Source organism: Liolophura sinensis, chromosome 7, assembly GCF_032854445.1.
Source record: "Liolophura sinensis isolate JHLJ2023 chromosome 7, CUHK_Ljap_v2, whole genome shotgun sequence".
NCBI lineage: Eukaryota > Metazoa > Mollusca > Polyplacophora > Chitonida > Chitonidae > Liolophura > Liolophura sinensis.
This window is the reverse complement of record NC_088301.1, coordinates 21,158,855-21,230,943: the sequence shown is the minus strand read 5'-3', so window position 1 is coordinate 21,230,943 and position 72,089 is coordinate 21,158,855. Positions and strand designations below refer to the sequence as shown.

The window sequence follows — 72,089 nt, the reverse complement described above, 5'->3', positions numbered from 1 at the left end:
TTTATTTACAGGTGTGATTCTTGACATACTACAGTTTTTTGTCAAGTTAACTCAGGTGGAAGATAGGTGAACTTTAAAACATTCAAGACATTCATTTATGTGATTGATGCCAGCATTATGGTGGGTGGAAACCAGATGGGGCCCGGGAGAAACCCAAGACCATTTCCAGGGTGCTGGCAGACCTCCCGACGTACAAACAGGAAGCTAGCATGAGCTGGGATTGAACTCAAAGCGACACATTGGGACAGAAGCTCCTGCGCTATTGCAAAAAGAAGTGATGAAAGTCAGGCTTTGGAAATAGTATGCACACCACTCAGACAGACGCCGTATAAAATACCTATAAAGCAATTCCAGAAATCAATTAAACTGTTCTGTGGTTGCAAAGTTAAAAGTCTCTGGTGAGCAATTAATGAAATGCTGCTGTTACACAGTGGGTACCATTACACAGCCATTATTGTTCAACAGTGAGACTTTAACCTTTGACTTCATTGGAAGAGTGCAAGAAACAGCTGGACCAACTTTTAAGTGCACTTGGCTCTGGGGACATCAGGCACGTGTGTGTCCAGAAAGTAGGGTTGAAGTAAGATACGAGCAGATGGCAGAGCATTATAGACTTTGGATGTACAGGCCGAACATCAAACACCCTTGATGCTGATAATAAATGAGACATCCAGTGGGTAATCGGAGCTTCTATTTAGCTCTTGGTCCAGTGACACCCAATGTCTATAGTTGGAACGGATTCATCTCTGACAGTAAATCTCTGGAATCCAAATGTATAAATATCAAGACTAATATCGCTCGGACACCTGATGAAACATCTAGCTGGAACTAATACTTAGCTCAGATGGTAGAGCACTCCCGACTTCATACGTGGATTTTCAGGTCAAATGTTGCGTTGTCCATAGTGGTGAAATGGATAAATACTTGTGTCTAGGCCAGATGTAGAACTGTACAACCAAACCCTGGGATCATATAACGAGTCAAGTTAAAATTTCAAATCACTTTAAATTGTTATTTCTTACGCAGTAAGGTCAAAATATTGCTTGACAACATAAATTCTTGGTAAGCAATTGTAAAACGATTGAAATTTGGGACTCAGGTCTAAGCTCGCTTCATGATCCTGGGGCCAAATCTATTTGATGCCGTTAATTGATGAAACGTTAACATCCAACAACTACTTGCTGTCCATAATGGACGAAGCAATACTAAACTGATCCATATACGCACATGAACGTGCATATGCAATAGCTAAACAAAGAAAAGAGTAGAGGACATAATCCCTTGTACCCAACAAACATGCAATTCAATCCAAGGCTAGACTGTATGTTCTCTACCTTTGGATCAGACACATATGACTAAGTCCAAATTATCCATCAGCTATAGTTATATGTTGAGAACTTTGTTGGGACACCAAAGATCCACTTATTTAATCAGCCCGAGACTCACTGGAAGTCCTGTAGCCACGGGCTGCTTTCGGTGCATGTGGATCAAGAGAATTAATGGGTATCCTTTCAGACAGCTGATGAAGAGGTGGAGACAAGAATTATTCTGACATTTACCTTCGGCATCAGCACACATGAGTACCTTCTGTAATAGTAGATAAAAGGTAGGTGTGCATCAAAGACACGATTCAGACAATGCTTCAACCCCTTTGTTAAGTATTTAGGCAGTCAATAATTGCGCACAATGATTCTATAAACAGATGCTACTAACCACATGCCTTTATCGAGTTTGACAGACCCATCTCTTCTGAAGGCATGTTAAACATAATTCCAATCACTTACTCTTTTCACAAGTTTTATGCCACGCAATTAGTGCAAGGTATTAAATGTTAAAATCTATGTAGCCAGGAATCCATACAGCTGGCTTTAGTTGTCTCTCTCAGAAGAGGACAACTTCCCCAGACAAATAATTAAGGCTTAGTTCTTATATCAATCCAACGGTCGATCACTGATGCTACAACTTTTACAAGTTGACAAATGGCAAGGTTTCCACTCAATGCCTCCAAGTTTCCTCCAACATGTCCACCCATAACCCTGACCATTGTCGTACTCAAGAATAAAAACTTGAATTAAATATGTTATTTATACATATGATGATGAATATACCTTACTCATTAAAATTCTGAAAGTAAGGCATACTCCACACAGAACTGTATATAATAAATATACAGTATGCTATCTACAGCTGGCAAATCTTCTGTGATGTAATTAAAAAACAGGTCGCTGTGAGTTCAAGTCCAGCTCATGCTGGGTTCCTCTCCGCTGTACGGGGGAAGGTCTTCCAGCAACCTGCCCAGTTTCCTCCCACCATAATGCGTAATAATCGTATAAGTGAAATATTCTTGAGTACAGGTATATAACACCAATCAAATAAATTAAATAAATAAATTAAATACCAAACAAATCAACGCAATGTTCATATCTAGGAACATTAGTCACTATAGCTGAACAACGACAATTGGTAGTCTAACCTTTCAGAAATATACAACATAGACATTGAGCAAACCAGAGTAACGCTGACAGACAAGAGTTGTAGGCTTACCCTCTCTCACATGTTTATGTCATCTATACATAAACATTCTTATTTTAAAACTGAAAGGCTGCAGATGCAATGTGAAGCTTACATCATTAGAGAATGTTAAACTCAATGTCTCATGTGTTTTCACCACTCTTTTCTTTCTTTTTGTTTTTTCATACGTATTAACACTAACATTTGGACTGCGAAATAGGGATAATATAGAAGGATATGAATTTTTATTGATGCTTCAAAGAGCAAACATCTGCGGTCGGTTTAAGACAATAAGGGAATATCATGCCCGAAAGAAATTAAAATTACAGACAAGTCATTATGCATTCAAGTCATGTGTGTCAATTCAGAAGTGACTTTGTGGGTAAGGATGAACAGATGTGCCATGGTCAACCTGGTCACAATGCACAAAATCTCACTAATTAATGGTAATCAGTGCTACCTGAGCAGAATGAAGATATACAGTATAGTTAGGAATTGCACTCAAACAAAGGAGTTGTCTCCAGTGCTTGCTCACTTCAAACATAAAACCTTTTTTAATTTTTTTTCTGATGTAATATTTGGCCAAAGAAAAGAAACCAACTTGGATTTGATAAGCAACCAGCAAATCCTCTGTTGATACAGACATGAAGTCTCTGATAACATTACAGTGAGCACTGGTTGAGCAATCTATAGTACTGACCTTTGGGACTTATCCTGACCCCTGGGGTACAGTGTAATAGATCAATATTCAATCCACCACCACATTAGGCTCTAGCTAGATTCTTCCACCCAATAACCTAACCTGTGCCATAAAAGTATCATGTAGTTGAAGTAAGCATCAAAAGATCTAGGTCACTGAGCTGTGCCTAAAAATACCCTGAAGGTTTTTTATTCTTCTTTTCCTTTAGCTTCTTTTTTTTTCTTGTGGTCTTTGTTTTGCATTTCTCGTCCATGATCCAACAAGGCTGATGTTGGCTTCATAAGATATACCAACAAATGTTGCTTTTGGGGGAAAAACAAATCAGCAGTTGATGGGCTAATGTACAGAGGATGTACATAAATAATCTTTGGCCAATATTTTGTTTGTTTGTTTATTTATTTATTGATTTGATTAGTTGTTTACGCCATATTTCACTTATATGACGGCAACAAGAATCATGGTGGGAGGATGCCACAAAATTTTTGTGTGCAGGTGTGTGTCAAATGGTCAGATATACTGAATGAGATGGTCAGGTTTAGTGAATGAGAGGGTCAGGTATACTGAATAAGATGGTCCAAAGAATGAGTTCATGAGTTCACACATGTTCATATCATGTTCATAATTCAATACAGGTGTATTGAATGAGATGGTCAGGTGTACTGAATGAGAGGGTCAGTTGTATTGAATGAGATGGTCAGGTGTACTGAATGAGAGGGTCAGGTATACTCAATCAGATGGTCAGGTATACTCAATCAGATGGTCAGGTAAATGAAAGCAATGGTTGTCCTTTATCACTACCTATATGTGCCTAACATACCTCTTTACATAAAGCTGTAGCTAAAACAGTAACAGCAAGATATGAACATGTGTGAACTCATTGCTGAAGTCTTAGGGACCTTTCCGGCTGATGGATGGATCCAACACATCCGATGTCCCACCGCCACTTCTCCTGACAATGTTACTTTTCATTTCATTCCCCGTGAAAGCAAATGTGAAGCCAGAACCTGACGGAAAGCTTGAACATTTGTAACCAATGTGTGGGACATCCAGTTGACCTCTTCGCAAGAATACTGATTATGATTGGTCAATTGGGTGCTTTTTGATTGATAGTTCGGAAACGTTCCTTGTAACTCAGGGTTAAGGTGTTAGCCCACTGCTCATCCCTACCTTTAACAATCTGTACACAAACTAGTACTGAAGTATGCACACATTACAATTATTGTTACACAAAGAATACTGTGAAGTACTTCATTTTCCGCGTGGAACTAATATTCGTGGTCAATAATTTACCATGAAAAATAATTCCAGTGTAAACAAAATTCCATCCTTGAGTTATATGTTACAGGTAGTAGTATTTACGAAGTTAAATCTTTGTTGGGCTGGCAGGAGTTAGAATAATTAAAAAAGCCTGGTGGACCAGCTAAAATTAAACAGCTAGGATGGAAAATTAGGCTATAAATTTGTAAAACTTTGGCGACAGTCCTTGGTGGGTATACAACAATGTGGAAGTGCATTCGTCTTTGGTCTAACTAATCTTTGATATGCCGGTAAAGTGATAGAAAAGTAGACATAATCACATGCTGTCTAATGAATGTCGCTTTGATACACGCTATTCCATTGGCTGTGTCACTCCTGTGGACCAATGAGTGAGTCTCTAACAAAATGTGAATTATGTACACAACGCCTTTTGACGGCTACAGCAATGTTAACGATTTCTGACCCGCTACAGAGGATGATTAAAACAATTGAAAACTAATTGTCTTGCTTCAGTGTTAGTCAAAAATGAAGGACTGGGTTGAAATATTGGTTGTTGATTAAAATTACTCATCAAAGGTGAGAAAACAGGTGGACACCTCTAAAGGTGGGTACGAAAACATAGTGATAATCCATCCCCCATTCCTTTACTCTCTGATCCAGATTATGAGGATTAGCGACACTGCAGGAAACAAAAGAGGATTAAAGCTACCCTTAGTAATGCCTGTTTGACATGCTCGAGTCATTTCGGCGTATTATAAGTAGAAAAATTGAACAGTTCAAACATTTTTTCAGTATTGCCTTGATTAAATAAGTGAAAATTAATTCCTGCAAACCCATTTTTGAAGTAAATCCACGCAAATAAATTCCAGCAAATAATAAGCACTTTACAATAATGGTCAATTTCAGTTTGGACTGGAGTAGGCTGGAAGAGCTACGTCATTACCAGTAGATGTCATCAAGTTCTCTTGGCTGGTAAAAGGGCCTGCAACACTACATGTGTAACATTTCCAACTGCGATACATTAGGGATTGATCTCTCCAGTCAATTATTGTGTGTTACAAGGCAAAAGAAATATTACAACAAAGTGATATTTCACACTGCCAATAACTCAATCACATCCTAAATAAGGGAAACTCTACAGGTGATCAGATTTTACTCCAGGAAGGACACAATTCCTACATATTCAATGATACACACCAAGAATATAAAAGGATAGAAATATAAATTTAGTTGGAAACTTGAGCAGATCAGATGTTTATATTAATAGCTGTGGAAGGTGGACAATGTTTCCATACAGAACATGAGATATTTATCTTTTTATCTGATTGGTGTCTTACACCATACTGAGGAATATTTCACTTAGGCTTTATGACGGTGGCTAGCATTATGGTGGGAGGACATGAGACCATAGGTTTCCTGGCCATCCTCTGCATATAATATCACGACAGCTACCACAAAAGTTGTGCCAGTTGTCAGAACTACCTCTTCCCAGGTTGTTTTAATACTTGTCCGTTTGCAAACAAAAAAGAGCTAATACGACTGTGAATGAAAGTCCTTAATTTGGTGATCTGGTGCTGCAAAGTCTTAATTTAATTTGTTCCATCAAACTTGAACTCAGTGCCATTATGCACTAAATGCAGTATCCAGCTTTCCGCTCTCACCGGATTTCATTGAGATCTGTACTCTATTTATTAATCGGGTCAATGCATCTGCCCTGTCACCTGTCTCAAGTCTAGCCAACACCTGAGGAGGCTTCCGTGAAGAAAAACATTTATAAACAGTCCTATGCATTGGGGAAGAGTGAGAGTTGCTAAATCAGCAGCTAAAACCATTGGCTATTACAGAAAGTACACGTACGGCCTACCACTCGACCTTCAGAGCCACATTTTCCCGCTGTGTGCATCCTTTATGAGCACAACATGTGCTAGCATATGTCATTCGTCACTCATGTATTGTGCTCTTTGTGAGCTAGCGGTAGGTGGAGAAAGGTGATGATAATCAATTTGAACTGAACTTAAACTTTCACGAGTCAAAACTTTCCACAAGCAAGCCATCGCTGATATCCCCTATATCAGGGGTTATATCATTTCACCCTGTGAACAAAACCATTTTATCAGACAGGGATGGTGAGAGCTTCATAAGCCAAAGTTGGATATTACATACATTACAAGTAGTGTACAAACTACAAAAGTAATTATTATTATTATTATTAATCAAGAAAATAAATAAAAATACTCAGGAATAGAACACATGGTCTGGCCTTGAAAGGCATGTGATTCTCAGCACGTGTATGACAAATATGTTTTTTACGTGCTTCCTGATCCACGTTCCCTCCATATAGCCATGTAGCCATTGTGGTGCTATCTGTGGATTCCCCTAGGAGATGTATAATGGCAGGTGTATGTTTAAGTACGGGAATCCAGTACTTGTACATGTAACCAACTCCGTACACTCAGGAATTTTCACCATCTCCGACCATAAACAGGTTTGCACATTTCAGGATTTCTCTTCATGTTGACACGTAGGTCAAACAATCCGGGTTCCACTTTGAACTCATTACGTTTTCTTGGATTCCCTTGAAGACTTTTCAACAACCTTCAAAATGATATAAAAAATTCACGGCTTTTCGAGGGCCTTGAATTTTCCAAACTGTATTTAAGAACTATCAAGAACCTGTGTGAACCCTGACATTAGTCCATGTTGTGAACCTTGTAAAATTTATGGAAATTAATTTGACACAGAACATCAAGAAATGAACATCCCTCCTATGCTATCATGCTTTGCATGTACACAGAACCGGAACTCAAGACACTCAGTAATGTCTGACTTTATCCCCCTAGCACCCTTTATCAAACATTTACCTTAACACTGACTCATATACAAAAGGGGTAAAGTCCTGAATGTTGCAATTTATATTATAATTAATATCTGGGAGGACATCAACGTTGGAACATTACCACTCTGCTGTATATGTATGTAAAACCCGAGTTTACATGTAATAAATGTATTTTCCAAGTTGACACCCCTAAAAATTACCTTCTTTGCCATCATAGGGTTTGAAGGGCGACACTTTGTATAGGCAAGGTAATAAACCCTAACTAGGTAAAAGTAAGCTGATAAGAGGCCAGATTTCATCAGTTACATGTGACCATTTGCCAACTATCACACTATCGTCACTACTCTGGTTTTAACGTCTACACTATATAATCTTTTAAAATATTCAGCAGTGTACATTAGACTTCACCTGTACAAAAGCTGAAGGGAGAATCCGGGAAATATTATTCGGATCCGGTTTTAAATTTGCTTGTGAATATGTGTACAAAAATCAGTTTCCTGTAATAGTCTACATGACAAGCAGTGTGTCTATCACATATGCTTGACCCTACATTCAAACTCTATATTTGGTAAATTTCAGCGAACAACTACATGTGAATGTTTAGTATTTTCCGCCCATTGGCCAGGAGTGTCTGAAATTCACCTACATTCCCCTAGCTGTTGTGTACGTTCTGGCTTCTGGGTCTTTGTGACATGCTCACACGTCCATGGCAGAATGACGCAGCTATCGTACTGTCTGCAAGTTCTCAGATTCTTGCCCTCTGCCCTTTGGAGAGCGTAAATGTTGTTTAGTGCTAAAGAAATGCCAGCTTATCTCCAAAGAGACATGTCATCTTTGGCAAAGCCTCGAGAACACAGAGTTCTGTGGAATTACCACAAGTCAATTAAATGTCAAGGCTTTAAATCAACAAAACCATGTGGCATATTTCCCATTCCAGATGGTTGCAAAACTCAAATGCAAGATTCATGAAGACATCCTGGCTATACAGTTTCATGAACAACGCCATAAGCCTCATATTTGGAAATTCTCCAAACATTTTTTTTCTTCAGTAACAATCTTAAGGAAATGTATTTAAGTAATACCCTATGGAAACCTGCCCTGGCCTTCGCCCACCCATGGCCTTCTAAGAGTGATGTCTGTCTGATCTAACACTGCAGGAGGCAAAGGCTTGAATACATAATAAGTCACAGTATAAGCCTCATCCATCATCGATATCTTCCAAAGGGAACTAAAGGAAGAAGCTTTATGTGATTACAATGTTTGTTGTCATAAGAACCAAAATGCATCACTTACTCTAAACCTTTAACCTTTTCAACCACTAAAGTGATTTTTTCAGTGAGTGAGTGCTTAGGGCTTAACATCATACTTAACAATTTTTCAGCCATATGTTGACGAAGGAGTCCTTAAGAGTGCATGCACATGTAATTTGCCTCCTTGTTGCAGGTCAGATTTCTACCGCTCTTTTATCTAGTACTGTTTCACTGAGATGACTTAGCAAAGGCAAGGAAACCACCTCCCTTGAGCCATTATACTGGTATGGGTAAACCAGTCGTTGCACTGTCTCCTTAATGCTGAACGCCAAGCTAGGAAGCTCCAACTTCCTCTTATGACCATTGAGGCGCATCAAATGTAGACCGCCCATGGTCAAGTAGACTCAAACTCTTCTGGCATTCCAACGGGGGAACTTTCAGCTTGGACTGTACAGTGGACGTGTTCTTCATTGGCCGCAGACGGTTGGGATGGCTTCTGTCACTTTTTTGGAAGAGTTTAACAAGCCAAAAATTCTGTGTAGTAGGTTCAGTACATTACAGTGTGGTATTTTATTTGCCCCCAATGCATGGTGGCACATACTGTTACAGCTCTTGAGTATCAGACCTAGCTTGTTCTCTGCCTAAGCTTGTACCTCAAAGAACACACAAGTGTACTTCAGCTATAATGACAGGCAGACTATTTACTGCCACTACCAAGTTCAAATGGCAAAGGTCAACTTTTCTGTTCACCGTGGAAAATATGTTATGGCCCTAAGGGAGTGTTTAGACTCCAGCTAAACTTGTAACAAAATCTTAAAATGTAAAAATCGATTTGGTGTTGGCCTTACACGATGTTGAGAAATTTTCAATCTCAATAAAGGTCACAAGGACTGCTGTGTTGCTGTCTTGAATCAATTTCCTCAAACCAGAAGCATCCAACCTAGCCACAACTTTATACGCGAACTTATGCATCAAGCCGTTTGCCCTGGAGCAGAGCACCTAAGTTACAATGTACATGAATAACTACTGCATTGCAGTGACTTTAATAGCTACTCCCATCCAAGGAAAAATCAATTTTCTCCTTGAAAAAACCTCGAAACCGTCAGTCCGCAGGCAATATTCTGAAATGTCTGAGGGCCTTTAAGGAAGAGTGTATGACCATAATACATGTAGGAGCTGTTACAGCCCGTATAAATTGACCACAACTTTCTAGTGGGTACAAAATACCCAGCTTCCCCCACTGATGACTGGTCAGGGGCTATAAGCACCAAAACCACCTGTTAAGTCTCCAGAGACCTGAAATACCCCCTTTGCAACACGAAAGGAAAATGTCAAGGTTTAAACTTTTCAGAAGAGCTATACATGTACTGATTGTTTTCCTCTGTATCACACGTGACACTGAGTATACATTTACAAAACTACAGCAGGAAGTGGGAAGGTCTGCAAACAACCTGCAGATGGTCGTGGGTTTTCACTGGGCTCTTCCTTGTCTCCTCCAACCATAATGTTGGCTCCACCATCGTATAAGTGAAATATTCTTGAGTATGGCGTAAAACACCAGTCACAGAAATAAATAAAACTAGAGCACCGTGCAAATGGTTAAATGAATTTCAGAAAAGAAGAATGTTTTTAGTTGTATATATATATATATATAGCCTTGCAGGAAAAATCACTGTAGCAAGAAAAATCACGGCAGCAAGAAAAATCACCGTAACAAGAAATTTCATGACCAAGGATGCACATACCAGACCTGCGATAAATTCATCAAGTTTTATCCAGACACCATGTACAGAGCTATAATCACATGTGAAATATAGCACTTGGTGTTTTTACACATCTATATATATATTCCATTAATCATCTTAAATGTTATCATCCCACAATTACACCAATGATGGGTGTTCTTGATTAGTGACAACTGTCATGAACCACATGTGTATAGTGGGTACAAAACATTCAATGTCAATGTCAAAATGTCATAAATTGTCAGAATAAAAAAACAATTACCTAAACACCTTTTACCTGGAGGCACAAAGTACTTCACTGTAACACTGTCAAGTGTTTGTGTGTGTATTTGTTTACACACCTTGTATATTTTTATAGGCCTATATATTATCCTGCCTTCAGGTAATATCAACTGTCAAACTGCAATGAGTAATCTTGGAAAATAACCATGTTCTGATTAGCAACAGGAAATGAAATGCTTTTAATAACTACTGTTATTCTATATATATCATAACGAGTATTATGTAAAGGACAACATGTTTGCATGTTTCCCAGGTTTCATCACAAGAAAGCTGGAATTTGGATATGTGATCAGTAATTAATTTTGTACAAATACAGACATAGCTATAATGGGTAAAAATGCATGAAGTTAGAGAAATAAATGCCCCCAAAACAGGCCTTTGTTTTGTCTGTGCCTCTGTAACATCACATGTTTAATAGCTCGAATACAGAAGCGCTGTGATTACTTTGTACAGTATATATCGGTTTAATGAAGATATTTATTTATTTATTTTATTGGTGTTTTACGCTGTATTCAAGAATATTTCACTTATATGACAGCAGCCAGCATTATGGTGGAATGAAACTGAGCAGAGCGGGGGGGAAACCCATGACCATCGGCAGGTTGCTGGCAGACCTTTCCACGTACGGCTGGAGAGCAAGCCAGCATGAGCTGGACTTGAACTCACATCGACCGCATTGGCATTAATGAAGATATGTGACACAACATACCTTTATAGTACACATGCTTTTCAATGTATTTAAAACACTTGACCTTGCTGATGTCTTCCTAGAATGTGATGCTGAAGATACCAGACACTGATGCCCCAAACTGTCAAAGTATACTTTGTCTTTATGTCCTTATCCTGTCTCAAGTGAGGAAAAAACAAAATTTAAACCATCTTTGGCATTCCCCACATCCAGCTTTGAACCGGACCCTGGTTTCCTGTTTATAAGTCTGGAATGTAGCTTTGTTCAGTCTTATAATTTGTTCAATATACAGGAATGTAGACCAAATGGCTCAAGTGACAGGGACACTTACTTTCTTGATGTCTTCCCTGAAGCTGATGTCTTGGATACAAGGCTGGTTCTTGAAGTTCTCAAAGATTTTGAAGGGCTGGATGGAAGAGATTCTGAATCACTCAGATTCAGGTTATTTCGTTCCTCTTCTGAAAGCCCTCGTCTCAGATCAGATTTCAGGGTCTCGAAACCCTCTTTCTGCCACAGCCCCACCGAACCATCCGGGGCATTGTATGTTAGCTCAAATGTCAAAGACGTCTGAAAAATGTAAAGAAAAAATTACATTGAAAATGATCTCAGTCTACCTTCTCCTGTCCTAACTGGAAAAAGATATTTTTCCAGCTCATATATAGTTCATGCAAAATGAATAATACTGCCTCAATCAAAGTCTTTTAACAGAACAAAATGATGTAAATTAACAGAGCTATTAGAACAGCCATTTTTTATGTTCTGGAAAACACTCTCTCTGTTATGTATGTACTGTTTTGAGTGAGTGAATTAGAGAGTTGTCCATTGATGTAACAACCTACAAACCAAATAATTTCTGTCTTGTCTTTTTCATTGATGTAGTTTACACACAACTTCAGTTTGCTCACAATGTGTACATATATTTTGTTTCCTTTTTTTGGCTGAGGCAAAGCGGTGGGGTCATTGAACAGTATGCCTCATTCTTATGTCTAAGCTTGGGTTAGGTTGGAGTTTTGACGATTCAAAAATTTTTCATTTTAGTAACATTTCTGAAAATCAACAGTTAAACCCATATTGAACGATGGACAGAAATTCATTATATAGGAGCATGATTCTCTGAAACATGTTTTTCATTTCACTATGACTAAAATCCGTGTAACTATACTGATAGAAAAATATTCGTGGAAAATAATCAAGTGATCGAAGATGTTAGGTCTGGGATATAGTATCCATAATATATCCAAGGTTTGGTCGATCCAAAACTGATCGTGAAATTACATTCAAAAGATCATGGTAGTCTGGGTTATATCTGGCAAATATCAAGATACCTTAAACTGTCATACATTCCATAAATTGGGGTAGCAAACTACCAGATATGCCCAAATGTAGGTGAATCCACAATACTGCTTAAATATGCCAAAATCATTATGAGAAGGCAACTTGTTCAGTGTCCAGGGAAGAATTTTTTTTTTATTTGGGTGGAGATGGAGGCCGGGGCCAAAATCAATCAAGCTGTCACATCCATAATACATGTGCTGACAAATTAAGGGGAGGGAAACTCTGGCACCATCGAAATTTAGCCCCCTCACCCAATCCAAATCATTATCAGTGGGACACAATTAGGTAGGTCTAGCTTTCTGCATCCATCTTTACACATGCATGCATGAAAGAGCTACTAGCTGGCCACAATACCGTGTATATATGCTTGGGGTGATGCACCGTACTTGACAATTTTTGAGGACGAAAAGTCAATAGGTGTATGTACAGTACTATGTCTTCTTGTGGTAGAGCGAGTTCATGCTGCCATATTGCTGCCGCCACTGAAGTATCATGCAGAAGACACCAGACATGACACCTCAACCAGTCACATTATACTAACACAGAACCAACCAGTATTGTTTCCTTATTCTAAGCTCTCAGTGTTGAGTGCCAATCGGATTCAGCAATGTGCCTTTTATAAACTCTTTCACAAAACTTTATAAGTTAATTTTTTGTAATTTTCCTTGCAATTTGTAAACCAAAACATCTCTTATGAAAACAGTTTTGAAAAATATGATTCACACAGCTTTGTGAAAGTGACACTCAAATTTTTACATCAACAAAAATTATTTTCAGGTGCAACTTTTTTTGATGTTTAGGATACTTAAGAAACCTATTATTTCAAGGAGATGCATGCATTACTTACACATCTCTGATAAAACACAAGATCAAAGACTCACTGATACTTCAAAAGCCTTTTGTCTACAGGAAAAAAATCAATTTGTTCTTCGATTATGTATCTGTTTTGTCTATACCTCTGATGTCCTTCTGATGATCCAATATATTCACTCAAGTCAGTATTTTCGCTGGATTCCGTGTGAGAAATTCAATATATATCCAGTATATTGTTGTTACTTATGGGTTAGCCCAATAAATTACCTTAAAAATGCAGCAAAACTAGCCAGACTCAATTTAAGAGATCAAAATCCCATTCTTGGATGACCAGTTAGTGCATATGTACTCTCGCATTCCAGCCGTACCTGCACTTACCATTATATATAGTAATATGGTTTGGCATCATCATGGAGCTTACACATTTAATACTCTCTAATACTCTTAAGGGACACACCCTACGCTCCATCCCCTGAGCTCTTGGACAGGCAGTGGGTTATTAAGCCACAAGTTAACCGAGCATCAATCAACTTCCTTGTTCTCCAGGTTTTGGATGTCTCTTGCCCACATATACACATATTGTGATTGGATTGCGGTGGTGGGCTATTTGTAGATACAGGATTCCATTATGTAGCCAAACCCCATATCCAGCAGAAAACATCTGAACAATGACAGGAACTGAGCATGAATGCATGCACACTGAAGTCCAACAGCAGAAGTATTGCTTCATCCTAGTCATATGTATATACAGTACACAGGTACATGTATGTATATATGTATACCTGGGCTTTTACGTCAAACTCACAGGTACATACGTATGAACATATAGGCTCTCCAGTCCCTCATCAGACACACAGCCCATACATGCATGTTACATGTATGGTGAGAGCACTTTTGGATGCGTAATTTTTTTTGTGAGAAAAACTTGTAAACGCGTACACTTTTTTGTTTTGGTTTCAAGTAAAAATCAATGACCATGGATATGAAAAATTTTTTTATATTTCTTTGATCTGATGTATTTATTTATTAATTTACGCCATATTAAAAAAAAAAATATTTCACTTTATACAACGGCAGCCAGCATTGTGGTGGAAGGAAACCTGGCAGAGCCCGGGAGTTGGGGAGGAGGGGAGGGGGATGTGGTGGGGAAAGGGGTGATGGTTGTGCTGGTGGGACGGAAGGGGAGGAACCCATGACTATTATATACTGATATAAGAACACATTTAAATTTTAAACAAATCTTAGCTGTTCAATTAATAATTAAAAACAAGAGATTAATACAACATACTCAACTTAATTTCTAGCTTTTATGGTGGTCTTGCACAGTTGTTTATACAGATATTGCAATTACTGTAAAACTCCTACATCAGAATGGAACACCTAACACACTGGGTAATTTATGAGACAGTGATCAAGTTGAAATCTGGCAATTTAACTTGAAGCTGATTTCCCCCGGGATTTGAAATGCATTACTTTGTTTAACAGTCTCCCAAAATACTTTGTAAGGTACATGAGAAAGCAAACACTTTAAATTCCTATGTATTTGTTCTATGTATTTCCATGTCTGTGAACCAGAGAATAAGCAAAGTGAATAATGCATAGCAAATTTATCCGACAATTGCATAATTGCAACAGGTCATAATAATGGAAGCTCAATCCCATACATGTAACAAAGCATAACCTCGTTTCATTTCCACGAGGTTTTTTTTTTTTTAATCCCACGCGTGGTTACAGACAACACCGCTTTGTTGTCATGGCGAGAGGAAGGATTAATGACGAGATTCTATTACAGATGAGGGAAGAAAAAGCAAACTCACAATGCATCTCCTGTTTAAACATTTAGACAAATAGATGACTGATCCAACATTGCAACAAATGCTCGATCACACAGAATTGATCAGCAGTAACAACTGAATGTCGTGATGAGATTCAATGGCAAAAGTGTCCATAACCAATCACATCATTATGATTTCCAAATACTGGAAGATCTTCTCGCTTTAACCTACTTACAAAGCCAGTTGATATCCCAGTTCCGGACTTTACAAATACCAATTGTTTAAGTTTCTTATTTATACAACTCTGATAAAAGGACTGTACACATGTGTGCAATTTAACAGTCTCTGTAAGTCATTAAGGATTTTTATGAAAAACCTTGTAAACCTACCAAGCTCATACACTATCCAATCTATTAAGGGACTTTACACCGCCATGTTATTTTGGTACACTACTATATACACGTAGGTTTTTCAACGAAGTGTTTTTTACACTGTTTATATATAAGCCATCAGGCTTCTTGACACTCCTTTTAGAGTCTATGGCTGCCAAAAAACAATATTTTCTTTACCTTCTTTTGACATTTAGGAGCTACATATAACAATCATTTGTTATGCCGTACAACTGCCGTCCCACTTTTCAAGATTCCCTTCCAAAACTTTTTGACACATTCTGTACAGCCAGGATATTCTGGTTGAAACATCAGCTAATGATACTCTTCAAAACCCATTAAGACACCATATTATTTGAAACTCTCTAAAGCTACAACTACAACCACTAGTACTAACAATATTAATACTATAAGATATCAGATGGTCAGAAAGTATATACAATGTAGTGAATCAGACACAATTTCATACTTAATCAGCAGAGGCACATTTTGGCACGACAAACATTTTCAGTTTTTTTTTTTTTTTGGAAAACACTGATATTCTGTGAATTTTTAACATGTACAGGTAGTCCGTTCCACAATGTCACCCCAGAATATCTAAAAGAATAAACTAGAGTTTAAAATCCCATACATTATTCAAAGCTTTTAAACATTTTCTATATAACAATGGTCTAGGTCAATAAATTAAAAGCAACAATATATACCTTTAACAGTTCCTATTAATTTTCTATTTAACCTAAATTCTGTGGACATGCATAGTCAAAGACATCTGCAAACTTTGTACTGCTTTCCAAGTAACAACATGTATATAATCTCCTACGCAGTGGCTACTGGTTTATGTTAGATTGGGAAACACATAAATGTAGACGGGATATTTTGCCAGCAAACAGCGTCTATAGAAACGTATCACAAAAAAAACAAGAGGCAAATTCAATGAAAATACTTAATCTACCAACTGCTTTCCCTGTGAATGCAATTATGAAATTTTATACTGATTTTTTTCTTTGATAGTTATAACAGGTTGTTGTAGCTAACAAATTTAATGGACACTCTGTTAAATGTTCAAGGCATGTTCAACTGCTCCAGGTACCAACTGCATCCTGTTCAAGTTTAAATAGTTTCAGGTGAAAAATACTAGTACTGAAATGAACAGCAGAGTACTTGTGAGTAAATGTAATAGCTATTAAAACAAAATCATTATTATGTTCACTGAAAGTTTTACTTCTTTATTTATTCATTTTCTTTTTTCTTTGCTTTTCATGCAGAAATTCCAGATTTCAAAGCATTGGTATTGATTATGATTAATGCTAACTCTTACTAATGAACATCACCTACCTTCATGGCCACATTGTTTGCATCGAGCAGGGAGTCTGACACTTTCACGTTCCCAACCTCTACCAACTCCTGGAGAATCATTCGGAAAGTTCCTGTCAACCTGGACACAAAAACACAAACCTTATTTCTGTACCTATGTGTATACGGAAACAATTTATTTATTTATTTATTTGATTGATGTTCTACGCCACACTCAAGAAACGACAGCAGAAAACATTAACCCGAGAGGAAACCGAGCACAACCCTGGGGAAACCCACTGCCTTATAATGATTCTTATAATGCCATCATTTTAGCTTTATAATAATAAATTACTCCAACTTCATATTTATTTATTTATTTTATTTATTTATTTTACGCCGTACTCAAGAATATTTAACTTATGCAACGGCAGCCAGCATTATGGTGGGTGGAAACCGGGCAGAGCCCGGGGGAAACGCACGACCATCCGCAGGTTGCTGACAGACCTTCCCACGTACGACCGGAGAGGAAATTCACATTTAAGAAGTGGCCATACATGAAGGTGGATGATTTAATCAGAATCAAGCAAAATGTGTCACCTAATAAATGCATAACTTTAAGTGAAATACCGTACTTGATTTATTTTATTTCTTTCTTCTTTTCACACTATACTACTGAAGTTTATATATATGTGAAGCATACCTGAAACCCCCTGTGAAGCGCTACTGAAGTACCTTCATGAGAGGGATTCAGTAAAAGCACCTCTGAAGCCAGCAAAACTGACAGGCATAAAGCGAAGCATCCTGAAGCGAGTTCAAAAATGCATACGATACTTCTGAGTGCCATCAGGCTACCGTTATGCAGTATACTGGAAGCCCTTAGAGAGCACACAAGCAGCCCCCGTGGAGCACACAAGAAGTCTCCGTACAGCAAACAAGAAGCCCCTCTGGTTTGTAGACAAGAAGTCTACCTGGAGCACACAAGAAGTCTACCTGGAGCAAACAAGAAGTCTACCTGGAGCACACAAGAAGTCTACCTGGAGCACACAAGAAGTCTACCTGGAGCAAACAAGAAGTCTACCTGGAGCACACAAGAAGTCTACCTGGAGCAAACAAGAAGCCCCTCTGGTTTGTAGACAAGAAGTCTACCTGGAGCACACAAGAAGTCTACCTGGAGCACACAAGAAGTCTACCTGGAGCACACAAGAAGTCTACCTGGAGCAAACAAGAAGTCTACCTGGAGCAAACAAGAAGTCTACCTGGAGCACACAAGAAGTCTCTGGGGCACACAAGAAGCCTCTCTCTAAACCATTCATTATCCTTTTATGTTCACACTGCTGTTCAGATGACAGAGCCAACATTTTAAATAGCTTATGGTTTTTCTTCATTTCAAAATTACCAGGTTCGATCCCACTTCTTGGACTAGTAACACAGTGAAATAAGAGACATTTGGTAGGCACTTACTTTGTAATACCATTCTCGGATTCTTTTTTTGCCATGTCATCTGCTTAAATCCAAATTAAATGTTTTATTTATTTGTTTGATTGGTGTTTTACGCAATACTCTAGAATATTTCACTTGTATGACAGCAGCCAGCATTATGGTGGGAGGAAACCGGGCAGAGCCCGGGGGAAACCCACGACCATCCGCAGGTTGCTGGCTGACCTTCCCACTTACTGCCGGAGAGGAAGCCAGGATGAGCTGGACTTGAACTCACAGTGACTGCATTGGTGAGAGGTTTCTGGGTCATTACGCTGTGCTAGCACGCTTACCAACTGAGCCACAAAGGCCCTCTCCAAATTAAATAGTATCAATGCCAAGGAATATGGTGGGCGCATGAGAAATTGTTATGAAAGAGATTTACAAGCATTACAACTAAAATGAAAGGAATGACCATATACCATCTTTTCAGACCTACAAATATTTTATTGTTCACAAAACCCATAATTTACACTTTATAACTTACACATTTATAAGAAGATGTTGTCGTTGTTCTTGTTGGGATCAGCACCATTGTTCTTGTTCTTCATCATGTTTTTTTGTTAAACTAAAGTATGCATGATAGCATGGTGACTTCACATCAAAGATATTATTTGTTTGGGATTTTTTATTTGTAGGATAAGATTTGTCACTGGTACCACCATTATACAAGCAAAAAAAAAATATTAAGTTTCCCATCAATTACAACATGCGCATGTATTTGCACGGTTTTAGAGCCAAATGCCATGCTGATCAATGCATGGAAATTTGGAGACAAAGGCAGTCCAGAACATATAGAACATGGATTATCCAGAGACTATCTTGTCCCTTTATACTTCAGCACGCAATCATTGATATACAGGCCTCAGTTATGGGCTAGACATTTTTGCTTTATGTTTGACACAAAAACATGCTTTCCACAACACGGATATAACTGTATCAACTTCGTCAGTGGCAATGAGACTAAGCCATATCCTACTTTTTCATGTTTTCTGTCAGAATGCGGGCAATAACTAGTCTCACTAAAAACACTCTTCATCTTCTGCCTGAGTGACAACTGTTGAAGAAAATGTCCTGCATTTTTTTTTTGTCATCTTGAATGATGAGCGTTGTGTTAACTTCCATACTCAGACATAAAGATCGATTGGTGTGGGTTCAAAGGCAAGCCATACTGCCAGCAGACAAAAAGCAGATTTCTTCCAAGGCTCCTCAAAACGCTAGTGTAATTGATTTTAGAATGTGTCAAACTGTTTTGGGGTAGGTTGCCTGAAGGTTGAACACAGACGTGCTCACACAATATCATTATACCATCAATACCTAACTCATAACGTACGTGGGCCGAATGCCCAGAGGTCCAAGTCAACCACTGACATATTAAATGTATGATAAATGTAAAGCTTCTGAAGTATAAGTGTGTAAAGGACTGAGATTTATTAATATCTTTCCGCCAGGCGTATGTCCTTATGGTTTGCACTGGCGGGTGGGACCTAAGCTGTACGTGCCCCCACACCAATCTGAATCACAGCTACCACATGTGACTCAATTCTGCTCCATGTGGTGAAATGTAGACCGTGAATTAGCAAAACAGTGATCCATCAAGGTACAGACACTAGAAGGTTCAGTATGTAGCACTTACACATATAAGCTAAGAACATAGATTCTGTGACACTCATGGCCACTCACTGGCCCTGCTTGGATACAGTACACCTTCACATCATGAAAAGTTTGACTTACACATACACAGTACAAAACCAGAACTTCATGACCCAGGCTACACATGCGCCATTTTATAATACCTGGTACAATGTATCTTGGGAGAATTCAACTTTTCAACTCTATGAAAATTATTGCCTCTTAACATCTTAATAATCCGTAAATCACCTTTCAGATTACAATGCCTTGACTTTCTGAATAACCCAACCGTCCATACTAACGAAAACTCATACATATTCATAACTGCTGGGGTGAACAGGAAGCTGTCATGTTAAAACAAGCAAAATGGTCTACTGAACAACAACAGAAGGCCTTGTGCTGCGTAAGCATGACATGATTTGACTGAACTTGCCGATTCAGCTGGTGCATTGAGTAAAAGGCGTTCTAGGATACCTTGCAGGATCTTGTCAGTGAATTAGCTATGAGACAGCAAAAGTGAGGTACCGTACAGTGTGTTGATGTCATAAGGTGCCAAACTTGTACACTGATCAGTGACGATCAGGTCTATCAAAAAGTCACCTGGAGGGAATCACCTAGAGAAATGTCTGAACTACAGGTATTATTTTGCTTGGTCCTAAAGTAATCGGTATGAAAACTGCATGCAACAACAACAGCACCACCAATGAACTCCATTATTTGGCTTGGGCAAGCTAATCAGACCATTTAATACACCTCACTGAAGCATGAAGTTCTCACCTGTTACTGAGGTACTTGTTGTAGTTGAATACCTGTATGTCAATCATCTCTTCACTTTCAATCGGACGGGCCACAGGCCACTCGAATATCTGAAACAAAGTTTTTATTTATTTATGTATTTGATTGGTGTTTAACGTCGCAATCAAGAATATTTCACTTATACGACGGCGGCCAGCATTATGATGGGAGGAAACTGGCACAAAAAGCTATAATTTCTTTTTACTTGCTTTCACCTTGCCTGTCCTTGTATGCCAATAGAGTGCTGCTTTACTGGAACACCATGTCAAAAACAAAAGACAGGACACCCTGAATAAGTGGCAGTTTATCAGGACAGATTGCACATTTAAGGTACATTCAGGGGAGTTGTGGGCTAAGAACAGCACCTTTCCCTATGCTAAAGGGTTAAAATCAACAGTCAAACATAACTAAGCAAACTCCATGCATTTTATGTGACTCCTTATGGCACCTCAAACTTAACATGGACTCAAGCATTTACTTTCATTTATTTATTTATTTGATTGATGTTTTATTTTGAATTCAAGAATTTTTCACTAAGTATTACGGCGGCCGACATTATAGTGGGAGGAAACAAGGCATAATCTGGCGGAAACCCACGTCCATCTGTAGGTTGCTACCAGACCTTCCCAAAGTGACAGAATTGCTAACTGGCTGAGTATCAAAGTAGATGTGTGTGTATATAACACCTGCTACTGCTGATATCAATATGTGTACATCCACAAGATCTATCTTTGCTTACACTGTCGCCTTAATGTGGCTGAAACATTGCTGACGTGGCATTCAGCCATAATCATTGATTCATTCACTTCCAATGAGTGATTAAAAAATACACAAATCTGAAATATTTATTTATACTTGTTATGTTCTTATAGCACACTTATAGAATGAAGCTATCCCTGACTCTATCATGCTTTACAAAATACTTTTTGTACGCTGTTTACTTTTACTTCAAAACTTTTGCATCTGATACTGATTTCAAGATCGCAGTTTTTTTTTGTTCAAAAGTAGCTTTTAGAAAAATTATTACTATTACCAAAATATTAAAATAAGTGATGTGGGTTTAACATTACACTACATAGTTACAATGCTATTTAGGCTTTTTATGATGAAAAAAATCTCACCTCATCAAACCACACTGTTTCCTCCGCATTTTCCACAACTTTAGAATAATGGGACACTCCTGTAAAAGACAATCTATTGTTAGCATGAAATTCGTCCAAGGGATATTGTAAACAACTGTCACATTTTTAATTGAAGTACTTTTGTAACTTTTCTACCCAAAATTAAGCCTTTGGGATTACAAAAACATGAAAACATACAACTATGCAATTTTCATTATGATTAAACGACTATGCACACATGTACATGTAACCCTCATGGCTCAGGTGGACAATATACTGACCACAATCGAAAGTCCACTATCCCTTGATCAGTGAGGTCCCAGGTTCAAATCCAGCAATGGTGATATTTTATTTATTTATTTATTTGATTGCTTATATGATGGCAGCCAGCATTATGATGGGTGGAAACCGGGCAGAGCCCGGGGGAAACCCACGACCATCTGCAGGTTGCTGACAGACCTTACCACGTACGGCCGGAGAGGAAGTCAGCATGAGCTGGGTGATATTTTAATTTTGGCCTGAAATCTGCAGGTTTCTCAGGTACAAGGTGAGACTTAATTAACTAACTCTAAGCTGTGTTTAGTTTGATTGTTGCAGTGCAGAAAAGACAAATTTAAATAATAATTTCATAAAGTGAAACGGCCACAGGACAGGAAGCTGTACTTCCTATAAGGTATAGGTGACTATACTACAGACTCCATGCACTGTATGACTTACTTGTGCAAAAGGTTATTCCAGTGCTTAATGTAATGAAGCTTGTAAATGACAATTTCATTTCCCCCATTACATCAGTTAATACTCGACCTGGGTGTTTACCTAAGAAAAACAGTTTTTCTCCCTTCAGGCGCAAACCCATAAAATGGATGTTATATTGAGTTACCTATTACACTGGACGTAACTTGTTTCAGGCCGAATCACATTATGTGGGCAAGCGGGCAAAAAGATTACCTCACGGCTGAATACTTGTGTATATGATTATAAGTTACAAAACTATACAATCCTGGCTGAAAGGTCAGCCATGTCATCCCATTACTCCAGCTGAAGTGATTTTCCTCTCCACTATATACCAGCCTTACACAACCCATTTAAAACATGACCTGTCAGTGTGTTTGCCACTGGGGCCATCATAAGCGAAAGTGCCTTGTGGCGCCTCATTGGGGACCAAAGAGCGAGCAAGTGGGTGTTCCATGGCCCAGACCTTTAAATGCAATCAACAAAGGTAAAAGGCTTCTAGTGATGCCACAGTAACACCACTGCAACGATCAATACTAACGTCTGAAGCTTTTCTAAAGATCAATCCAGGTGGGTTTTTATTTGGGTTTTTTTTTTTCTGAGTTGTAGACCTAAATCTTCTGAGGTATACTTCATGCTGTAATGACTGTGATTATTTCAGCTCTGATTGAAAGATCGGGTTTAATGTAGGCGGAGGAAACAGGAAGTATAGCCTGGAGGAAACCACCACTCTTTGTGAAGGTCAAATCTTACAAATGCTCCCTACTTGGGATCCCAATGACAACATCGTTATCCACAGCTTATTAATTCTGTGAATTCCATACAACATTCACACAACCGATTTGTATTGGGTGCATGTATGAATGCTATGCCCAAGAATATTCCCCTAAAATACAATTAAACACAGTCATGTCTTTTAGTTGAGAAAACTGGCAACAGAGACTTTCAATGAATGGCCTGATTCTATGGCTAGCACTTTACTTTTAGCCTGGATAGAACATGTACAGATATTCAGCCAAGAAATGTCAAGGGAAATTAATGTGTAGCATCGAGGTCTTCCCCTCCTCAAGAAGAGTCTTATGGTATACACAGGCAATTAAGACAAGTTTCAGTTTTTCATACACAATGTAATAATTACAAAAAATCTCCCCGCCCCCTCCTCCTCAGGATATCTACCTTAATATACACCCACAGAATTTGCAGGAGAGCTTAAAATGACAAAACTAAGAATATCATAGGGCAAAAAACAAAATGTTTCAATGGTAACATTTAAATGTTCGTGCAAGGTGCAAATTGTCTTCTTTTGAAGAAGTGAATATTGTAACACATGTAGTGAGAATATAACTACACAATTCCAGTACAAATGAAACAATGAAAGATTTATAGCACACTTTAGTTAAACTGGGAGGGTGTGTGTGGGTCTGACATTATATTTATGCACATGGGATTGTGTACACTTGATTCATAAGTTTATAAGTTCTAATTCTCACATCTCTTAGAGATGATAAGCATAACTGTGTGAAATAATGAGACTTAGTTTGACCACCTTGGCCACACAGGCCAAAAAACAGTTCTATGGCTCCGTTTCAAGAGCTGATCTATTTCACTTAATTAACTTGATCATATCAAATATAGTGATTATACTAACACATATGTTAAGCAAAATTATATCCAAAAACCAAAACCACTGAAGCCAATTAAAAAGTGATCATGAAATGAAAGTCTTCAAACATGGCTTTGTTTCAAGATCTTTCTCATTTGCTTAACACTCAATCTTACTAAATACAGTGATTTATTAACACACACTATGAATAAAACATCCCAAACTAAAACCACTAAAGCCAAACAATGAGTGATAATTTAATGCAAGTCTTCAAAAAGCTGCTTTATATAGCTGTGTTTGAAGATCTATCTAATTTGCTAATATTATAATACTCCATCATATCGAATACACCAATTTTATTGACACACACTGTGAACAAAACATCCCAAACTAAAACAACTAAAGCCAAACAATGAGTGATAATTTATGCAAGTCTTCAGAAAGCCGGTTTATATAGCTGTGTTTGAAGATCTATCTAATTTGCTAATATTATAGCACTTGATCAAATCGATTATGCCGATTTTATTGACAAACACTGTGAATAATACAACCCAAACTAAAAACTATTAAAACCACACAATGAGTGAAAGTTTGGCTGCAAAGATCCTCAGTTGCTTGGCCAATATTTTCATTAAAAAAGTAAATTCATGCGTAAAGTGATATTTCATGTTATGATGCAAACAGTTAATACTGACACTCAAGTGAAAGCCCCATACAGATCGATTGAGAAACACATCACGCTTCTCTCAGACATGAGTGAGAAATGGACTGTTCTCTCCATGTATACATGAAAAGTTGATTTATTGACCATGGATATAATAACCTAAGCTATATAACGACAACTTGTTTACAATGATGGGAGCTACAAATGTACATGAATACTGGCTGGGAATTTCTACGTCTACAATGACAGAAAAAGCAAACTGATGTATACTGATAACCTATAAATAAACATGCTCGTTTAGGAAAAGGACACCCAAATTCTTGTTCCCAACTTAAGAAGCAAACTAACTTTCCTATTTTCTTCCCTCAAAACTGTTTTTTTTTTCACTTATTTTGTCAGTAATATATTAAAGTTAACATTCTTGAATATCACGTTTAATAAAAACAATGAAAGTGCTGTTAAAACATTCTGGGAAATTTTGACCTTCAATATCAAATGATCAAACACTGGAATCCACCAAAAAATCCTGAATTTCTCCCTGATAGATAGTGCCTGGTAATGTGTATGTCTACATGCAGGGATGTCAGCTGGGAATGTCTATGTTTACATGGATGTCAGCTGGGAATGTCTATGTTTACATGGATGTCAGCTGGGAATGTCTATGTTTACATGGATGTCAGCTGGGAATGTCTATGTTTACATGGATGTCAGCTGGGAATGTCTATGTTTACATGGATGTCAGCTGGGAATGTCTATGTTTACACGGATGTCAGCTGGGAATTTCAACGGCAATATGGATGTCAACTGCGAATTTGTCTACATGGATGTCAGCTGGGTAGTTCTATGTCTACATGGACATCAGCTGGGAATTTCTCTGTCTACATGGACATCAGCTGGGAATTTCTCTGTCTACATGGATACTGGCTTGGAAGTTTCCCACAGGAGGAGGTATCCTAAGTGGCATATTTTTTACAGGCACATGCACAGATGTCCAGGTACAAATAGATATTGGCTTGGAATTTCTGTATTTCCATGTCCAAGACACAGGACATCCATAAATCCAAAACAAATCTTTTATTCATCATATTCATAACAAATTTAAAATTACAATACAAACTTTTTAATCCACCAAATTCTAATAAATGAAATATGATATACAATTACATGCATGTACATTCAGAACAAATCTTAATTTTAAGCCAATCATAAGCAATTAAGGCTTTTGCAAATAAGACACTAGGTTTCTAATCTGCATGTTTGATTACTCTTAGCTGTGGTGCCAAATCTTGCCAACAATCAAATACAAAACAACCTAATATCTCCAAAAAGGGCAGTGAAACACTGAACATTTGAGTAGCAGCCACATGGGCCTACAATCTTCAGCATCTCTTCCCCTGTTAATTAAGACTCGCACAAAGGGCTTAATAAAATACTGAGTTCCTCTTGAATTGGAACGCTTTCGCTTGGCATAACAAATTGGAAATGGTTCAGTGAAGTCTTCTTTATGACAAGACCTTATGGATCGATACAGTCCTGGGAAGTTCCAACCTTAAAGGAGGGAAGAATTCTCTTCGAACAGACCTTAACATTCTAACAAAATTTGCAATACGATCAGCCTCTGCCATATTTTGTCCATTAAAAATAGAAATTCTGGAATTTTGTTTAAAAAGATTCCTGACATCAGCTGATAAACAGTCACTATGCGAAACCCAACAAATATTACTTTACTGTTTATTTAAATACTAACAGCTACAGTTCTTAAATTTGTTTCACATAATATTTGGTCTCAATACAGATAAGAGACATCTTGTAAGAAGGTTATCCAGTGCTGGCAGTTGGCCGTAAATGTCTTGTCTCTTGTAGATAACATGAGCCTTATAGTATACCAAAACTCCAAAGCTCTACAGTATAGACAGTAGGTTAATGGCAGGCTCATCTCTGTTCAATTCACAACTCTATATTGATTTCAGCCTGAATGGGATCTCAAGTGGCCAGTATAATATACCACCAGATATCAAGAGATGTGAATCTCCATGACATGATCCTGAAATACATGTACCTGTACACACTAAAGCAGGCCTGCTTAGCCTCGTTGATTGACTGTGTTAATTGGGAACCTTGCCAGCTTATTGAAACAAGTGCATGTATACTCAATAGTTCTTCCCTGTAATATATGTAAGTTGTGGAAGTAAAGTGAAGATGTAAGTTAAAAGTACTGCAGCTTAACAATAGACAATGATGTGCTTTAACTTTACCAATAAATTGCCAAGAGAAAATTGAGCAAATGCACTCACTGTATTGTAATGATCAACATACCTAGATTTTATAACCATACACCACGCAGTTACATGTAGAGGCAGAATTTAACTGTTCACATATATGCATACCAAAGAACCCACATTTAATTTAAAATATCTTGAATTCCCCTTGGGAAAACAACTTTAACTCATTTGCTTCTACTTGGGTATGTGTGACCATAATTGTTCAGCCCGGCAGATAGAAACAATTTAATTTCGGCCAATAAGATTGTTTATCTTATTTATTTGACTGGTGTTAAATGTCACACTTAAGAATATATCACTTATATATCATGGTTGTCGGCACAATGGTGGGAGGAGTGAGTGAGTGTTTGGGGTTTAACATCTTACCAGAGTTAACAATTTTTCAGTCATATGACGACGCAGGGTCCTTGTAGTACATGTAATGTGCCTCCTTGTTGCAAGATGGATTTCCACCGCTCTTTTATCTAGTGCTGCTTCACTGAGACCACTTCCCCTTAATGCTGACCACCATGCAAGCAAACTACAACTTCTTTTGAGGTCTTAGGTGTGACCTGACCCAGGATTGACCCACCCCCACCCCCAACCCCCCACAAAGTGAATGCCCTAGCGAGTCGTCGGGCGGTGTTGGTGGGAGGAAAACGATCTGTGGGAAACCCACGACCTTGCGTAGACTGCAGGCAGACGTTCCTAAATTGGCCTCGCAGGCCCCAATTATTTTAGATTTAAAACTGTAAAGCAAAATCTTTACCATTCAGGTTAACGGAACAAAAAAGACAAACACTTCATGTCACTCCTGTGCAAAAAAAAACTTGCGTAACTTGATAATTTACTTTACTTGGGGACACCCAAAGATATTATCTTATTATTATATTATTACCTTTGCTGTAGTACCAGTGTTCTGAGCACCTCGGGTAGTAGGGAGTCTATGTACATGTAGTTTTCAGGAATTATATGACATATGAAGCCTGGATTGTTCAAAATTAAGTCACAGAAACATGGAGAACCTTCTAAGAATTCACAAAGGCTATGGCTCCAAAGATCTTAGGAGAAGTGGTCAGTGTATGTAGTTATAATGAGCAAAGTACATCTAATGGATAGATTGAGCAAGTGAGTGAGTGAGCGAGTGAGTGAGTGAGTGAGCAAGTGAGCACTTGGGGTTTAACATTGTACTCTACTGGATAGAAGACTACATTATGTATTCTGGGCAATGTGACAGACGTGCGACAATGTGAAAAGAAGTACCTGATTTCAATTAAACTTATGCACGTACAAGGGTATATGATAAGCAAGATGTATGGTAAGTTTCATTAAAATCAGCGTTATAGTTTGGGAGGAGATGCATCGATAAAATCGTGCATACATACATTAGCATCAGATGACAGACGGTGACACAGGAATGAATGAATGATTATGGCTTAACGCCACATTGGCAATATTTCAGCCATATCTTGGCCAATAGTGACACAGGATTCCAGTATACTTATTTATTTATTTGATGTTTTATGCAGTACTCAAGAATATTTAACTTATATGACGGCGGCCAGCATTATGGTGTGAGGAAACCAGACAGAACCCGGAAAAAACCCACAACCAGGTTGCTGATGGACCTTCCCACCTACGGCCGGCCGGAGAGGAAGCCAGCATGAGCTGGGTTTGAACTCAAAGCGACCGCATTGGTGAGAGGCTCCTGGGGCCATTACGCTCCAGTAAACCCCCCCATCCACTAACTTCGTTGAAAGGGGGTCTAATAAACAAACAAATTGTTCAGCTATAAGTACCGGTTATGTGTGGGAATGTACTACATAGTGTTATTTTTGCTGGTAACAGTACTTTTGCATTCCATCATTTTTTTATTGTTTTGGCATTTTTGGGGTTTTTTTTTTTTTTTGGACAATTAAATACACACCAGATTTAAAACTCTCAACAGACAGATAAAAACCTAATAGCCCTGTTGTGCCATCATTACCCAGGATCTTATTTACCGGTAAACCAATTAGGCCAAAGCTTCATTTCCCTCACACAAACTGCGAAATAGGCTCTTTATCTGAATACCATTATATCCCAGACTAATAGCTGATGGCCAATTACATAATTAGTTTACCCTGGCCATATTGTAAAAGCATCAATAATTGATGATGATTTTTTAACAGCTAAACATTTAATGAAGGCAGGCTGTTTTCACATAAGAGAACAGTCATCTAGGTACTTAATGTGACATTAATATATATGTAAATGTATGAATTTATACCTACAGACCAGGACAGCTATATACTTTGTTGAGATGGCAGCTACAGTAATGTGGATGAGGTCACTCCGAAATTGGGAGCTGAACATGATGGACTGTGCATAAACAGTTGTTCAGGAAGTAGGGACTAGCGGGGACCCCTAATGACAGATGATACCCCATGGATCCCTAATGACAGATGATACCCCTACCCCTCCCCCCAACACCACCCAGTATGCCTTTTGTATGTGAAGTAGATAGCCCACCCCCAATACGCCCCTTTATGGAAGTCTTAACGGAAAACAAGTGTGCCTCCATTGACCTGTCAATTTTACGATGCTTTTGGTTCACCAATAATTTGAAGACTGGGCAGAAAAGAGTGAACGAGTGAGTGCTTGGGGTTTAATGTCGTACATAACAATCTTTTAGAGATATGATGACGAATGAGTCCTTAGAGTGCATGTAATGTGCCACAGTGAGCAGGTTATCTGTAAATTAATGTTTACAAAATGTTGCCTAGCGTTTTTGAGAAGTATATTAGGACTTTTTCGTCTTTAACAATGAAGGAAGTTTATGTCAAACCTCTTTTATTAGGACCGAAGCAGAATCCTTACATGACAAACCATATTCAACATGAAGACTTATCCAATACAACTTCAATGTGTCTCCAGGCTATAATGAGTTGTACATATAAGAATATTTCACTTATACAACAGTGGCCAACATTATGGTGGGTGGAAAAAAGGCTGAGCCCGAGGGAAACCCACAACCATGCGCAGGTTGCTGACAGACCTTCCCACGTACCACCGGAGAGGAAGCCAGCATGAGCTGGACTTGAACTCACAGCGACCGCATCGGTGAGAGACTCATGGGTCATTACGCTGTGCTAGAGCGCTAACCAACTCAGCCATGGAAGCCCCTGCTGAAGTCATAGCATACAGTCTTGTTAAACTGGGTTCAGGATTCTACTTCTAGATCTATTTGTATAATTATTACAGATCAATTAATATAACACAAAGACAATATAGTAGATCAAAGGAGTCAAATCTTCTTTGAAGTTCCTACATAAATGTGCACCAGCTTTCATTTCAGATAGAGTGCATTATAAACCAACCAAGTGACCTTGTGCATATACACACTTGACATGTAAGCAATTTGTTTCATAAGCAGGTCCAGTAAATAAAAAAATATTATCATGTTTGGCATTTGTGCCAACAAATGGGCATTTTTTACTTACAAGGGGATTAGAAAGGTTAAAAGAAGTATGAAAAGGAACACTAAAATAATGATTATGGTTTTAAAGAAAATGAAGAAAAAAATCAGGTATGGTAAATAGCTGAATTTTTTTCCCATTCTGGGGGCATTTTTTCATCTCCTTTAATAGCCTCTCTATTTTATGGATATTTTCTGTCAATGATTGGAAATATTTGGAAGTGACGTCATAGATAAACTTACTGAGGATGTGGAAGCAGCTTAGCGTCACCCGTCCAGAATCTTTCCCTTGAAGGCTTGTCGTCACGACTAAAGAGTACATGTATTTATGGAATGATTGTGGTTATGGCTGTGGTTTAATGCCATTTCAGTAATACTGCAGTCATATCATGGCTTTTTCGGAGCCAAGAAAAAAGATGAGAAGCTTTTTAAGATTTAAAAACAGATTATCTTGTGTCGCAATTTATGCATATTCCAGATGGGGTCAGTGTATATAACTGCATTTGCTTCAAGGCAGAGAGGAATGTCTGTATGGTTTAATTATCAATATAAAAACATTACAGTATTTACACACAAAGAAACAAATAAAAAAAAAGCTCAAAAAAAAAAACGCTCCAAAACCAAATAGTTACATTAGTAATTAGTTAACTATTCTTTTTTCATGTTTATTTGTAGAACTCATTCACTTTATTAATGATAAATTCATGCAACCTGAATGACACAGAATCTCTGACTTCAAGTTAGTGGTACAGCTCTTCGGACGTACATGGGAAGCTTTGCCAGCAACCTGCAGATGGCCGTGGGTTTCCCCAAGACTCTGCCCAAGTTTCCTCCCACCAGAATGCTTGTCGCTATCGTGTAAGTGAAATATTCTTGAGTACAGTGTAAAACACCAATCAAATAAACAAATCAATAAATAAATCAAGTTAGCTGTATCTAATATTTTTAACTGAAGACAATAACAACTTGGTTGCTTGGTTTTATAAAATGGCAACAATATGAGTAAATTTCCTAAGATTAATGGCCTGATAGATGTAACACAGCTACCAAGTCCTTGCAGCATTTCAATATGATCAGGAAGTAAAATCATCCTTCACAAGAACAATAAAGGTACAACATAAATGGGGCCAATTATGTGGATTACTTCAGCGGGCTGGATCAGGCCCCTTGTAGGAGCCCCTGTATAAACCTAAGCTCCTGTGTGAAACTCATTAAGCCACATCGGATCACAATAGTATTATTTGAGTTCAGATCTTATCAGTATTCTTGTCAATTTGCAGATTTATTCACACAAAAACATCCTAGCATGGGTTACCAATATGCAAATTACCTCAAAATCTCAGTTCTCCAATGTCTTTTTCAAGCTGCATCCATGGTTATTAAACATATATCATAAACTGCCACTAAGTGGCGTGGCAAAACAAAAATACTTTAAATACTTAGGTTCTATCGATGTCAAAAACCTATTACTGGAAGGCCTTGAAATCTCTGAGCTGCCTTCAGTTTGTCCTAAATTTAGGTTTCACATAAGTTCAGTTCAATAAGCCTAAAAGCATGAAGCATCAAAGGAAATGGCAATTAAATGTTTCGTTCTTCGCCTGACATGTGTACTCTAGACTGCCAGTACATGAGCATCCAGGACTAAAACATCTTCCCACTGTTACTCATCTAGAAACAAGGTTAATTGCTAATGAAGTATTTGGCATCAATACAAGCCAAAGCCATAAATAAATGTGTCTGGCATTAATCAACTAGAAAATTCAGGGCTAATTTCTGGTAACAAATAAACAATGTTTTCTTTGTGTGAAATCATCATTGTCTCTTAATGCTAAATGCCAAACAGCTCAGTATTGGGATCGCCTGGAGCTTTCCTGCCCAATTGTCATATTCACTGCTACATAAATTCATGGTAATTAACCTCTGATGGCAGCATGGAATTTCTGCACTTCGCACTTTGAAGTATATATACATAGGTATGAAAACCTCTCAGCTTAGTTCAATGCCCCCAAGAGACACAAACTTATATCCGCTGAAGTAACATGATGCTTCTTTATTGAATCTCTTTGGTAAAGAGTACAAAGGGTGTGAGCGTTTTAATCAGAGGCGAGGATCAATTGCAGCTCTCCGACTTGTCTCCTCTCTACAGTAATGGAGTGTTATCTGCCAGAGCCTGTCCACATTGCCCGACCATACAGCCCAAATACCAGTTAACTCAAGAGCCGCATTCAACGACGACTTCAGCGGGCCAGCCAAACGGTTTCCGGCCAGTTTCCCTGCTACGGTGCGACGACTGGGCTATTTCCAGAAATCCAGTTGTAATGGCAATGACAGTTGGTTCAGGAGAAGAGATAGCCTAGGAGAAACCGGCCTAATTATCAACAAGCACTTCGCTGATAGTTGACTCCACCGGGAGGTTTGTCCAGAACAGAGAGAAGACAAATAATTAGGTTCTCTTCCAAAGTGAAATTGAAGTGAATGACATGTGGGAAGAACTTGTCTCATCTCTGCACACTTTCTTCTGAACAGATGACGTCAGAGGTTGCCAGGCAAGGTGTCCTTTGCCTCACCAGCAGTTTGGGCAAACACTTCAGAATCTTGGGACTGAAGAAACATCCAAATACACAGTGCTGTTCCAGGTTCCTTCAAAGAAGTTATATAATGTTCCACACAAGAACTTCAATGTAAATACCAATTTCCCAGAAATCCCTTTTACTCGTTTAATTGTTACATGAACCACCTCTTGTTGAAGGTATTTTGAAAGATTATTTTTGTGTTGTATTTGCCTCACAATTAAAAGCTAGGACATGTGATATCTTCATATGTAGGACATGTGATATCTTCATATGTAGGACATGTGATATCTTCATATGTACGTGAACATAAATTGCACTTAACTCAACCCATTTGGACCGCTGACTTCCACCTTACATTTATTTATCTATTTGATTGATGTTTATGCTGTATGCAAGAATATTTTACTTATACCACAAAAGAAAGCATTTTGGTGGGAGGAAACTAGGTAGATAGCCCTGGGGAAACCCAAGACCATCTGCAGGTTGCTGCAAGACCCTTCCTATGTCCGACGAGGAAGCCAGCATGAGCTGGACTTGATCTCACATCGACCGCATTGGTGATACGCACCTGATTCAATGCAATGTTCTGGTATGCTAACTACCCCCGACCTTGCATTATATGTTCAAACATTACTGTTTTGCTAATGTGAGTGAAAACAAGTACTCATATTTTGTTTGTTTGAGCTACTGCATGTCCTCAGCTGCCAATACTTTAACCTGGGGTACAAATGGTACACAAGCTGTACGCCTAAAACTAGAGCAGAGATAACAGCGTAATAACTGGCAAATGGTCACTTGTAACCAATGACATCCAGCTTCTTGTCAATTTACCTTGCTAACGGTTTTATTCTAACTGTTCATGTAAATTTAATGCTTGAAAATAGCATCTTCAACTGCCACTAACGCTAAACATTGGCTTAAGAAGAATTCGGTAAGAAATGACAGTGATGCTCATTGCAATTCATAGACGTCAACTGTCTAGAATTATTAAAAATTAAAGTGACAGGAGATCAAAAAGCCTAGTCCTGATGTAATATTCTGTATGCTAGAGCAGTTTTACCACAGTACTGTCTCTCATACTGTACATGTGTATGTATTTATGCTTGGGGCTTCTCTATAGTACTCCAACAGAACAATACACCAGCCTCACACCCCCTAGAGAAAATGATGTGCTTATAAAATCAATAGTATATTCCATAACACAGTACCAAGAACCAGTTTAACATTCCTCCATGTGGCCAATGCCTACAGTGTACACACTGCAGTTGAAGTGTGACTGATCCCTCAGCATGACAAAGAGTTACATCAGTTGAGGGATGGCCAGACATGGTGTTCTCAGCACCCTGAACATGATGAATGGCACTGAGCATTAGCAGCTAGAGCATGGACAGTACTGTAGCATGAGGACTATTCATGCTATTTGGGGTCTACACTGGCATGCCGAAAGCTCACAGAAACATGTGATCAATGAGGAATTGATTTGAGTCCATGTAATAAATTTTGTTCACTGTGTATCTTTAGGTAAAACTACCTCATGTTGCCAATCAATGGGGTACTCCTATAGTTTTCAGACAAATGATGCATGGGTTGCATATTTACATACCTTTTCGTCCTAAATAAAAAAAAAACTCATCCTTTTCATTACTTTCACGTAGTAGTGTATTGTTTTTGTGTGAAATCCTTGAGTTGTCACATGTACATGTATGTGTTTTTAGATCCTTGAATTGTCACATGTACATGTATGTGTTTTTAGATCTTTGAGTTGTCACATGTACATTTATGTGTTTTTAGATCCTTGAGTTGTCACATGTACATGTATGTGTTTTTAGATCCTTGAATTGTCACATGTACATGTATGTGTTTTTAGATCTTTGAGTTGTCACATGTACATGTATGTGTTTTTTAGATCCTTGAGTTGTCACATGTACATGTATGTGTTTTTAGATCCTTGAGTTGTCACATGTACATGTATGTGTTTTTAGATCCTTGAGTTGTCACATGTACATGTATGTGTTTTTAGATCCTTGAGTTGTCACATGTACATGTATGTGTTTTTAGATCCTTGAGTTGTCACATGTACATGTATGTGTTTTTAGATCCTTGAGCTGTCACATGTACATGTATGTGTTTTTAGATCTTTGAGTTGTCACATGTACAGGTATGTGTTTTTAGATCCTTGAATTGTCACATGTACATGTATGTGTTTTTAGATCCTTGAGTTGTCACATGTACATGTATGTGTTTTTAGATCCTTGAGTTGTCACATGTACATGTATGTGTTTTTAGATCCTTGAGCTGTCACATGTATATTTATGTGTTTTTAGGTGTCAAAGATCATTTTACAGCCTTAAAATCATTCAAACTTGCTTTCCATTTTTAACAGTTGCTAGTAAAGAATTCCCTAAATAAGCAAAGTATGTGTGTGTTTTATATGTACCAAAAATCATTTCAAACCCTAAAATTTAGTCAAACATGGTTTTAATTTGCAACCATGGCTAGTAAAAAATAAATAAAGCTAGCAGTCAATTGAGGTGGATATCAGGTTAAGTCTGATCATTAAAGTTGAACTCAGTACTCAATAATTTATTTAATCATCTGATTTGGGATTTCCAAGCCATAATTACCAGTACTGCACCTAAATTGTTAGCACTGAACTCAGTTTAACTTATTTTATTCATTTATTTGATTGGTATTTCACGCCTATGAACATTTTACTTATACGACTGCAGCCAGCAATAAGGCAGGAGGAATCCAAGCAGAACTAGTGGGAAACCCATGACCATCCTCAGGCTGCTGGAAGACCTTCCCATACAACCACAGAGGGAGCCATCATGAGCTGGATTTGAACTCACAGCGACCAAATAGTTGAGAGGCTCCTGCACTCAGTCTTATGAGTGAAAGAAACTGGAGTGGCTGGAGTAAACCATAAGCCTTTAAATATAATGTACGTAGCTTTGGCTTAATTCTAATTAATAAAGTCAGATACTTTCCCACAAGTGACATGTAAGATGTATAGGCTACGGTCATGCATGGCTACTTCAACAAAGGCCCCAATGGAACAGTGGAAGCAGAAGAAGAATCTCACAGATCAATGAACCCAGTTGGTTAGCGCGCTAGCACAGCGTATTGACCCAGGAGGCTCTCATGCGGCTCTCATGTGGCCATACGTGGGTCTTTCAGCAACCTGTGGATGGTCGTGGGTTTCTCCCGGACTCTGCCTAGTTTTCTCTCACCATAATGCTGGTCGACGTCGTATAAGTGAAATATTCTTGAGTATGGCATAAAACACCAATCAAATAAAGAAATAAATAAATAAATCATAAAAACATGGTGAGCCCAAAACCATTTCAGTTCAAGCAATATCATACTGATTTGGGCAACATGCGTTATTTTGGTTTAGGCATGAACGTCACTGACATTTGGGTATAAAGTCAGCTTCCCTGAAGTTTTCTGTGACACTACAATGCTGTGGTGTCACAGTGACATGGTAGCAGTTACAGTGACGTCAAACCGATGGAAATCACCATTTTAAATTAGCCTTAATGACAGCTTCATACCTGAAATGTTGAAGATGCACTGTACATATAAAACCCAACAAAAGACTATCCTGTGCTGCTTTTCTCTCTACAGCCACTTATGCTGGACTAGTTGGCAGATAAATTAAGCTGCTATGTTTACACAGCTTCATGTTATGATGTATCTACCTGGCAAGTCACGAATTTGCAGGTAAAATGACACACCTGTGCTAGATTCTCATCTATATTAACTCTCAACGACAAAGGCAGCCTAACCAACGTCGTCACATGAGATACCGTCACTGGCGCTGCTGCAGACAGAGACATCCGGATGATACAGTCAGTGGGCAGGACGATGAAATATTCATATGTCTTTGTATTGATTCTATGAGCATTCTGTTGTAAACGACAGAATCAATCAGGTATCTTGTACAGTAAATCTGACAGCTCTAATGGCTTACAGAATCCATGTGGAAAGCTAGAGGTATTATGTTAATAGTTAAGCAACACGAAAACGGTATGAATTCTAAAACAGCTGGAGAAGAAAATGATTAACCCGCCACCCACATACATAAGTTAAGTTTTCACTGAAGTGGCTGTTAAAAGCATTTCAGTTGTAGGCTGTATACTGTAGCTACTTGACAACAATGTAAAAAAACAACACTAACTGTTTATGTGCATGAATGTGACAAACACAAAGAAACACAAAGCAAGATAAACATTCGGAAGAACGTGATCGTGATGTTGATTCGTTACGAACAATCGAAAACAATCCAGATCACTTAAACAAATACACAGCACCAACTCAACACACTGTTGGAGTCGAGGAGGGTGTCACATCAAAAGCTTAGCTTTTCATCTTGATCAGCATGGCTCAATGTCAAATACACATAAATACCATAGCTTATGCTGAACTCCTAGACCAATTCATTGAATCAACTACGAATAGTTATTTATTTTAACTTGTGTTTTATACTGTACTCAAGAATATTTCCCTTATACGATGACGGCGAGCATAATGGTCAGAAGAAACCAGGCAGAACCCAGGGTCAACTGTGAATAAAGCAGGCAGCAAATTAACTCATACGTTAAACTTTACGTTACGTTAAAATATTTATTTATTTTAACTTGTGTTTTAAACTGTACTCAAGAATATTTCCCTTATACGCTGACAGCGAGCCTAATGGTGAAAAAAACCTAAATAAGGCAGAACCCAGGGTCAACTGTGAATAAAGTACAAAGCAAATTAACACGTACACTGTAACACAAATGCATGCAACTACATTTTCAGAATTTTTTTTCATCAAATTTCGAAGTTGCCATCATGCCAATATCTCTGAATATCACAGAAATACTGAATTTTTGCAATGTCTTAACCCACATAATTTATTCTCAGAGCAAATCTATGGTCGTACCCTTTACATCAAACTCCTGACATCAAAACTTTCTTCTAGATCAGGTTAGCTTTTGAAGCTAGATCATGCATACATGAAGCTGGAAATCTGTAGTCACTTTTCCAAGGTTTAAAGTGTGCCTATACATAGATGTCTCATCTTAATGTATGAACCATGTGCCATTTTTACCACATTACAGGTAGATGTCGGACTCAAGTGTTTCAAATGTTGAATAGCCCAGTTAAAGACCACATGCCATGCCACGTCTAACATTACCCAAACATACTCTAAATCTTCAACCTTTTCAACCTCTAAAGCACTTTTTTCAGTGGAATTTATGCATACAGCTATCATGAAAATGACTTTAGAAATGATTCGTTTGTGTCACTAAAGACACAATCTTCATAAAACTGTGCAGATTATTTCTCTACACCCTGTAGTTATCTCAGAATGTTTCAAAAAACATTGGTGACAGTCGTGGTTGAAAATATTGAAGGGTAATGAGGCCAATGGTACATGCTTTCCACTGGATTAACACAAAGTCAACAGGAAACTGCAAGGTGCAAGCACTGCATCCAACATATGACAGCAGCACTTGCCCAATGTCAGAGACATTTTCAAGACTTCGGGGATCACCCATGTTTGGACATCACATGCATTAAGGTGGAAAGACACGATATTAGGCTAGTGACCTTTCAATTTCACCCTCACTCACATATTAATCATAACACTATGTCATACAAAAGGTATCCAACTCCATTTGAGGTCTCTTTTATTAAATCTATATTGATCTTTGGGCTGGCACAAAGAATTACAATGGATGCATGTAAGAAGAAAATATGCTTACTGTAAATCTTCAACCTTTTCGATCTCTACATCACATTTCCAGTGGAAGTTATGCAAATAATTAGTAGGAAGATGACTCCAAAAATTTGTTTTTGTTGCTAAAGATGTATAAAGCGTCATAAAACTGTGCAAATTGTTTCTCTGTGCCCCACAGTTCTCTCAAAATGTTTCAAAATATTGCTCACCGGGGTGGATAAAAAAGGTTGCAGAATTAAGGTATATCCATGCACAGTTTTCTTTATTTCTTTGTCGAGCTAATATAGGGTATACACAAGGCAAACATCACATGCATCTGTGCAAGCATACATTCAAACTTCTTAACCCTGCACAGCCATATTCCCAGCTGATGCATAACTTGTCATGTCAACCTGAACAACATGATCCTTAGCAATGACCCGAATGTTCTCTCCAGTAATCAATATGGTATCAGGAGTTCAAACAGCTGTAGTGCAGTTAATCAGATTCAAGACCGAAACAATTACTCTCCCATTAGAAAGGACATGCTTGAGTGGTTAAGGTTCGTTTCGCAAAGTGTCTTATTCTGTTGAGACAGAAAGAATTCCAGTGTTTTATCAGTAGTGATGAATCCATGACACACTACATGTATCAACCTGCCCAGCCTATTCAGTTATTTGATCGGCATTTTACACCATACTCACAAATATTTCACGTGCAAAATGGTGGCAAGCATTATGTTGGGAATAAACTGTGCAAAGCCCAAGGAAAATCCACGACCATCCGCAGGTTGCTAGCAGACCTTCACATGTATGATTGGAGAAGAACCCAGCTTGAGCTCAACACAGTCTCACAACGAGCTGCCTTGGTGAGAGGCTCGTTAGTCATTGTGCTAGCTGAACTAACACACTAAACACTTAGCCAAAGAGTGTGGTGTAGAGGCCCCCCACACAACTGTGTGGTTTACAGGCCCTCCACACAACTGTGTGGTTTAGAGGCCCTAGCTATGTGGTGTAGGTGCCCTAACTGTGTGGTGGAGGTGCCCTCCAGACAACTGTGTGGTGCAGAAACCCTAGCTATGTGGTGTAGAGGCCCTAACTGTGTGGTGTAGGTGCCCTCCACACAACTGTGTGGTGTACAGGCCCTAGCTATGTGGTGTAAAGGCCCTAACTGTGTGGTGCAGGTGCCCTCCACACAACTGTGTGGTGTAGAGGCCCTAGCTATGTGGTGTAGAGGCCCTAACTGTTTGGTGGAGGTGCCCTCCACACAACTGTGTGGTGTAGAGGCCCTAGCTATGTGGTGTAGAGGCCCTAACTGTGTGGTGCAGAGGCCCTAACTGTGTGGTGTAGGTGCCTTCCACACAACTGTGTGGTGTAGAGGCCCTCCACACATCTGTGTGGTGTAGAGGCCCAAACTGTGTGGTGTAGAGGTCCTAACTGTGTGGCATAGAGGCCCTAACTAGGTGGTGTAGAGGCCCACCACACAACTGTGTGGTGTAGAGGCCCTCCACACAACTGGGTGGTGTAGAGGCCCTAGCCATGTGGTGCAGAGGCCCTAACTGTGTGGTGTAGGTGGCTTCCACACAACTGTGTGGTGTAGAGGCCCTAACTGTGTGGTGTAGAGGCCCTAACTGTGTGGTGTAGAGGCCCTAACTGGGTGGCGTAGAGGCCCTAACTGTGTGGTGTAGAGGCCCTCCACACAACTGTGTGGTGTAGAGGCCCTTCACACAACTGTGTGGTGTAGAGGCCCAAACTGTGTGGTGTAGAGGCCCTCCACACAACGGTGTGGTGTACAGGCCCTCCACAAAACAGTGTGGTGTAGAGGCCCTCCACACAACTGTGTGGTGTAGAGGCCCTAGCTATGTGGTGCAGAGGCCCTAACTGGGTGGTGTAGAGGCCCTCCACACACCTGTGTGGTGTAGAGGCCCTCCACACAACTGTGTGGTGTAGAGGCCCTCCACACAACAGTGTGGTGTAGAGGCCCAAATTGTGTGGCGTAGATGTCCTAACTGGGTGGTGTAGAGGCCCTCCACACAACTGTGTGGTGTACATACCACCACTAGGCCAATATTATGATACAAAAACACATTGCACATACATATGTTGGTCTTTCAAACAGTTTAAATTTGATAAGTCAAATATCAGAAAGTGACACACTGTGGTCTAGATATTTCTACACTTACAGCTATATCACACATCTCACTGATGACAGGGTAACAAATTTTGCTAATTCTCAGGCCAACACAACCACACACCTCACTGATCATCACACTGACAGGATGTGACACAACTCAGTGAGAGCTACGACCCCATGCCTCATTGATCCTCACACTGACAGGATGTGACACAACCCACTGAGAGCTACGATCCCATGCCTCACTGAGAGGATGTGACAACTCACTGAGAGCTAGGATCCCATGCCTCACTGATAATTACACTGAAAGGATGTGACAAAACTAACTGAGAGCTAGGATCCCATGCCTCACTGATCCTCACACTAACAGGATGTGACAAAACCCATTGAGAGCTAGGATCCCATGCCTCACTGATCCTCACACTGACAGGATGTGACACAACTCACTGAGAGCTACGATACCATGCTTCACTGATCCTAACACTGACAGGATGTGACACAACTCACTGAGAGCTACGATCCCATGCCTCACTGATCCTCACACTGACAGGATGTGACACCACTCAGTGACAGCTACAAACCCATGCCTCATTGATCCTCACACTGACAGGATGTGACACAACTCAGTGACAGCTACGATCCCTTGCCTCACTGATCCTCACAATGACAGGATGTGACACAACTCACTGAGAGCTACGATACCATGCCTCACTGATCCTTACACTGAAAGGATGTGGCACAACTCACTGAGAGCTAGGATCCCATGCCTCACTGATCCTCACACTGACAGGATGTGACACAACTCACTGAGAGCTAGGATCCCATGCCTCACTGATCCTCACACTGACAGGATGTGACAAAACCCACTGAGAGCTAGGATCCCATGCTTCAGTGATCCTCACACTGACAGGATGTGACACAACTCACTGAGAGCTACGATCCCATGCCTCACTGATCCTCACACTGACAGGATGTGACAAAACTCAGTGATAGCTACAATCCCTTGCCTCACTGATCCTCACATTGACAGTATGTGACACAACTTAGTGACAGCTACCTGTAGGATCCCATGCCTCAGTGATCCTCACACTGACAGGATGTGACACAACTCACTGAGAGCTACGATCCCATGCCTCAGTGATCCTAACACTGACAGGATGTGACAAAACTCGCTGACAGCTAAGATCCCATGCCTCATTGGTCCTCACACTGACCAGAGTGGTGGGTCTGGTATGGGAGCATAACATCTGTCATGGTAGCTGACCATGCACGCAGTTAGACTGTCCAGACTTAATTAGTGTGGCCACCATCACGGTTATAATGTGACTAGCAGGCCTACCCTTGTGATAACATCACAGCCATCCACAGACAGATGGTTGATACCTTCCCCCTGTGTGACTCCATTGACAAAGCAGCGAGATATTTTGCTCATATCAGAAATTGAATGGAAATATAATGGAGCTATTGGACTATATTTGTGCTGTTAATACAATCAAATAATTATAGTCATCAGAGCAAGCACACAGTACATTTCTCTTTTTCAACGTACAAAACTGTCATGTACATCTATGTGTAATTTAACAGTAGGAACTTAACTGGTCCCAGCAAAAGAGCAGAATCTTCAGTTTTTGCATTTAACATTTCATCATTACTTTTAAGCTATCCTAAAGCATATACCAATGAGGCTAAACAATGACAGTCCTAAATACATATTAGACAATCACCATTTTTCCTAAATTGTAATTTTTGAAAACTGTAGAATAACGACTGTAGTATAATATTGAATATTATATATTGAAATCCCAATAATGGTGACCATCATTTCTCAGAGGTACTTTAGGCCTCCTACATCTCTGAAAGTAATCGTTGAATATTCTGGGTATATTTGATTTGCAATTCGATTTGCTTTTTGATTTCTTTTTTATTGCGTATTTACAATATATACCGGCAAACGTACATGCGTGTCAACATGTACATGCATATGTTCTGTGCCCTTATAGCTTCATTATAAGCCATCTGACACCCACACCCCACCCACCCTTCCCCTTCCCACCAACCAGATTGGTGTCCTATTGTCCACCCAGACCCTTAGGTAGACAATGATACACCCATCAGGCATTGGTCTAAGTAAGGTTGATCAGCCTGACGCTTCAGCTTCCCTACCAGCCCCGACACTGAGAAGATTCGTATAAGATATATGCTACAACTCACGGACATACCCCATACACTCATCCACAATAACATACGATTCCTGGCAATGCCCAATAGACTTAATCAGCATTGAGCAGGAAAATGAGGGGATATGTCACAGATCAAAGGCTTAATCCACAATGGTATTTACGCTACTTCGCTTGCAACTGGGTAATCCGTCTACCTCGATCGGCTGAGAAGAAATGAGGCAAGGAGATCACACAGCCTGACAAGTTCTGATAGGCTACGTCAGGCTGCATAAACACAGAGTATTTAATTGCGAGCAGATTCGATATGTACGAGTGAAGCCGAGGAAGCCTCAATGGTTGAGTAACCAACGCAAAATATCCTTCCTGTATGCGCATTTTTACATAACATACAACATAACCACATCTGTGATCATTGTTGGATCATGGATTAACATGACTTTTACTACAGTATACTGTGTTAAAGAGATACAGAATCAACACTGATTGGCTAAGAGTAGGGAAAAAATTTCCTTGGTTTAAAGGATACATGAAACAGTTTCATTTTCAGTTTCAGTTTCTTAATATCGAGTTTAGTATGGGTTATACATTGTACCATATCACAGTACAAAAAAATTCTCAACCTTCCTTTTGTCTTAAAACTGGCTTTATGTATTGCACAAAAAAATTCACATTTGGAGATATGAATTATACTGAAAATGGGCAGTGCAAGGTAGATAATATGGGTGAATACCATAGTGGCCAGGGGTAGCCTGATGCATCCAACCAATACAATTATTATCAACCATGTGGGGTGATGACCTTATGTTGGACTGATTCTGACACAGGTAAACCGCTGGGCAAAACTTCACCTGCCCTGGAACCAGAGACAATGGAGTAGGGTTGTGTTTAGCGACAAATCACCTATTACTCTGTGATTTGTCAACGAAAGAGTGCAAATGTGGCGCTGGAGCAGTGAATGTCATTCCCAGTGCTGCATACTGGAAGTTGATCGATTTCAATAGCGTTTCAATTCTTGGAAACATCAACGCTGTGGTATGACGTGACCAGGTCCTTGTCCCTGATATGGTGTCATTCATAGCTGCTCATATAGTCCAGTCCTCCAACTCTGATATCACAATGCGACACAACACAAAGCTGTTTTCACACTAATTTCTTGCAGAATGCGGGTATTGACATCATAGAGTGGCCATCAAGATCACCGCACCTCAATTGAACATGTATGGGATGCACTTAGAAGAAGTCTTTGTGCCTCAAATGTTCAAGAGATGGGCACCTTGTTGGTACAGTAATGGTGCAGGCTGCAAAATGCTGTGTTCACAAGTGTTAAGCAATCAATGCGACAATGTCACCTTAATTTCTGTTCTGAATGAGAGAGGGGAGCATGTGCAGTACTAAACAATCTGCAACAGCAATGACTTTTCCCTGTGAAATCAAAAGGTGGCCACTGCATCATGCTACTATTGACTATGGAGGGTGCACCAAGTGCACCTTAATGCCTAATTATGCTTTAGTGTGCCGCTCCTTACTTCCACAAACAAGATTTATCCACCAGCAACACACTTCGTTCTATATGGGTACATCTTTGAAACATAAAGTAAGACGTGAAGTTTCTTTCTTTTGTTCAGTATGGTACAGTTTTTTCAAAGCCCCAGAGGTCAATATTAAAATTAAGTCATCTGCACTGATGATGCTAATTATGATAGCTACCAATACAACCATGTTGGGGGGAAACAGACCAAACTCCTGTAATGTTGTTTTTCACAGGATGACACAGTATACCTTCCCACAACAGCTATCACATTTTTATTATATTTTACACAGGTAGACAGAGCATACCCTCCCCACAACAGCTATCACATTTTTATTATATTTTACACAGGCAGACAGAGCATACCCTCCCCACAACAGCTATCACATTTTTATTATATTTTACACAGGTAGACAGAGCATACCCTCCCACAACAGCTATCACATTTTTATTATATTTTACACAGGTAGACAGAGCATACCCTCCCACAACAGCTATCACATTTTTATTATATTTTACAAATTTAGACAGAGCATACCCTCCCACAACAGGTATCACATTTTTATTATATTTTACACAGGTAGACAGAGCATACCCTCCCCACAACAGCTATCACATTTTTATCATATTTTACACAGGTAGACAGAGCATACCCTCCCACAACAGCTATCACATTTTTATCATATTTTACAAAGATGGACAGAGCATACCCTCCCACAACAGCTATCACATTTTTATCATATTTTACACAGGTAGACAGAGCATACCCTCCCATAACAGGTATCACATTTTTATCATATTTTACACAGGTAGACAGAGCATATCCTACCACAACAGGTATCACATTTTATCATATTTTACACAGGCTGACAGAGTATACCCTCCCTCAGGTATCACATTTTTATCATATTTTACAGTGGTAGAAATCATGCTCTCCACCAAAAGGTATCATATTTTTATCACATTTTGCACAGGTAGGAATCATACTCTCCACAATCAGGTATCAAATTTTTCACACGTAGAAATCAGGCTCTCCACCATCAGGTATCACATTTTTACCACATTTTACACCAGTAGAAATCATGCCCTCCACCATCAGGTGTCACACTTTTATCACATTTTACAATGGTAGAAATCAAGCTTTCCACCAACAGGTATCACGTTTTTATCACATTTTACAATGCTAGAAATCATGCCCTCCACCATCAGGTACCACATTTTTTCATATTTGCACATGTAGACACAACATACCGTCCCACAACAGGTGTTCTATCTTACAGAGATGGGTGATACATGCACACCCTCCCACAAGAGGTATATTTTACAGAGGTGGGTAATGCACCCGCCCACAGGAGGCATATCTTACAGAGGTGGACAGATCGAGTATTATCAACTGGAACACGATACTGAATTGCATCACCACAGCAGAGGAAGATTTGTAGCATTCACCAGAATAGTTCTGCTATGTGCTCTGTCACTTTTTACATGTAACTTCAAAAATGAACTCTAATGCAAACATTTATCTATTCACCACCATACACCTAATAGTTTTAAGAATTTCCATGGTTATGTTTCTCTGCATTGCTATTTTCAGCATAAGGATGGAAGACGCAGCTTTATCTGACTGTACAGGTAAGTTACTTATCTTGGGAATGTCAAAACACAACAAAATGAATCAAAATCAGACGGGGTCCACATTTAGAAGAAATGCACTTTGTTTAAATACCTTAATATCTCCAAGATAATGATAAATCTTCCATGACACACTTATACAGAGACATTAATAAGTGAAGTAAATTGTATATCCCATTGACAGCCAAATGAAAGAGAGAAATTCGAAACATATTAACTAAGAAGCCATCGAGTCCAGTAGGGTTCAGGGTTTTTCGTCCTGCCTCATTGGGCTGTTCTTGGTCAACAAGTGGGCTCATACATCACAGGTAATTGCCTGAACATGAACATCTGAGACCACTCGGTATAACTGGATCGTTCCAGACAGAAATTATTGGTCTTAAATCAGTGATAACTCTCCATGTAAGAGCAAGCAGCATTCATCACCTCACTCTGAATATCCATGACAGTCCAAAGAGCTTGATTAATTTTGCATGACATTTCGAGCATGGCTGATGTCATTTCAGAAGTCCCAACGAGCTAGCGGACTGTCATGTGAACAGACAAATGTTGGAGATCAAGGTAGTGAAACCCCAGGTAACTGCCTTAAACCTTAACTGTGCATCCTGCTTGTTTGTATATGCTCAACACCTGCTGAACCCAATCATGCCCATCCCACAGGTAAACAGATTATAAACAATGATTGCTCATTTATATCAAATAATAAAAAATTTAATCTTCTGCATTAAACAAGACTTCACAGATCCTAATGATTTTAAACTTAAACTGCAAAAATCAAAGCCCTGTACAATAGAAATGCTTGTCATTTCAAATAAAACCTTATAAAATGATGCATTTATCTAATTAATTGATTGCCATACTCATGAACAGCAGCGGCCAGTGTTATGGTGAAAGGAAACTCGGCAAGCCCGGGGGGGGGGGGGGGGGGGGTTGGGGGGGGGGGGGTAGGAATGGGGGAACTCACAACTATCCGCAGGTTTTAGCCAGATCTTCCCACGAATAAAGGCCTCCTTTAAAATGGTATTATATATTAAAAATGGGAGCCAGTCAGGTTTTAGTGGTTAAAAGTGCTTGTCAATTGCATGGACACATGACATCTAGAGTATCAAATAAAAGAACAAATTAATCAATCAAAAATCTAAATAGCACGTATAACATGTTATGCAATTTAGAGGAATTTAGAGGTGTAATTCTATACATTTTATGACAAACTTAACAGAGAGATTTAGCAAATGATATAGGATATCTGTTAAACTTTAGTGGGTAAAGTTCTGTGAATGTACAAATATTGTGAAGTTGTTATGTTGCCTAAATGATTTTGAATGCCTAATCAGTGACCACTGGTCATTAACTTAATTAACTGGCTTATTAACACCTGCAGTGAGATCTAGCATTATAGCTGATCTTATAGCCAGCAATGGTTCCATGGGGATTTTTTAAATATAGTTCTCAGTGTAGTGTCTACATGTACGTATGGCCATCATATATGTTCCTTCATCGACTGTGAAGCCAATTTTAACATACGAGTCAATAAAGTATACAAAATATATCAGAAATATGTTTCTTCTATATACTACAATATCACATATTCCATGCTGGTTGAAGATTGTATTTTAATTTACTTCCCCTGTAGTTCACGTGATACAAGATCGTACGGATCAAGATTGATCAACAAAATGACCATCTATATCGTCTCAGACAACCATCCACATGATCCTAAATAATGCAAGAGTCAGTCGGGTCGCCGGCACATGCTTTGGTCAAATATTCATGACTCATGATATTCAAGGTGACATTAGAGCTAGACAGGAGCGGTAGACTGACCAGGAGTCAGTCATTAATGCCTCTACTAGCAATTGGCCCCAAGGCACCTCTTACACTGGGGCTGGCTGGCCACTGGGTGAACCGCATCACCAGCAAAAGGAATATCATTGTGGGTTTTTCTAAAGCATGATTTTTATATCCAGGTGTTACAACATTTATACGCTGAGTGCCTGCATGGTTTATCCTCCCACCACATTCTTTTGTAAGGGATAAACACCAATTAAATAAATAAATGAATAAATAAATGATAACATCTGTGCATGTAGTCAAGCCTGGCGCCACAATAGCCAGGGAGTCTATGCACTTATCCCAAAGACTGAAGCTAACCTAATTGTGACTAAAAGCATAAATGTAAAATGAACCGGTAAATGAAAGAGGTGTAACATAAATAATTTGTAAATACTGATGTGAGCAGCGATCACATGAGGGGAAAGTTTGTCACTAATTTACCAAAGATCAGTGGTTCATTCTGTATAGTATATTTTCCTACATGCATAAAACGAACTACATAAAGTAAATCTTCAACCTTTTCAACGTGTAGGGCACATATACCATTATTATGAAAATGATGTTAGTGTTATTTGTTAAAGTCACTAATAATGTAAGCTTCATTATTTCTCTACACCCCATAGTTGTCTCAGAATGTTTCAAAACATTAGTTGCAGAGGCAGTTGAAGAGGTATAGAATTAAAGTATAGGTAAGGAGCTAACACAGAAACACTGAGTTTTTATGAAGAACTGACATACAAGATTAAATTTAAGGTAATTATAATGGTTTGTTTTTTTTTTACTGTTTTTTTATATTGATTTTCTTTTTATCCAAGATTTGTATAGGTCAATCAATTTCCTGCTTTGTAAGGAAACTGTAACTAAAGCTATGTGTCCTCAAAGTGTATATTTACATGAGAGAAACAGCAAAACCAATCATAAGGCGTATTGATGAAATTAGGTGAACCGAATGTTCCGCACAATGGTTAAAGACGTTCAATCTTTCTGTGACGTAATGATGTCATAAATGCTTTCACCAAGAATGGAATGAAAAGTAACTTAACCACAAGATGGGGTGATGGGACATCGAGCGCGTGGGATCCATTTGTGGCAAGCATCTGAACAACTCACTCTGTGTTCATGCTGCCAGCATTATGCCTCGATACACTTGAAATATAAATCATTCTTACAATATTTCCTCTTTAAAGAATGAGGCCCAGGCCCTGGCTTCACGAAACACTCTCAGCGTTACATTCACTTAACTATCACGGCAACCAGTACTGAAGTCATTATGTCATCAAGGTATTGCGAGTTTGTAACGTTAAGAGAGATGCGTGAAACTGGGCTCTGAATTATAACTGACAATTTCAATGAACGTCATTGAGCACTCAAACAAAAGTGCTTATGCATAAAGAACGGATAAAAAAAGTACACACGCAACATTTTTGCATCTTAAGTGAATTACACAACTTCACTTTTCTAAACCATTCAGGTCAAATTGATTTAAAGTCAAAACAGCCTCTTGACTGGGGCCATTTTAAGTGTGACCTTTAAGAATAGCTTCTTTGTGATTTTCTAGCAGTGCTCTTGACTAACAATGTGCGGAGAGCCCCGAGGGAGACAACTAGGGTCTGTATAAACCCAGACCCCAACAACTGTATCCACAACAGCTTCAACCAGCCACAGATAAGGAGATCAATGGATAACGAAACCAATTTGAGTGTTTTCATACCCAATGAATAGCGATCGATACCTCGTTTGTTTAGTGGATACATCAGCTATATGTCTAAGTCCAAGCCACAGGCATGTCTTTGCCCTGGTGAGATCTTGCAGGTCTGAGTAGCCTCCAGATATCTATGCCAGGATGACAGGCCCATGAAATTCAAACATGCACAATTGGTCAATCAAAATAATCACCGCAAAGTGACGACGACGGAATAAAATCTGGGTGTGATAATTGTTATTGGCCAGGAGTTTACAGAGAGAGACTTTAATAACATACTGCACGCGGACAAACTATATTCCCTTCCTGCCGGCTGAAAAGGCTATTATCGCATTGTTGATCTTGTGAAGCTTAGCTCTATCTGTCTGGACAAAATGATCTGCACATCACCATGGATTCTGAAAGGATAAACATGTTAGGGTTCTCATGTTCTACCCTGAATCAACCAGCTCCCACCCTCAACGAGAACCATAAGGATATATTTACAAAAAAAAGAAACAGCTAGACAGTTGACTGCGCGCCTTTAAAACATCACGCACATCAGTGAACACATTCTATTTGAGGTGTCAGATATCACTCATAAAACATAGCCTTAAAAGTTTAAAAAGAGGAGAATTAATGGAGTTGTGCATTCAGTACTCTGTAGTATTTGGGATAAAAGAAGTAGTTCTTCAAATAACATATGCATAGTACGGTGACGGATTCCAAAGGACTCAGGCATCAAAGGCTCGGGTTCAATCTCAACCCAGGACAGAGCATTTCTAAATTTTCAGCATCTTGGAGTCAATGGCATTTGAAGGACCACTTGTGACGTCTTTCGAGTCTGTAGGTCAAAGTTCAAAGTCAAGAATGTTGCACATTATATTGTGGTGCCTGGCCAGACTTTTATGGGTGGAGGAAACCAGGCAGTGCCTGAAGTATTGAACCACAAACGTCTGGCAATTTATTGGCCACCTTCCTAACTCTGACATATATCATCTTAGTGGAAAACATTGAGCAACATAAGAACAGAGGCCAGGGATCAACAAATGGGATTGAATCCATTTCTCAGGTGACCTACTTTGAGCTTAAAATTGCTGCCAAACAGAGTGAGGAGGGCGTTGAACAGGCAACCAAATTCATGGTAAAGGAGAAGCCAAATGTAAGAGCCTTAAAAAACACCACGATAGAATTCAGCTAAAACTTGCTGCAAGTTGATGCAAACGTGATTCCACTGAGACCATAATTTGCATAATGTGCAAAAGCTACTGTGTTTTAGAATAAAAAATGTTGAAATCTCTGCTAAAAATGAGCCCCTACATCCTCCCTCGAGCCTGAATACTGCAATAACAGCCAAAATAATGACGTCATGCCATGACTGAAGAGTCTTTTCCTAACTTTACATCAAGCTTTACATTTTGTAAAGCACTCAAAGATATCACTTGAGATCGCCTGACGTCATGATGTCAGCCTCCACTAAACAATTCTGATCACCTCTATCTTGTTATAAAGACTGCTAAAAAAATGTCTTTGTTCTTCCCATATACTCCAATGCGTCACCTTTCAGTCTTGCATGCTGTCTGAATTTATTTGATTGGTGTTTTACGCCGTTCTCAAGAATATTTCACTTATACAATGGCGGCCAGCATTATGGTGAGAGGAAACCGGGCAGAGCCTGGGGGAAACCCACAACCATCCGCAGGTTGCTGACAGACCTTCCCACTTACAGCTGGAGAGGAAGCCAGCATGAGCTGGACTTGAACTCACAGCGACCGCAACTGACTGAGCCACAGAGACCCTATCCGAAACTCTACTTCATCAGAATATTAGAATATTTATATATTAGAAATTCCTAAGATGGGATATGTACATCTATGAGTAAAGAAAATATGGGGAAATGTCCTTGAGGATTGCAGTTCTTTTTCTGAAACAAAACTTTAAACAGATATTGAGAAATACTTCTCAAATACTGTATATTACACAGTCAACCTGTCCTAGCTAGTCTTATGGGTGTGAATAATCAGTTATCTCTCTAAGATATGATACAGATACATGAATAAATAAGGAAATAAACAAGCATGTCAAACAAACAAGCAGTGGAACTGAAAGGTGTTTATCACGACAGGAAAACAGGTTGATCAGTTAACAGACCCACAAAATAACATTGTTCTGACCAGAATACATCTTCACCACTCCCAAATGTTATAAGTTTTTTCTTCGTATGTTGTGGGCATTATGTATACATGTAGATCATCCACCAACTTCATGTTTTGCATATTCAATTTGTGTTGGTATATATATATATATATATATATATATATATATATATAGTATATATGCATATAGGTATAACTGTTTCAAGAAATGTGACCTGACCCTCACACGCCATCTGTACCTTTAACCAAAAGTCTGCCTTTAGGACCAGTCATTATTTTATGGTTTTAATTAAAAACAAAATAGCCCCTGGCTTGTGGAATATAAATAGGAAAGCTGATGCCTGTGCCAATATGTCCTACTGACATTTCTTCCACCTGGTCTTATACATGTTTTGTATCTCATATTTCCCACAAACAAAGAATAATACCTGAGAATGTTCCCGCAAAACCTGGCACTGTGTATAAACTGGTCATGTGTCCTTTCAAATGATCAGATGACACACAGTCTGTCCTTGAAGATTTAAAAACTGCATAAATGTCATTATTATCATGCCACAAGCATACACATGCATCTATATCTGCTGTTATCAGAGCAATAATGCTTTAAGATATAAAATATAAGAACCTCAAGATATATACATGTACATGTACACATATACACCTGTCTCTTTTGACTGTCAATGCTAAGGCTTCCAATGGTAGGTATACATGTATATGACATAAGCGCTTCAAGTTTAAAAGATCAAAGTGAAGTAGTTCGGCAGGCTTGTACATTTTTAACACTCTCAAAGTTTTGGGACACACAGACAGATGGACGCACAACAAATCATAATATAACCCATCCTTAATGACAGCAGTATTAAAGTTTAAGAATGGTCATGTGCAAGAAGCTAAGGTCATTGTCAGTGGGATTAAAGTTAAAGTAAGACTTGATTCTGTTCCATGCATGCCTTTTACTCAATATCTCATAATAAACCCTTTCAGAAAGTCTTCTTTCGCAAAATTAATGGCTGCTAGTAGTCAGTGTGTCAGAAAAATAAGTACATGTCCGTGGCATACTCAGGCATGATGTAATATACATGTAAGGCACAACTGACACTGAAAGGAATACTTTCTTATTTACGCTGAAACCTCTCTGTTGTCCAAAACATATGGGACAGCCTAATGATATCCACAATATCCTATCAGGAAACAATTATAGGTCCACGTACATGTTACTTCTAGATTTAATACCTTCATTAATCCCTAGCACTATTTAACTCCTTTTGAGCTGTCTTGAATTAGCTGTTTGATCTGCTGTTTTAAAAGCGGCCTTAGGTAATATTCTCCCAAATGAATGAGACCACAAAGCTGTAAGCTTTATAAAACTGCTTAAAGGAGAAGAAAATTTAAGTATCAGTCAAACTCCCTTGAAGGGGGCCTCCGTGGCTCAGTCGGTTAGCGCACTAGCGCAGTGTAATGACCCAAGAGCCTCTCACCAATGCAGTCGCTGTGAGTCCAGCTCATGCTGGCTTCCTCTCCAGCCGTAAGTGGGAAGGTCTGTCAGCAACCTATGGATGGTCGTGGGTTTCCCCCAGGCTTTGCCCGGTTTCCTCCCACCATAATGCTGGTTGCCGTTGTATAAGTGAAATATTCTTGAGTACAGCGTAAAACACCAATCAAATAAATAAATAAATAAATCAAACACCATTGAAGAGAGTATGCATTTCCTTGCAGGTTCATGCCATAAAAAAATTCTTATATGTACCTTAAGTTGATAAATTATAAATAAAGTCTGCACCAAAATTTGCTGTGGGCAACTCCATTTTGCCTAAGAACTAGTAATGAAGGATTCTGTGTTAGGAGGAGAATTGCTGTCGGAAACCGCCGAAGTGCAGTTCGTACATTTCCGGTAGAACTCTTCTTCCCAGAAGGTAAGCGAACAGAACAGTTCGTTTTCCGTCTGATGATCCGGAAATCGGAAAGTTGGACTTAGGTTCGAAGTTTACATGAACAAGCCGGCAGATTTAATGACTCTCACTGGCTGAGAGGCAACACACCTTCAGCATAAATTACAGGGTGTTAAAGATAGAGGACGAGATGGACCAGCTTTGCCGTTTTCAGGCTTTACGTGTATAGCAAGGAAAAATCGCAAAATTATGCAACAGGCATCACCAGATATAAAAAAAATGTGCTCTTTTCAGCCTACAGTGTCATGTTTTTAAGTTTTCTTCTCCTTTAAATATAACTGCATTTCATACATGCCATATAGCTTGTGTATTACAGAAGCACTACATTCTTTTTGCTTTTCAAATTGACTTTTTGTGTGTTTTGGATGTGAATGCAAGGACACGGATTCAAAGAAACACAATCAAATTTAAATGCAAACACATACAGCTCTCTCTAGGTATTAAATCATACAAATAATCACATCATTAATTATATATTAAAACATGCAACAACCTTGATATACATGCACAACTGTTCATGAGAACCTTGGTTCGCATGTCACCCTGTCATTTGGAGGAATGATTTGTCATCCCAGTGACGTCAATAAGCATGCAGCGTATTGTAAAACCACATGGACTGACCCATTTCCTCACGTGAAGGGGTACCATGAATGCTTGAGCCCACGCGCAGGCAAACACATAGCAATTACCGCTGATCAATTAACCAAGTACTAGAGGCAAAGTAATCAAGGTATGCCAACCAACATGTCCTAAAGCATCGCGACTTCAAAGGCAGAATATTAAATAGCTAGGTGCAGCTTAGGAGCTTCATGCCAACACATGTACTCATGGTGAAACAGTTAGGAGACTTAATTAAAATACAAACAACCAGGGGACTGTGCAATACACAGGAAATGGTCTAGTATCGGTCTGTCCATCTGTTCGTCTATCTGTCCATCCATCAGTATACAAACTGTACCTCTTCTATCATCACCACGGCCACTATATCCTGCCCTTTCTCTATAACACACTAAATGTCATCTTAAAGCTCCAGCTGAGGCATTCATTTCTTTCCACTTGAGTTAACTGTTGTTGCTATGTTATCGCTAAGTTTCAGTAATAACCACACACATATCATACATGTGTACACACTTGACTGTACAAAATAATAGATTCCACACTCATACAACAAAGGAATGGAACAAAAAACATTTTCAGGCAGCAAAAACTTTTTAATACTGTTCATGAATGCACATGTAAGGAGGAAACTGAAGTACCAGATAAAAACCACCCACCTTTTGGCGAGATACTGACAAACGTTCCCCACATGTGAATTATAAGTACAGATTTGCACATCATACTGGTGGCAGACAAGTGGACTACGATCAAAGTTAGACTTCCACACGATTGTCATAAACCATACATTGTCACGAAGACCCCACAAGCAGTGAGAGTCTCCATGTCATGGGTGAGATAACAAAAAATACAACCTGAATTGCCATGTTACTGGCTACCTGTACTAAGATTATTGGACAGGACATTATCGGCTGTAATAACTGTTAGACAGAGAATTCAACATAACTGGCAATCAGCATCACCACATGTATACTCCCCCGTTAAGCCAAGGATGCATAGATGAGCAGGCATACAGTTGGTCAGTAAGACAGTTAACATATGCATGTATACTTTACACAAAATTAAGTTCCAGGGGGGAAATGCCGCTCAGCTATTGGTACTAATCCAATTCAATAACAGGAATTAATTATTTCATACGTTTACAACGGAAAGCCTTATCCCGTGCATACACTCATACAAGTGCCTCCTCGCTCTTGTAAACTTCAAAACTAAAGGCACATCCTATGTTGTCCTATGCTGTTGTCCTAAGACTAACATGTTATTCATCATGAAAAAGAGCTGCCTAATTGTCCCTTTTATCAATTTACATGAACATTTTTCCACTGCCAAGGATGCCTAATTCAGCTATATTGGTGGAATTTCACCTATTACTATCACCTGTATAATTCAGCTTCGTATTTTACATGTGGGGCTTACAAAACTTTTACATGACTTGTAGTTCCTTGTTTCCCACTCACTTGTCATGATGCTGGAACCCATTATTTCAAATTTTTGCCAGAAAATGTCACAAAATGGGGCATTATCATAAAATAATTATAATGCAAAGTGGAAACTGTTCTGCCCCCTACCTAAGTCCCAATTTTCCAAAACATTTGCACTGAAAACGAGGAAACTAGTGTCAATAACCTATATTACAACTAATATTCATGCTCATCATGATGCAGGGAATCATTTAGTACATCATGATGTACTGTAAATGCTGATGTACTGTAAATGCTGATGTACTGTAAACGGTGATGTACTGCACAAGCTGATGTACTGTAAATGCTGATGTACTGTAAACACTGATGTACTGTAAACGCTAATGTACTGTAAATGGTGATGTACTGTAAATGCTGATGTACTGTAAATGGTGATGTACCATAAATGCTGATGTACTGTAAACGCTGATGTACTGTAAATGCTGATGTACTGTAAACATTGATGTACTGTAAACGCTAATGTACTGTAAACGCTAATGTACTGTAAATGCTGATGTACTGTAAACGCTGATGTACTATAAATGATACTGAACTTAATTCAAATGTGTTTTCTACTCTTGCTTACATCTCCAAGGTCAGATTATGTAGCATACATCAGCAAACACAGAACAGCAAATCCAGCATCCATAAGGTTTATGTCATCCACTGCATGGCACTCAATTTTGTCACTTCACATTTTCATTGTTAAAAGCTGTCAGTTCTCTGGAATTTTTGATTCATCTATTGCAGTATTCCATTACATAATTAGTGTTAATGAATCATAATTGGGAAAGCTTTGGATTGGTAGCTGGGCAGACAATGTAACAACAGAGGGGATTGCATGAAGAGCCTTGCTAATGCAACTGGAAAAGAATGCCTCTGCCAAAACTGCACTGCCCAAAAATAGGGTAATCTATAGATCAATACTTGACAATTAATGTAATGTTAATTAATGCCTACCACGCACTGCATGAAGCTTTTCTGTCATACAGCTACATACAATGTACGCCGTCCACGATAGATGGCGGAGATAGAGTGGCCACTTACAAATCATAAATGGGCAACGTCTCTCTGTTTTATTTACGCTCTGTTTTACATGACTGTCCTAGCTATGAGAATCCAGTGACATTGGTAAATCCATTGAAGAGTTTATCATGTCACGAACATTGCGGTTAATATGGAGAAATGATAACTATGTAATAATACATGTCGGAGAGGTGAAGGAGAGTCTGGCACACTACAATGAAGAGAAATAAGCACTGATCAATGGGTTTTGATAGTCGTGGGTTTCCTCCTGGGCTCGACACGGTTTCCTCCCACCATAATGCTGGCCGCCGTTTGTATATCAAATAAATCCAATGACCTTGGCCATATAAGTCCTCAAAACTCTTGTATAAGGTACAACTATGATTAAAGCAACAAAACTGTTCAAAGAAATATAGCAAATAATGTAAGATGATATAAAACCTTCATAGATTTACCCTGGGTAGAGCAATAAACAAATGCTATTTCCAATTTGTGTTAAATTATATGTCGATGTGCACATCTGAAAATATGTTATGTGTTGAAGGTCATGGACACACGGATTTGACGCAGTTTACAATATCCCCTGAGAAGCATTAATTATCAACTAGCGGTTCCACCCATGCAGCCCACCTTCCCAGTATATGACAGAATACCACTCAATACTCTTGTCCCCATTCTTCCAAAGCATTTCTTCCTGGAAAGTTTGATCAATTCATCTCTGTTTATAGTTTAAAGCCATGCTCCACAACAACTTTTCACTTATGCGATTGCAGTCAGTTTTATAAGTGGATGATTCAGAGAGCCTGTATAAAGCATGATCGAACCTTTCGTAAGTTACTCATGAACTCAAGAGAAAGGGGGAATCCAATGTTATGAATGGTAAATGGTCTTTTACCTCAATGTTTGCATATACAGTAATTACATGCCCTTCTGAGCCCACTGAACCAATGAAAACGCATAGAATTCAGCGCTGAGATGGGTACCTTCAAATCAGCTTATACGGCTTCCTCTAATGAAAATTCCTAGAATGTGTACTTGGACCCGTAAAAAAGCCATTGCCATCTCATTTTAGGACAGAGGCAAAGTGGCAACTATAAGGTTGCCATGGCCGGTAATGTCACTGTAAAGACAGCCTGTTACCCTGCTGCAATTACTCTGGGTTTATGAGAACATTAAGTCCAATCCATATTTGTCGGCCACTTGAGTCAGACAATACAATCCAGTGCTCACTAGACTGCTTAATTCCAACAGAAACTAGTCTGGACAATTAACATGACTAATGCTAAACAGCAGGCAGATTATGTTATTACACAAATGACAGTGTTATTACATAGATGAGAATGTTATTACATAGACGAGAATGTTATTACATAGATGACAGCATTATTACATAGATGACAGCATTATTATGTAGATGGCAGCGTTATTGCATAGATGAGAGAGTCATTACATAGATGACAGCATTATTATGTAAATGAGTGTTATTACACAGATGACAATGTTATTACATAGATGAGAGTGTTATTACGTAGATGGCAGCATTATTACGTAGATGAGTGTTATCAAGTAGATGAGAGTGTTATTACACAGATGAGAGTGTTATTACATAGATGAGAGTGTTATTACATAGATGATAGTGCTATTGCATAGAAGAGAGTGTTATTATATAGATGACAGTGTTATTTAGTAGAAGATAGTGTTACTAAGCAGATGACAGTGTTATTAAGCAGATGAGAGTGTTATTACATAGATGACAGTGTTATTAAGCAGATGACAGTCCTATTACATAGAAGGCAGCGTTATTACACAGATGACTGTTATTACATAGATGAGAGTGTTATTAAATAGGTGACAGTGTTATTACATAGATGACTGTGTTATTACATAGACACCGTGCTATTACATAGACGGCAGTGTTATTATGTAGATGACAGTGTTATTACATAGAGGACACCGATATTACATAGATGACAGTGTTATTACATAGATGACATTGTTATTACATAGATGACAGTGTTATTACACAGATGACAGTGGAATGGCCAAAAGTTGGTATGTAGCTTACGTCGACACTCCAGTTTCCTGACCTCCATCCATAAAACTGACGGACATCGTATAGGTGAAAAATTCTTAAGTCCACCATTACGGTTAAGCAAGTATGAAATAAATAAATACATGTACATAATCAAAAAAGAGTGTAACATGTAAACCACTGCCTTTTGACAAGCCACTGATAAACTTTCCCATGAGTGACATATACTAATATGCACACAATATTGGTAAAAAAACAAGTGTTATTCCATGATAGTCAGACTGCGCAAATAGCCTCTGTCGACCATCTGAAATGATCTGTCACCCTTCTTCGCATCAAAAACCATGTAGGTGACAAGACCTGCCTGATCAGAATACGCTCAGACATACATGTATATATTGATCCACTGCACTGCCACTTATTGATGGATTGCACTTCCATTTGTTTGACAGATCCAGTGATGGACAAAGGTCCAACTGTCCAAACCAAGAAGGCTGTGGAAATGTACAGCGTGCAGGATCTGCAGGAATTCAGAGCAGACAGTGTTGTGGAGACATTGGTAGGAATTAGTTAGAGGCTGTTCAAGGCAGACATGTAGGAAAGGACCAGAGACATTTAGGGGAAGGCAATGATCTTCTCTGTTCATGTATGCCCATGTCCCTTTAGACTAATTAGTCTGACATGGACAGGACTGAGATCCGCAGGGCTTATTACCATATCTCCCCACCCATACCACTTAAACCTAGACTGAGGTCTGTAAAACGAGCATCGTCTTTTTTCCCCCCAACGCTTCCACGGTGGTGTGGGTGTGTATACTGCCATTTTATGGACGCCAATTCAAGCAGTGCCATCTGTATGGAAATAAAATCACACCTCATTTCCAATTCTACAGATGGGTCCAACAAGTCTTAAAAACAGTCCTCGAGTACAGATTAGGTGAGGGTTAGAGAGGAAATGAAATCGACCCTTGTCCCTGTCACCAACTGCTGTCAAGCTCTGAGTAATTCCACAGTTTGTTCGCATAATAGATTGAACGCAATAAGAGCATCACGAATACTCTCCAAACTTGATTTTACAGGCATTGCGTGTGGGCGCTGATTTCATACAATAGGGATATAAATGACGGAATGCTGTGAGGCATTACAACATCCCAGTCTTGGACAGAAAGTGATGCAAGATTCACTATGATCTCTTTAAAAAAAAAACGACAACAATCACATGCTATAAACTCTGACTTGATGAATGGAGAATATGTCCTAACCATCGTAATCTGTCCTTCACATTAACAGGCAAAAGAAAACCTCATGAATACAGCCACTTGAGTTAGTTGATATTCATTTTTAATCGTTAAGGTCATGACAAAGACATGACGCAAGAACAAAAACAAAACTAACGCTAGCCACTTGTGACTTTTCAAGTATGTGACATTTTACTCAACATTAGAATTCAATACGTGTCAAATGTAAGCATAATATAATTTGTTTATTTGATTTATTTATTTATTTTATTGGTGTTTTGCGCAGAACTCGGGAATATTTCACATATATGACATCCTCCAGCAATATGGTGGGAGGAAACCGAGCACAGCCTCGGGGAAACCCACCATGTTTACTGCATGTAATGTAGAAACAGCCAATATTTGGTAAGTATTTGCAACAGTCAGATTTTCACCAGTAGAGCAAGTTCAAAATGATTCAGGATTAGTGGAAGGCCAGTGATCTCAAACATCATATAAGACCAAATAAACAGTTACATGCATAGTGTACATGAGTAGTGACTGCTCTGAGGATAGTGGACAATGGTACCAGGGCAGAATATCCAAGATTCCTTGTCTATCTATGATGGCTTACTGACAGAAAATACAAATTTCTTTTACTCACACAGATTTCAAAGCTTCCAGAGGTATCCTTTTGAGTTGCGTTTTGTACTAGCCTCTTTAAGCACTGTGACGATGTAGCCTTTAATGTTTGGCATCAGTTTTCTCCATTGATTTATGGTTAGGTTGACAATTCAAAAAACAAACAAACACCCTGTCCGCCCAAGCAATCGAAACAAAGGCATCTTAACAACATAAGGCTCACACCATCTATACTCCTTAAGTTTTTCCACTATATTTAATAGTTTACAATCAAAATAAACACATATATGCTACGATATTAAAAGGTCACAAAAGGCATGCATACATGTATGGAGTACAGTTCTGTCAGCTGGTCCAAGGACCAGGAGGAAAAGTGGCCACATAGTGCTGTAATTTATAGTGTTTGTATGGCTTATCAGTAATTGGTGCGCAATTAAACCATGCTGACAACATGGTTTAAATGTGAAAATTAGATCCGAATAATATATAGATATATATATGTATATATATATATATATATATATATACTACCGTATTACATGTAAGTGGTATGCAGGCTCGGTTAGCATGTTCTACATGTGACGACGTTCACATTGCTAATATACATAATAGACATACACATGTATGGTGATAATTGCAGAGGTATTAATTATTGAATCTAATTATACATCTGCAGACATTGTCTATCATGTGTGTTTACTCTCTCATGCACAACGATCTAGCAACACGTAATAATTGTACGGTAAACTTTTGCAGAAATAAGGGCATTTGTAGAAGCAAATAAGTACCACAAAATATTACTTTTGGTGCTGAAACTTACATTTTCCAAAAGGATATCATCTTACCTTCTGAAGGGAACTCAAAACACCTTTTTAAGATCAATAAGATTCTAACAATCGAGCAAAATGTTGAACTTGGTCATGGGTAAAATTTTAGGTTTTTTACTGTATTAGGTACATGTAGGGTACCCACAACAGGAATTAAGGTAAAAGTCGGTAAATTATTTGTAGTCTTAATGAATGTGGTTTTAGCATTACCCTACCACAGCGTGATGTGAGTGCTGCAGCGTTTAACCAGGAAATGAGTTAATAGGGTGCTATTATGCTACTTATTAGGAACTTTGTACTTTGATATAGAGTCAGCTATCTCCTACAATGACCTGTACAGCCAGCGACATGGAACAAGTGTTTATCTAATATGCAATACACCAAAAACACATAACTGTCTGAAGACAGAGTAGGAATTATTTGATTAAATTTTTTTATTTGATTAATTTGTTTTATTTTTCATTATTATTTTTTTTTCCTTTGCTTATAATGTCAATGACCCTCATGAACTTTCCAATTATATAAAATGGTGGACAGGTCAGTTTTATGGGTGGAGGAAACGGTAGTGCCTGGTATAAACTACTCACCTTAAGCAAGTCACTGATCAAGCAGATAATGTTCATGCATTGTAACGTACAAAACAGGAAGCATTCAAAATAATATTGTACAGAAGGTTGAATAATGGGGAAATATCAGAATATGACTGGCCAAAAACATACACCTAATCAAACATGCAAACATACACGGTCACACAGACATGGCCACAACGGGATCATTAACCTAGTTCAGAACTGTATCATTTTTACATGGTTTTAAGCTTCGGATTTTGTTAAGCAGCAAACAAAATGTTATTTGTGAGTACACATGTAACAAATCTTTTCGACTGTCATTTCCCTATAAAATGAAACGTTCGCGGCTTCAGCAAAGAAAGATAAATATCCATAATGTCTATTACCGTAGAAGAGTTTGATAATTTTCTCACAAACTGACAAAACTTGGTAGAATTAAATCCCACTGGTGAGACGATGAAAATATTAGTAACCTGTACAGTACTCACAAAAGAAGAAATAGCATATGAGTTACACTTTGCAAAAGTTTCACAGCCCTAAAGTCTTCACTTAGCTTTTAACATAACTTTGGTGAATATGATGACGTCTTGTTGTGACAATCCAACTGATGACATACACTGTCGTCCTACATGTAATTGTGCTGCTTGACTAAAACATACAACTCAGAGTCACCACAATATTCACTGAAACTTATAAGCTAAGTCACGGGTACCAAAATTTATCTTTCTGTAAAGACATAGGCCCATGGGTTATAACCTTTAGAAAACATGCTTTTGAAGAACTTTCGCTTACCTTAAAGAGCTACCTTAGTGCCAAGACCTGTATGTCTTAAAAGCAGGTTAAAATGATAAGGGTCAAGATAATCTGAATTGCTTTCATAAATTGTAAAAAAAATTACACTGAATGAAAACCGCTGTTGTTAGTTTCGGAGGACAGTACGGAAATAAAAGTTTTCTGTCATTTCCAATTTTGCCTGGTGTGAACACTTGACGTCATTCATCACTGACGAATAATGATAAATGACGTACTTTCAAATGCGATTGGTTATATTCCAGCATAAATGCCTTACTCAACGTCTCATCTTCCTCATTCGTCACATAAGGAATATTATCTCGTCACATAACGAATATTATCACATCACATAAGGAATATTCATCGTCACATAAGAAATATTCATCGTCACATAAGGAATATTATCACATCACATAAGGAATATTCCTCACATAAGAAATATTCATCGTCACATAAGAAATATTCATCGTCACATAAGGAATATTCATCGTCACATAAGGAATATTCATTGTCACATAAGGAATATTATCTCGTCATATAAAGAATATTATCACATCACATAAGGAATATTATCACGTCACATCAAGAAAATTTTACGGAAACGGCTGAAGACTTTTTGAGGACTCTTCACTAAATGGGGTTAAATAGTGCTATTCATCGTAAATACATTTAAGTGTGCTGTTAGCTGTGTTCCTTACAGAATCTCAGGCTCATATTATTTTCCCATTTCCGCCTGCCCTTAGGTGTACTAGAGGTACATCTGAGGTGTACCATTGGGGTGCAGCATATCTGAACTGAGGTGTATCTAAGGTGTATTGACAGTGTACCCTGTAAATATCAGGTTAAAAAAAGGGATATCTGAGTTATAGTTAAGGTGAATGCTTACAGGCAAGATGGATGTATGCTGTTTTCACTTTTATTCTGATAGCCAACAAGCTCAAAACACTTAAATATTGGCTGTATAAATTACAGTTAAATTTAAGTAAGTTTGTAAGTACATGTACATGCTGTTATTTGTTTACAGTATCTGTAAATCTTCGCCGACTTACAATAACAGTGATATACATTTACATCTGGGTTTCTAGATGGTTGATCAAAATTTAGTACTACTCCTTTCCTATGCGTTTTAAAACTGTACATGTGTCCAAACATCTGTCCAAAAAATTCAGGTCAGTCATCATGGAATAATCCAGGGCAAATATATCCATGCTCTGTGATTGGTCAATATTTGTACACTGAATGGCATTTTAGGATGACACAAAGGCTTCTATTTATTTGGTAAATATTCTTCTTTTGTATAAAAATATTTGCTATTTTGTACTCACCATTTTGTCTGAAGTAAAATGTCAATCTGATCTCCTTTCACAACTTTAAAAAAGCGGCTGAGATGTACCTGAGGAACATGACCACTAAATTATAATCAAAAACCCTCAAAGTTTCTAAGGTGTACCTGAGGTAGATCTTTTAAGTGCTGATTTTTTTTCAAAGATCCTAAGGTATATTTGAGGTACATTATCTCAGGTCCAAAAACTGCTCAAAAACTCATATCTGAGATACGTCATTCATTTTTCTGAACTTTCAAATTTTATACATGTAAGGTGTACCTGAGGCACATCTTGTAAGTGTTGATTTTTTTCATAGTTTCTGAAGTACATCTGAGGTATAGGTATATACAGATCATGAGGTGTACATGAGGTGTACACCCCTTATACATCTCATCTATACCTGACACTGAGGTGTACACCTCACATCTGTAAGGGTGGTTTCTCCTTGGACTGAAGCAGCACTTTACATATCTATCCTGTGTTCTACAGCGCTTTCAAAGACCATTCAGTTTAAGCATAACCCTTCCTGTAAATATTTGTAATCCAACTATTATTTAGTTTTTTTTTCTTCCAATGACGCATTTTGCATAATTCTCATTGACTCATCCACTTATAGGACCAGAAAACTCTGAATCTTAATGCATGAAAGGTCTCATTATAAAGCCTTAAATTTATATGCTTATTCATGAAACTGCATTTGTACAGGAAAAACTTTAAATACATGAAATACAGTATTTGGCAGTTCAGCTTCATTTTGAACCTTACATATGAAATTCAGTATTGCAGAAAGCTAGTACAACCTGTATGGGTACATTCAAGTATGTATCCCAAAACAATGACTTTTCCAAGGAATATTTCTGAAACAATTCAGTACAGTTAAGATCCTGTGTGAACCCCGAGTTCATTTCAATGATTACAAGTGTAAGTATAACACACAGGGACCTGTATAAAACATCTGAAGTGAGGCACATCCATGTGTTTACTTGAGCACTGGGACACTAAGTACGTCCATGAGGGTGTTGATCTCATACAATAGCAAAGTGAAAAGAATTCCACCAAAGGAATGTACACAGCATTGTACCAGAGGTAAAAGCCTTCAAAAGTAGGACATGACCTGGGAAAATAATTGTGTCTCGCTTCTTTATAATGTTTTAATGTTAGAAAAATAATATATATTTAAAGTTCAAGGCTGTCATAAAATTTCCCGGCTTTTCTTCCATTTTATTTACTTATCTGACAGGTTTTTACGGCGTACTCAAGAATATTTCACTTATACAACAGCGGCCAGCATTATGGTGGAAGGAAACCGGGTAGAGCTCAGGGGAAACCCACAATCACCCACAGGTTACTGGCAGAACTTCCCACGTTTGGCAAAAGAGGAAGCCAGCAGGAGCTGGGCTTGAACTCTCAACAACCACATTGGTGAGATACTGGCACGCTAACCTCCTCGGCAACGGAGTCCTCACTACTCTTCTAACACTTATTATTAGGAATATTATATCTATACTACTGCATAGTGTTATTAGACTTTATTTCACTGATCACATTTTATTGCAATGCTATCACAACATCGCAAGAAACATAACGTTTAAATTATCATCAAACTTTACATTTTTTTTCTTTCTGATCGTTCCCATATCAACTTTGACCTAGTTATTATTGCTGATTACCCAGTTTCCTGAATGGTGGTGGGTGATGGAAGGCTCCAAATTTGTATACGTATCAATTAATAAGCTTATAAATAGTTAAATAACAGTTGACCATGTCTGGATTATAATATACATGAATGTTTAGTAAAATTACATTATATGTATTCAGTTCACTGTGTTAGGAATTCTAAAATGGGTCCCGTAAGGTGGGTTAGCCAGGTGTGACAGACAGGACTAGCTTAAGGTCTATAAACTTTCGTGGTAGACTAACTGTGTGAGGTGTCACGGTCCAAGAACTACCGGAGCTTTTACTGCATATACATGCAGGATACTGCAACAAACATACCTGTAAACAGTTTACACACGCTACATACATAGGCAGATTCAAAGCACGCTTTCAAGATTCTCAGTTGAGCATGAAATTCGGGCAAGTACAGCAATATTACATCCAGGAATAAATGAAATGATAAGCTCTCGCTAGCGTTTGAGGGCTGTGTGAGTCTGTTTGTATCTTGAAAGACGCCAGCTTGTAAATAGGTGTATGTATATGCCTATATATATATATATATATATATACATATATATATATATATACATATATATATATACATATATATATATATAGGCCTATAGATACAGATGTACCTTAAAACCTATGCATAGTAAATGTTTCTCTTTATGTACATGTATAATTTCAACACATATAAATAAAGTACCACTCAATATTATATAGTATTTGAAAAAAAACAACAACCTCAGATTGATTTAACAGTCCTGAATAAAGCAATGCACACCGAATGATTGAGTGGTATATTTAAATGTACAGTAATTGAGTACTCGTAGTCCTGAAATAAGAATGGGGCAAAAAGACACAGCACATGAACTTCATGGTAGGGAGTAGACAAGTACATGTCAAACAATTGTCACTTACCTCTGAAGGTAACTTTAGCCAATCGGTCTGCTTTCCCTCGTATATTTTCCGCATACTTTAAGTGTAAGGTAAGAGCCATTGTTGAGTGTGACTGGTGTCAGGCTGAGCACTCTGGGCTCACTAAGGCCTAATACTAGCTGTCAGCAAGTGAGCAGAGACTGCTGGCTAGCTTGGCTGGCTGGCTCACTCAGCCTTCTGGTCCTGGCATGCCTTTACAAGGGCCTAGCAGAACAGGGAGCATCACAATGGTACTGACCCATCACATTACCATGACAGACGAAATGGGCTGTTCTACCCAGAAACCACACCCCCTCTCCACAGTGACCACTGGCACTACCCCACCACAGGGATCAGGGAGCAGATAACCACAAAACGATAGGGGGTGAGCTGAAAGAAAAGAAGAGCCTGTACAGTTCATCACAATATTGATGCAGGAAATAGATTATTGATGAAAGTTGACAATTTTTCAATAGATGATTGTTCTTAGACTAGCAATTTAATGTCCGGATTAATGTAGCTACAGCAGTATTGATGAAAATATTGATTCCACCCATGATCATGTAAGCCTATTCATTATATATTGATACAGAAAGGTAAATTATTATTATTTTTTGAACTTATTAAGAATAGCTGAATTTCTTGCCATTCATTAAATATCAGACTTGTACCTCTATTCAGATGATTCAGAAGTTTCAAAAAATTAAAAGACCTGCTGTATAAAATTTAGGAACTTTAGTAACGATTTTGAAGGGTATGATGTGCTCAGAGGCTGACATGGCTGATATTTTGTGGAAGTTAACTATTTGGGCTATTCTTAAACAAAGGCAAAATTCAACTGGATTTGTGCTAACTGACTTTTTTGCCAAAAATCTCTGGTATAGCCTCTTTAATTTCTCATTATATATAATCAATCAGGAGTTCGGTCTCGTATGAATTCACTATTGAAGACCTTCACCCATCTCAATTAAGGCTCACAATCTCTTTAATGATATAGAATCAGCACAATCTTAATCCATACTGAAGCATTGATAAACAGCACAGGAGAGAAACAGCTGGAATTCTTTTCTTGGGGGCAGAGTATAATGTTTGTATAGGTGTAAAGGGTGTGATGTTTCCTCTGAACAATTATGATGTTTGTATAGGTGTAAAGGGTGTGATGTTTCCTCTGAACAATTATGATGTTTGTATAGGTGTAAAGGGTGTGATGTTTCTTCTGAACAATTACGATATTTGTATAGGTGTAAAGGGTGTGATGTTTCCTCTGAACAATTAATTGTTATTATTACAACCATGTTATTGGCATAGTGCAGCATGAGCTGGACTCACAGCGACCGCATTGGTGAGAGGCTCCTGGGTCATTACGCTGCGCTAGTGCGCTAACCGACTGAGCCACGGAGGCCCCTCGGCTGGAATATCAGTACAGAAGTATCATTAAACCTCGAGAAATTTGTGGCACTACCGGGAACATGAAAGCTCGGGCTAATGCATACAGGAGTAATATTATAGCATAGCAAGTTAACTGGTCATGTTCTAGTGGGTAGATAATTCTCCTAATTTTGTGTGAAACAAAGTGCTCAGCATAACACTGGACACCAATATATAGATATCACAAGAAATGACGTCTATTTGGTTTATTTATCTGATTGGTATTTTAGGTTATACTCAGGAATATTTAACTTATACAACAACAGCCATGCAGCCTTATGGTGGTAGGAAACCTGACAAAACCCATGGCCATCTGGCATCTGCTGACAACCAGTATGAGCCGTTACTTGAACTCACAGCAACTGCATTGGTGAGAGTCTTCTGCCTCATTGTGCTGCTCTATCACACTAACCACCTACCCAAGGAATACCCCGCTAAATAAGGAATGAATGACTGAGCTTGGATGCCAGACTTGCAGTATTTCAGCAATAGACCCTATCATGGTGAGATACCAATAAGGAAGTTTGGTGCCAAAATTGTCTTGAATGTAGATCCACTTTTCATAAATTTGGCAGTAGAAAAAATGACATGTACCTTTAGTTTTTGGAGGACAGTTGAACAACTTAATTCCTGAGCTTCGGATCTCACTAAGGTAGCTGATCCTGGCTTCCCTGAAACCTACCAAAAAAAAAAAAGAATAAAACAAAAAAAAAGAAAAACTTACAAGGTGTAACAAGACAATAAGAGAAAGGTTTCTTTTAAAAGAAGAAAGGTTCATATAGGATAATAATTGAATCTGATGAATTCCAAACTGACACTGGCTTATACCTGTTTTCTTTTTACACTGGCCCATGTGTGCACCTATCTGGAGAATAAGAACACACATAACAAAATCAGCATCAAAGGGAGATGGAATATTGTAATAATGCTGACATTTAATACAAATAATCCATTACCTATTCATACTGATGTAGATTTTATCTAATGAACACGGCGAATGGTGTAAGTTGAAGCACCAAATCCCCATTAGTGTCGTGTGATGATTTTTGATTATGCTGTTTCCTGACACAAACTTTGTTTACACTTCGGCGCTACAAGTGTATGATTATGCTGTTTGTCATGAATTATAACGCCCTATACACGTCCTTCATAACCCAAACCTCACGTAAACACATTGGTCAAGTTTATTTTTAAATTCTTTTGTTTCTTGTATTTATAACTCTATGACAGCCACACCTTTTTTTCTTGTTTTTTTTTTTTATTATTTTGTTTTCTATTTTTGTACCTGTACATTTCATTAGTTAAAATGGACACTGTCCAAATCCATGGCCAGTTTTCTGGTTTATGAAAATGATATACAAATTGAATCAAACTGCCTGTGAGACTTTATCATGTTAAATTCTAAATTATAGGCAACATGCAGGCCGCTGTGTTTATGTTATTTCAAAACGGTAAAATCCCATAAGGTTATGGCATAATGACATGAACTAGTGAGCTAGGTATACGAACTACATGTGCAGGCCTGATATTTAAAGTAAACTGTTGGTAACAGCCTACCAACAGCCTCCACACATCCAATGTGGCAATTACGCCCTTACAGGATAAAAACTGGTCACGCTTTGGAAGGTATCAGAGCCGAAGTGTACAAGCTGTCAAAAGGAGCAAGAAATTTAAACATTTGTGAGCATAAATTAAAGGGTAAAGGCGTGCTTTAAATGTGCTGCAACATGACACTTGATGGAAGGTGGCGTGAACTTTGCTGACGTAATGCACGGAAACTGTGTCTGCAGGACTGTCGGAAATGACGCTTATATTCACATGTATTACAATACAATAATGTTTGTATCAGAAGATGAAATATGCTCAAGCACCGTTGAAAACTGTGCCTTTCTCTTGAATGATAAAATGTCATTAGGCATTCGATTCCTAAACTACAGCTGTGGAAGGTCGACAAAAAATACCAGTTCGAAAACATCTTGTTCGTTCATCAACCTAAGCAATGAATTTACCCCTACATTGCACACGTTCATTATCACATAATTATCCATTACATTGCCATTAGACTTAGGTGCGTTTTAGCGGAAAATTCCGACCACAAAGTCCCTCAGAACTTCGCGACTTTCGCTTGATCACGTTGTTGTCTGTGTGTCCCTGGGCTCGCAAGAGAATCCAACTTTAAAGTTTCGTCTCAAAACTCATCTGTTGAGACCGTTCACCTAATTAAATCGTCTTTGAAAACCCGCATATCTTACTCTAAAAATATATGACAGTCAACATTTGCATCAATGTTTTTACGAAGTCTGTTCAAGGACTGATGTGTGCATAGATTGGCTCTACGACAGAGAAATACTCATACAAGAGTTGCGTCCCCTCACACAGGTAAATCCAGCAAAACGTATCTTTGGCAATAAATGTGACAGCAAACGTGAATAATTTACTCCCGATAACGTAAAGTAGTTCACTGAAATTGTGCAACATCGTGCATACGGATTTCCCATTTCAAAAGGAATGAATGATTATGGATGCACGCCCTCTCATTTCTAATCGATGACTAGGCCTATACATATTTTTCCTAATTTATTTTTCCTTAACCTTCACATATGCCGTAGAGGACTTTAGGAAAATTCATCCGGTTTGGGTATTTAAATATTAAGCATCAGTCAGTTTTTACCTTAGATGTTTTCACCTTTTTGCTAACCAAAAGCACTTTCCATGAATTAAACTTTAATTATTTAATCAAGAGCAGTTATTTCTTTCTCTTTATTTTTTTTTTCAATTACGCATCTGCGTGCTTCATTTTTCAGTAATACAGTAGTTTTACAAGTGTGATTCTTGCGAACTTATCAGAACTGCTTTTCACATTTCACTTTCCACTGATGCTGTTCGCTTTTCTCTATGCTACTGGTTTCACTGTTTCATCACGGCAGTGTAATTATAGTTGTAAGGATCAACGAAGTAACCACGCCTACAAACTGCTGGGGGGACTAAGCATCCCCGAGACCTGGGTCACAAAGCGACCTAGGCCAAAATTTGAAATAAATTTAAAATTGTTATTTCTTACCTCATAAGGTCAGAATATTGCTTGGCAATGTAAATTCTAGGTTAGTTATTGCGCAACAACTTTCAGCTAAATAACGGAAAGGAACATACCAAATTTAGTCATTGAAATTTGGACCTAAGTCTAAGATTGTTTCATGAAATCGGGCACTGGTCCCTTTATATTGTTTTAATGTGATCTGTATGATGAATGTGATGAAAACACGGCATTCTGAGGAATTCTAGACCGGTGACGCCGAATAAATTATACTCTGCCCGGTTTCCTTCCACCATAATGCTGGCCTCCGTCGCATCAGTGAAATATTCTTTTGTACGGCGTAAACACCAATCAAATAAATAAAGAAATAAAATTACAATTAACATGTCACTGTTTTTTTTATCTAATTCTGCTTAACCTAGGGAGCGTGTAATTTGCTACTGTTTAATCATTTGCATGAACAGTTAGAATAAAACCCAAACTGAGGAAAAACTGACAAGGCCGTATTTCAACGTTGACTTGACACCATTTACCAGCTATCACACTGTTGTCG

The 72,089-nt window shown here is 38.5% G+C and overlaps 1 protein-coding gene across 1 annotated transcript; it reads right to left on the bottom strand.

Annotated features, from left to right (window-relative positions):
- Window positions 1-11,552: 11,552 nt before the first annotated feature.
- On the bottom strand, window positions 11,553-67,158 carry LOC135469797 (otoferlin-like). Its single transcript, XM_064748401.1, has 5 exons — window positions 67,078-67,158; window positions 21,902-21,960; window positions 20,763-20,851; window positions 16,917-17,016; window positions 11,553-11,836 (listed from the first exon to the last, which is right to left on the bottom strand). Exons 1-5 carry the CDS (start codon window positions 67,154-67,156, stop codon window positions 11,597-11,599), a joined length of 567 nt encoding a protein of 188 aa, XP_064604471.1. The 5' UTR covers window positions 67,157-67,158; the 3' UTR covers window positions 11,553-11,596.
- Window positions 67,159-72,089: the final 4,931 nt, after the last annotated feature.

Coding starts and splice junctions, on each gene's coding strand:
- LOC135469797 (XM_064748401.1), bottom strand. CDS start 67,156: ATGGCTCTTACCTTACACTTAAAGTATGCGGAAAATATACGAGGGAAA. Junction 21,961..67,077: donor GGCTAAAGTTACCTTCAGAG/GTAAGTGACAAT, acceptor TGTCTTTTACAG/GAGTGTCCCATTATTCTAAA. Junction 17,017..20,762: donor AACAAGTACCTCAGTAACAG/GTGAGAACTTCA, acceptor TTTTGTGTCCAG/GTTGACAGGAACTTTCCGAA.